The sequence below is a fragment of the Azolla caroliniana genome, unplaced genomic scaffold (assembly GCF_043228905.1).
Source record: "Azolla caroliniana isolate FFs.n. ecotype wild unplaced genomic scaffold, voAzoCaro1.0.p SCAF_8, whole genome shotgun sequence".
Classification (NCBI taxonomy): domain Eukaryota; kingdom Viridiplantae; phylum Streptophyta; class Polypodiopsida; order Salviniales; family Salviniaceae; genus Azolla; species Azolla caroliniana.
The window spans coordinates 5794181-5866269 of NW_028230443.1; the positions used below are offsets into that span (position 1 = coordinate 5794181).

At 42.8% G+C, this 72089-nt stretch overlaps 3 protein-coding genes across 6 annotated transcripts in view; 2 read left to right on the forward strand and 1 right to left on the reverse strand.

The window, feature by feature from the left end:
• Positions 1-355, forward strand: part of LOC147860898 (solute carrier family 40 member 3, chloroplastic-like) — a 7346-nt gene extending 6991 nt beyond the window's left edge. Inside the window, exon 13 of the mRNA XM_087323945.1 lies at positions 1-355. This exon is cut by the window's left edge and continues 127 nt beyond it. Within this exon, the coding sequence (XP_087180071.1) occupies positions 1-152 (152 nt within the window). The 3' untranslated portion in view covers positions 153-355.
• Positions 356-6240: 5885 nt separating this feature from the next.
• Positions 6241-9199, forward strand: LOC147860899 (uncharacterized). 2 transcript variants are annotated; one of them, XM_087323603.1, is made up of 4 exons: positions 6241-6634; positions 6710-7243; positions 7680-7759; positions 8393-9199. In XM_087323603.1, the coding sequence occupies exons 1-4, from the start codon at positions 6281-6283 to the stop codon at positions 8799-8801; spliced, it is 1377 nt and encodes a 458-aa protein (XP_087179729.1). In that variant the 5' UTR covers positions 6241-6280; the 3' UTR covers positions 8802-9199. The 2 variants fall into 2 exon arrangements, with proteins under 2 accessions (XP_087179729.1, XP_087179728.1); XM_087323602.1 differs by having other exon boundaries at positions 6241-7243.
• Positions 9200-17054: 7855 nt separating this feature from the next.
• ETFALPHA (electron transfer flavoprotein alpha) lies at positions 17055-22825 on the reverse strand. 3 transcript variants are annotated; one of them, XM_087323818.1, is made up of 10 exons: positions 22598-22821; positions 21841-21930; positions 20885-20949; positions 20590-20775; positions 19190-19401; positions 18852-19009; positions 18237-18398; positions 18084-18136; positions 17583-17723; positions 17055-17387 (listed from the first exon to the last, which is right to left on the reverse strand). In XM_087323818.1, the coding sequence occupies exons 3-10, from the start codon at positions 20939-20941 to the stop codon at positions 17304-17306; spliced, it is 1053 nt and encodes a 350-aa protein (XP_087179944.1). In that variant the 5' UTR covers positions 20942-20949; positions 21841-21930; positions 22598-22821; the 3' UTR covers positions 17055-17303. The 3 variants fall into 3 exon arrangements, with proteins under 3 accessions (XP_087179944.1, XP_087179945.1, XP_087179946.1); XM_087323819.1 differs by having other exon boundaries at positions 20885-20994; XM_087323820.1 differs by lacking the exons at positions 17055-17387; positions 17583-17723 and adding an exon at positions 17763-17877 and having other exon boundaries at positions 22598-22825.
• Between the last annotated feature and the right edge of the window lie 49264 nt (positions 22826-72089).

Sequence of the window (72089 nt, forward strand, 5' to 3'; positions counted from 1 at the left end):
TGATAATGCTCACAGTTGCAATCGTCGTCAATGACGTAGCACATTTTGGCAGCCTTTCTTTACTGTCCATGTCGGCTGTTGTTGGAGCTACTGTCTTGTATTGGAGTTGGGTATCGAAACCATCGACCAGAGCATACTTCAAAGAACAGTAGCCAAAATTTCTTGTTTCGAGAAACAAGTACTCTCTGGGCTCTATCCTGCGGCACAATTGGAGGTCTGGGATTGAGTTTTTTGAAAGTTGAATATAACATTTTGGTTCTCATTGGAATCAAATTTTGATAATGTATTATATAATGTAATGGCTTGGAACCTCAGATAGATATATAATAAATAATGAGGAAGAGCTATTTAGTAAGTCTATTGTTACAAGAGAAGTCTACTTTTAAAGTGGTGTCTTGAATCATTTCCATGAAATTTGGATCCATTTTAGAGATTACCTTCTCATGCAAACAGAGTTTGGGACATAGTCTTATGAGCCACTGGGGTGTCATCAAATCACACTTCACTTTTAAGGACCCTTTGCACTAAACCTGAAACCCTAAACTAAAAACAAACATGTTGCTTTCAAATAGCTACTGGCTAATATAGACCATTGCTCTCATTTCTCTACATCTTTTACTTTGGCAAATAATGATATCTCTTTACAGACAATCATTATTAGCTACCTACCAACAATTTACTCTTTTAAATGACTTAATCATTTTGTTTGTCGCAGTTTCTAGTGCGTGGTATTTCTTTACACTTAAAACTCTTGTTCTTGGGTGACCATGAAATCATCAGAATGGACAAACATTCTTGAACCTTATTTTGGGACATGCTATGATAGTGTTGCATTGTAGTTAGTACCATTTAGTATGGTGGTTCAACAACTTATGATCTAATTTATGCTCAATTCAGTTTTGTTCATCGCCTTGTATTGTTTGTATGCCTATTATTCACACATTTGCCAAACATAAGCAATCTTTTGCATTCAACCTTCCTAGATAATGCAATTTCCATAAATCCCTTAAAATCTCTTTGTTCATAATTTAACAATGTTGTCCGATATAAGAATCCTACACAACGTGGCACCCCTGTGAAGAAAGCTTGATGAAGCTCAAATTTGAGAAGTTTGTGCTTAGACACACACAAAAGTCAAGACTATTGTGTGCTAGGAGAAGAGTTCACAATCCCCCTTGATATATATAATATGGGTAGTTAAAAGTGAAATCACTCTAGCTTTTATAAGTAATGGACTCTTCCTAGGAAGACACAAAAGCTTATTTCCCTTTATTTTCATTGCATGCTCAATGAAGAAAAATGAAAAATGAAGTGAGTCAAACATATGTTTGTATGCATCTCCACATGCTTATCATGAACGCCAAGGTATATATATGTATATATAAACGTGGATTGAGGTGACTTCCATCTACAAGGTTGAGGATACAAAACTCTACCAAATTGTTGGGTGATCATTTTGTACCTTCATTTCCAAGTGAAATTTGAAATATAAGGACAGTCAAAAGAAAGTAAAACACAATCATTTATGAGATAATGAATGACCTTGTGATGCTTATAAGCTAATATGAAATTGCCTTATATTTGCATATTTATATCTAGCGCTTCCGTATGTTACAGTTTTGAAGGACAAATAAACCAAACAAATTCTTAAGTGAGCAAACACATCCAAAGTGATAGATGGATAGCCATTTCCTTGTTTCAACCCCACTCAATCATTCATCATTAATGAATCAATAGTTGCGTAATGATTCACCTTATTAAAATTTTCATGTGGTCTTTATCATCTACACATATCACAATTTAGAGTAATGGATATCAATGCACAAAGCATGTCTTATATGCCATTATGAATTCAAAGTAGTGTCGAATTCACATGTTTTGACCTAGTATTGTTCCGCACTAACCCTTCCTTCCAAAAATATCAAGTGTTGCATTTTATAGTTTAAGGTTTTCTCATGGTCTTGAAGTGGACCTATCTTTGGCTTGTGGACTCTTGAGATTATGTCTAATTTCACCAAAGACCCGTTATATTGAGAATTTGAAACAAACCTTTATTTTATCACAAATAGCCAATATCTACCTTGATATTTGCTTGTACACCACACAAATGCACCTACCCTTATGTCCTATTGATTCCTTGAGATAATAAAAATTTCCACATGCCCCTCATTATTCCTTCTACTCAGAAAAAATCACAGAGGTAATGATAACATCCTAGATAAAATATAAACAATATTTTATAATCACAAAATGAATTTTCAAATAGAAGCAATTTATTCACAACTTTAATATCCAAAACATATAAACAATTCAAGTTGAATACAAAACCTTATAGTCAAAGTGATATTGGATCATCAAAAGTTGGATCTTGCCTATCTCGTCAACCCATTACCATAAGTGGTTCAAACATCTCGATCTTTATGATTGTGACATTATATCTCCCTCTCTCTACTTGTGGTATTTAAAGAACAATGGAAAGTCAACGTTTTGTTGGGCAATGCATGCTTGAGACATGTTGATAGAACACAAGATGATGATTTAAGTGGACAAGACAAATATAAGACAATCCTTCCTTTTTGCAAACACTCGTGTCATCTTAAAGCATGTGAATACATGTTTGAACAGTGTTTCCATTTATATTACTTATAAGTTGTCATGTCTACCAATGCTTTTCCATTAGTAGATTTGGTATAGCTAAAGAAGTATAGTTCATCTGCAATAAAAACATGAACACATTAAATGAATGAATATCATTTAAGGACTGCCATACTCATTCATTGTTTGCAAACAACTTCCATAGGTTTCCAAAATGATGCAACGGAAAATGATGCAATTTCTAATGTAATTTGATTAATATAAAAGTTTCGTTTCTTAGCATCATATGATCACACACACAAACCCATGAACCAATATACTCGAAAGAATCCATCTAATTAGCAAGCATAGTTAGATCCGTGTATAAATAAGGCATGGTCTAGAAAAGAGATCTTTAGTTTAAATGGATCAAAAAAGCGTTGTGACATTTTGTCATTAGTAGAAACTGTCTAATTTCAATATTGCATATAAAAAACTCATGAATCTAAAAACATGTTGATCACTAACTAGCTTTGGAAATGTTATAACATTTTGTAAATGAACTTTGCAAATTTCAATTGTAAGACCAATGAACTTCTTTCGAGGGCCTTGTTTGCAAACCAAGTAAATGAAGTAGCATGCTTCCCGTTGTTTTTATATTCATTCATAAGACTCTCAAATGTCCTATTGCACTTACTAGATTGAGTTCCTTTTTTATTATAATCATCCTCTTTATTAAATCCTCGAAGCTCGTAAAAATGATATACAAAGAATTAATGCTAGAAACAATCGTAGTTGATAGATGGTGCTGCCACAATGTACGGCAATTTTTGAACAATTGAGACAATGACTATGACGTCCATTCAATGTTACTTTCATGACCTAGAGGCCAAAAAATCATGCAAACGCGTGAAGCTTTAGCGAATCATTGAAGAGATAGAAGTAGGACTTGTATGCTACCCATCAACTCTACACAAACTTCAAATAAGTGAGAATAACAACCCAAAGTAGTCCAAACACTATTTAAGCATATTGTAATTCTAGTAGATTTCTTTGCTTAAATTAACAAACATATTAAGATATGTAATGTTTGTTGTGATCCATCCTATAAGGACCATCCTGAGAGTCATGCTTGGACAACTTTTTATTTGATTTAAAGCATTGTTTGAGGTTCTTGAACAAACATTCAATGGAAGCAAGTCATTGATGAATGTTCTTGTGTTACATCATTAAAGCTAAAACTGGGATTGAGTAAAACATTGTAAGGCACAAAACTTATTTAGATAATATAAAACAATTATGCATTCTTAGGCTTGCCAACACATGTATGGAACCACCAAGTCTAAGTGGAGCTAATTTGCATGTTTTTTTGTGTATATAGGCTCTCATAAATTTAGGCAAAAATAAGGAATTGTACTCCATACTAGTGTGATGTAGTTTTGGAGTTATACATATATGATATATGTACGAAAGTTTACTCCATGGCCTCTTTATAATGAATGTCAGCATCCCAACGTACAACACATGCTTATCAATAACCACTTGAAGATATAGGGGCATCAATTCATGATACCTTAAGTTACACAAACTCAATGTGGCCGTATTCAATGGTCAATCTATTAGGTTTTCATCAAAACTCGAAAAAACATTGATGCTAAATATTACGAGATGTATTTACATTCTCATAGTCTACAACCATAAGATAAACATTTGTGTGATCCATCTATGGTTGAACCCTCGTCTCAAAAGAGTGATCAAACCGACCTGCGGACTATGTTACATGGTATTTTTTGTAGCCAAGCTCCAATAAAGAGCATTGTGTAGTCATAATATTATTGGAGCTTGGCTAAAAAATAGCTAACAACATTACTCAACATATGGTCATATAATGGTGTACCAATAAGACAATGATTGTCAATTGGTGGGGTTGAGGTGAATTGTAATATGCATGCACCTCACAACCCAACACATTACGAGGCGAGGATACTCCTTTGTTTGGGTCCCATTGGTCATGACTATAATACATCATTATCACACACTCTCTCTATCTAACGATCGTAAAATAGTGACACTACGAAAGTAATACATTGTTTGTTGCGTGCAAATCTAACCCCATGAGGGTAGGTGCAAGAAGACAAGAAAAGCAATTTGAATGAGCAAAAAGCAATTTTCTGGCTAGGCACGAGCATTGTGAAAACAAGAGGTGTGTTGTATATTTACCGACACAAAATGTGTTTTCATTTGAGAGTCAAATAATAGCCAAATGCACCTCATTGTTGGCATGGTGCGTTGCTCTTTCGGATACCCAGAGAAACGTCGGGTTTGGCCTGACACTCCTTTCGGTGTGGCATTCCATAAGTGTGCTCTTATTACAAGTATGGGGATTTGCGTACAGATCTTTTGTCCATGCTTACCCATAAAAAACTACAATTTCGGGATATCTACATGCATAGCACAGATTCACATTGAAAGGACCATTGGTGGGGATGACCCTGACACGGGCAGGTGCTTTGATGGGTGGAGCGGGAGGGAAGGCATGAGAAATGGTGGAGGCTACTCTCTCGTCCATTTCACATGCCAAGTCTCGGTGTGCATGTTTTTCTTTCATGTTGTCGACAAGGATCTCGACGAGTGGATGTGTTCTTTTTTTGACCGGTAAAAGAGAAGCCACAAGACATGAAAGAGAGAGAGAGAGAGAGAGAGAGAGAGAGAGAGAGAGAGAGAGAAAGAGAGAGCCTAGCTAGTTAGAACTTAGTACCCCCACCCACCCATCATCATCCCATGGGCCATGCCATGTCTCATGGGACCATGGAGCATCATCATCATCACCATACCACCACCATCATCATATCATTATCATCACCATCATCATCACATCATCATCATCATCATCATCATCATCATCATCATCATCATCATGTATGATTGGATTGTGGATGGATATGTAAAAGGAAGGAGAGGATGTCATACTCATCCTCATTATCTCAGTCTCCATCACCATGACTATCATCATCATGGTGTCACCATCACCATCACCATCACCATCACCATAGCCATAGCCATAGCCACCATAGCCATAGCCATCATCCATCCCCATGACTCATCATCCATGAACCATCCCCATGATTCATCATCCATCCCCATAGCCATCATCCATCCACATGACTCATCATCCATCCCCATAATTCATCATCCATGAATCACCATAGCCATATCATCCATCACCATGATTCATCATCATATGAGGTGGGTGAATGCATATATATATGTGTGTGGGATATGATGGGCACTCATGATGTTGAAGCATGATGGGCTCCACCATTTCTGCGCTACAATTCACGATGAACCATCCTTTTCTTCAATCATGGCAAGACAAAATCTCTGTTAGTATATATGCATACCTACATAGCTAAGCCTTTTATCAGACACACAGATATACATACATTATAATTTATACATACATACATATATATATGTATATATATATGTCTATGTCTGTGTTAGGGTTTTGTATGATCTGATTGGTTACCCCTGTTTCCTTCTGGTGGCCTCCTTCAGCCCTCACCATCATTCATTACAGGGTTTAGGGTGGATCCTCTGTTCTTTCCCTGATCTCTTCTTTTCTTTCTCTGATTTGTTAAATTAGGTCTTTCTGTAGCCAAGAAGAGATATACATAGCCGCTGCTTCAATCTGTGTGCAAGAATAATGCCCACTATCCATATTGTGCACCATGGCTCGGGCCAACAAAATTTTGTCAGAGGGATTGATATGAACCTCATGCCTTCAGCTTCTGAGAGTGAAGGAGGAGAAGAAGAAGAAGAAGAGCTCGAATTGGCAGGCAGAAACTTGCAGCTTTCGGCAATTTCAGAGCTTGATGTGCATAAGCCAAATCAAGAGCGAGAGCTACAACCAGAAGGGCGTCAAGATGGAAATCAGATGAAAAAACTATCTGAAAATCTGTCGAATCAAGATCGAGATTGGCTCGGGAAGGTATCAAATCAAGATCGAGCCTGGCTCAGAAACGTAGTATCGAATCGAGATCAAGACTGGGCCGGAAAGGTATCAAATCGAGATCGAGATCGAGACTGGCTCAGAACCATAATATCGAATCGAGATCAAAACTTGGCCAGAAAGGTATCAAATGAAGATCAAGACTGGCTTGGACATGTATCGTCTCGAGACGAAGTTCAGCCCACAGAGGTATTTGATCGGGATCGGCCTGAAATCATATCAGAAGTAATAATGGGAATTTACAATGAGAGGTTGAGAAATGGAGGTGAATATTCTAGAGGCAGAGGCAATGTTGATGAGGAAGAAGAGATTGAGTTTGAGGGTCAAAATGTATATGGAAAAATCCATCACAAAATGAAGGTACCTGACATCAATGAAAATCAAGGTCGAAATGGAGGTGGGAACTATCACCGATTGGTATCAGTGGTTGATCTCATTGAGAATCGAGATAAAGATCAGATTCCGAATGGAAATCATCACAAATTTGTACCAGAGAATGATCAGGATGTTGAAAGGATGGGAAGTGAAGGTAATGTTTCGAGAGGAAGTGATGAGGAATTAGATATGGGAGGCGGGATTCGGAAAAAACTGAGGCTTTCTAAAGAGCAATCAGCTCTTCTCGAGGAAAGCTTCAAAGAGCAGAGCACATTGAATCCGGTAAAGTTCCTAGTCGCTGATTGTGCGGGTAACTAAATTTCATGGGACTTATTGGTCATTGATTGATCAAGTGGCCAGAGTTTCATGTTTTGGATTTATGCGTTAATAATTTGGGTTTTTTCTTTTATGAATAAGGACTCTAGGGATTGATGGATTAGGGTTTCAGTCTTTCTGGTTGATGAATCAGGGGTTTGGAGTTTATGGTATATGCATTAGGGTTTAGGGATATGTCATTGTTTATGTACATGGATTTAGGGTATAAGCGTTTTGTGGTGTCATGAAGGCCATGTAGATTAGGGGTTATGCCTGTTGGAAATTAGGGTTTAGGCCTAATACATTAGAGATCAATCTCTTTGGAATAGCATATATGTATTTGGAATGATCTTTCTGTTTTCTGAATGTTTGTTCTTTCCCCCATTGTCTGTGTTATTACCAGAAGCAAAAGAATGCTCTTGCAAGACGCCTGAATCTGCGCGCACGGCAGGTCGAAGTATGGTTCCAGAACAGGAGAGCTAGGTATTATACATAGATCTATATATAATGCACATGCCCCCATCAAATTATGTTTATGAGTTTTGCCTTCATCATGAAGTATATGGTCTTTCTTTGTTACTGGCACAATATGGTATCAGAACTTCCTAACCTAACCATACATTCTGCGGGAAAATCTGTGTGAGTTTACCTAAACCTTGAGGATGAATTTGACTGTAGAATCTGCTTGATTAACCACATCAGTAATTGAGATGCTGAAGGGGCTGAATGTAATTTCCTAAGATAGGGTGCCTATAATTGTCATGCTTCAACCACATCCATCCTATCTTGGATCGCAGGAATGCGTATTAGGGTTTGGGGTTTAACCATTCGGATCCTTTCGTTCTATCCGCAGATTAGCTCCTGTGGTTATTTCTAGTTGTGAGCTTTTAGGGTTAGGGGTCAGGGGTTTAAACATGGCAATGCTTCCGTTGTGCGATCTCAACTATGCGCATACATATCAATGATTGTGGCGTGGCAATGAAAGCATTAGGGTTGAAATTGCTAACCCTAAACCCTATACACCTGGATATCGATACCGAAACTTGAAGGGCCTAGGTGTGCTATCTTTCATCATGTGGGTGATAAACTGTTTTCATGGCAATGGATTTGTGACAGGACCAAGCTGAAGAAAACGGAGGTAGATTGTGAGCTTCTCAAGCGATGTTGCGAGTCATTGACGGAGGAGAATAGGCGCCTGCAGAAGGAGGTTGCAGAATTGAGGGCTTTAAAGATGATGAGTGATAGCCCTACTACTAGTGCAGGAGCAGGAGGTGTAGCTCCTCACCATGATTTCTACAGAAAGCCATTGCCCGCCACAACCCTGCGTATATGCGCCTCCTGCGAGAAACCTAGCCCCCCGCATGCATCTCTGATGCCCCGGAAATCACCCTTCGCCATCACCATCAACAGCATGGACATGGACATGGACATGGACATGAACATGGCCTGCCCATCGTTGAAAACCACCCCGCATTTCAACCTCTCCATGTCCCCTAAACAACAATCGTCGGCTGCCATATGCTAGTGGAAACCCTAAAACACCTGGAAACCCTAAAACCCTTGGAAACCCCCTAAACCTAAAACCATTAATCCTTTATCCCCCCCACCCCCACCTCCCCTATAAGTAGCTCATATTATCCTTACCCCGCTATCAATCGAGTAAAGCCAGTAAGCCAAACCATTGGAAATCCTTAAATCTAAACCCTCTTCTGTAAAACCCTTGACCCTCAACTATATAAAACCCGCATCCGAAACCCCCATTCTGAAGACAAAAAACCCTAAATCCTAAGTGAACACATTGTCCGAAAAACCCCATTCTGAGGACAAAAACCCTAATCCTAAGTGAACACATTGTTGTACTGACAACAATGGCAAGAAGGATGTAAACAATTTGCCTGAAAATGTAATCAAATGTTGAAATTATGAGCTCTCTCCTAGACACATGTTTTGTAAGAGAACAAATCTGACTCTGGAAAGGAATGCTTTCAGTGGAGGGCGATCTTTTAGGCAAGTTAGGATTTATTTCTAAGAAGGTGATTATCAAAAAGATCAAGTTAGGATTTATATCTAAGAAGGTAATTAGCAATTGTCAGACAGACAAACTTATCCGGTGATTGCCCAACAGTGTGGTAAACCCTAGAATCCTTTGAAAATGGTCCTTCCAATCAACAGTGTTGTGAACCCTAGAATCCTTTGAAACTGGTCCTTCCAATCAACAGTGTTGTGAAACCCTAGAATCCTTGAAAATGGTCCTTCCAAATTCCAATCAACAGTGTAGTGAACCCTAGAATCCTTTGAAAATGGTCCTTCCAATCAATGGTGTTGTGAAACCCTAGAATCCTTGAGAATCGCCCGAAAGTAGGAGTAGAGATTGTTGTTGCATCCTAATCAAGCACTACATAGAATTAGGATTTAGGGTTTAGAAAACACGCGAGGGCATGCCAAAATAAATATGTAAATCTCGGTACCACTATGTATGACGATTATTTTTTGAAATTTTTACAATTTCAAGATGCTATATTATGATTTGTAAAATAATTGGCGATTTTTCTTTTTTTTGTCGGGTTTAAATGTAAAATTCGATTGCTCAAATGCCGCCCAACATAATCTTCTCTCAAAATTGTTTTGTATTGAGTTTCGGAAAGAACGCTTGAATCGTGAGCAATGGGGTTTGGAAAGCGTGGGTGGTGGATTATTCGATTAAACAAAACGAGGTGTGTTTTCTTTTGAAGGGCAATGGATATGGGATGTACATTATCGCCAAATATATGGAGATATAAGATTGTTGAACCCCATGCTCAAAAAAATCGCAACCAAATTCTTAAAGCCCATGTGTTATGAAAGGCTATAGGGCCAGAGAATCATAACTATTTGGTACAATCTTCTCTGTATGATTATCCAAGACATATATTGCAATATAGGAACAAAATTACTTTATGTTGCGAAGGAAAATCATTGAGAGTAAGGTTTCCTAGTACGCGTTTTGGATGACTTGAGACTTATCCTACGCAAAAGATCATTCCCTCGCGAAAGCTCTATTATTTTTGTTGTTTGTTTGTTGTTGTTGTTATGCCAAAGGAATAGTCCAGAAATATGGCCGTATCCTTGGATCATTAACTTTATTTGTGTGAGCTACATTATGAGATGGGGTTCTTTGACTCTTTGCTTGTTTGAATACAAGGCTATAAATCTTTCGTAATACCCAATGAATAATATTTTGTAATCCCCCGACAAATTGTTGATGAGTAAACTAACAAGATTTTCCCGTGGCCCACACCCCTATTGACAAGAAAATGCACAACTTATCTGTAGTTCAGCGATTGCAAAGTGTTTGTCTTTGTGGGACCTTGGTAACAACATACGCATGGCATACTAAGCTAGGAATATCGATGCCTAGCATCGATACCTTTTCGAATTCTTGAACATGCGCGTAATCAACACATAGTACACATTGTATTGTTGATAATGATGCATATCTATGATTGGAGCCACATATTCATGATAAGGATGCATATCTATGATTGTTGCAACTTGCCACATGCTCATGAAAGGATAATAATAAGTGCATAGAAGAACCTAGGACTTTTCTAAGCTTGATTAAAGCGAATGCCATAAACTCTTGGTTTGGTATGTGGACATACACAGAATAATGTATATCGGTTTATGGAGATATGTGCTCTGTAATGAGCATTCACAATGGTATGTTATGATTGTTGTAATGATTAGTGTCTACTTTGAACCTTCCTTGTTTTGTTAGAATGAAAAGACCAAGACCTAAAAGTGTTCCTCTTTATTACTCTCTAACCATAGTTGAGTGAATAACCTTTCAAAGGGGCTACAAATGACTAACTATATGCCTAGGCTAAAATGAATTATTCATGTTGGTGCTATGATTGGCAAAGCAATATACATACCTACATGTGCTTTAACCACGAACACATCATACTTTCTTAGTGATGTAGGACTTACTAACTAGGTGGGATCCCAATCCCCAATGAAGAAAAAAAGTTTATATTTTACTTCAAAATTGAACAACAGGTAATGTGTTGAAGAAGGCAGCGACATGTTCCACAACATCAAATCCCTCAAGACAAGTTTCCCCGATCTCTTTGCAGGTCCATGTTATCATTTTCTTCTCTTCGAGCAATGAGCTTTTTTTTTTCCATTTTCTTCTATTTTTCTTGTTGCAAGACTTGTTAGAACTACTTTACTTCTATCATGACTTGTACATGTAGCAAACATCCCAATCTATGTCTTAGATCTCATCGCCATACGTGGGAGATACTAAAAGGTGGCAAAAATAAGTTTCTTTATGGTGAAGATGACCGAGTCAAGTAACGGGTGCCACATGAGGTTGTAAAACAAAAGGAGGACTAAGTTACATTCCTCATACACATTATTGTTAAAAGCATGCTAGGCAATGACATACATTCGATATCAAGATCCATTCACCATTGGAACTCTTTAAAGTGTAACATCCAAAACCTTTACTAATACATTATTCAAACAAATCCAGAATTCTAATTTCTATGTGTTGTCAAGAATATCCAATCCGCCGATATCTACGACCAAGTTTCTTCAATATTTATATATTGTTCAATAAGAGAACATTCAACACAGAACAAACCCTTCACTTTCCGATGAGTCAGAGTTATTGGTTTGGTTATGTTTTTTTTTTATGATTGTGCTTAGGTCATAAGATATGCTTACATTGATTTTTACTTGCATGTGGCAACTATGCATTTTTAAATATGAGAATGAGATTGACCTTTTTTTGCAAGTCGCAGTGTATTGTAATAGGAAGACATGATAGTTCGCTTTGCACTTTTTTGCAACTTGGGATACTCTTGGCTCAAATACGAAGAAAAAACAGATGATTGATATAGCTCTCCTTATCTAGCTGTTTGGATCGAATATCATCTTTCAAACACACACACACAAGATGGTCAAAGATCATAAAAGTCCAATGTCAACTTAATAGTCTAAAAAAAAAGATCTTCAAATGGGAATAGATGTATTATCTCAATTGTAGAAAATTAGGAGGAATAATTATCTTTTTTATTAAGGTGTAGATAACTATTGGACGGATTGTTTTTTTTATGGCGCAAAATGCTTTATGAACTTCAAAGAGTTGTTGAGACAATTATTTTTGTAAGTTATAAGACAACGATTTTTCAGCCCCATTCTGGGATTCATCACATTAATGGCATTGTTGTGCAATTATGTCATACTCAATTAGGTTTCTTAGAGAAAATTGTAGGCAATGTTAGTTAATTTATAACAATTGACTGTTGATTTATTACAATTGACAAATGTTGAGAGCATCACATGTCGTTATGAGGCATAAATTATTGGATAATATGAATGGTCAAATTCTTGAAACAAATCGACATTCAAAGCGTAACAAAAAAAAAAGATTTGCCAAGCATTTCATAGTTCCTAATCTTTCATCGGTATCTCATGGGGCATGCGAATAATTAAAGAAACATTGAACTGTTGCCAAAGAAAGACAGAGTAATAAAAAATCTGTTGATTATGTCCAGAGAGGTTGTTATTTTTAGCTATGTCGGCAAGCTAAATGCCAAAGTTGTTGAATAAGACTTGCTATGTAAAATATTTACACCAAGAAAGAGCATAGATCCAAGACGTGGCTATGCAACAGAAAATATTATTTTTTGAAGCATTATGACAATGCGTAGTATTGATAAACATGGTGTAACAACTCTTTTTCTTCCAAGGATCAAGAATCATAAATTATGGCACAAAAACCAGAAGAATAAAATGGGATTTTAAGATTATAGGACAATTAGCGTGACATGTGACAAAACCATATTGCATCAAGCATTCAAAAAGTTAAAAAATGTACACCCATGTGCTCAAGAGAACATTGACCACGTACAAATTTGTATGTATGTGATAATAATGCAAAGAGATCGAGATGTTCTCATAGCTTAGGGTCTTTACAATATTCTAATTCAATGATTACATTTCTAGGATGGTCGAAGCTCACCTTTGCTCAAGATGGCGGGGTTTTTATCACATGAGCAAAGTTTATGTCTTCTCCTTAGCTATGCATGTGTCATCTTCGTTATCATGAGCTTGCTATTACATTCAAATTCAAGTTGGCTTTTTGGAAAAGGTACATCCATATTTACTGTTTACAAAAAAGGGGACAATAATCTTAGATAACGATATAGAAGGATCTAAATGCGCCAATGAATGTGCATGTTTCATGAACAAAGTGTTTTAGGTATCGATATAGAGGAGGCTCAGGCAACTCTCTCTCATCCACTCAAACCTCAGGAGATAAAGCATAATGCTAAAAACAACAATGAAAGTTTAGGGAAAATCTTGAAACAAAAAACGTTCAAAGTAATACCCTAGAATGAACTTTGCAACGATATATGTTTTTGGTTCACATATTGCGATCAAAATAATGGATGTCAACTTTAGGGGCAATTCTATTCAAGATACCCACATAGGTATTATAAGTACTGTCATTTGCATCCAACATCATACTCAATGTGGATTATAACCTACATCATATCCCAATGCACTTGTAACCTAGTTGAAATAAGTGATTCAACGGTTCAAAACTATATACGTGATAGTAGCTCTAACGCAATCAAACTAAGGAATATCTACACTCTTGTGTGCCAATTTTATTTGTATTAAACATGGTTGCATTTAGGAGAAAATATCACAAATATCCCATCCCCATCCCTTCTAAGGGTAATATCGAATTATATCCGTATATTTTTCGCAATGTTGAAAGTGCCCCTTTTCAAACTTATGAAAGACAAGACTCATAACTCTCTTAGATTTCACATTCCTTAATAAAACAAAAGAAGTGATGGTGAAGGACTATCTATTTTTTAGAGTAAAGTAACATATTTTTTAGAGTTAAGGCTACCTAATTAAAGCAATTTAAGTAACTATGTTGCAACCTATTTAGATAATCACATGACCTAAATAGATCTAACTAATATATACGATGCAATATATTAATCAACCATGTGTCTGAAAAGTATCCCTCCAAGTCTCTTTTATCTATCTCCCTCTGCCAAGGGTAGTTTTGATATTATGAAAAATACAAGGGGTACAATTTGATGTTACCACAAAGATAAAGACCATTTATGATATTCCCTGCAATGCATTAAGTTTTAAGCCTAGACACGAATGGCAAGAAAGTAGACACGTCATAAATTTCTATTTTATTTGATGTCAAGATCTCTAATGTCGGGGTTTAAAACTTTTGACATCTCGAAGGTTTGCATATAATATTGCAGTGTTGGGATTTTACATACTCATAAAATAGTATATCAAAAAGTTTGTGGAACCTATGCTTCATCATCTTGATGCATGCTTCTGAAATTAAGCAATGAAGAGAAGAATGTCAAGAGAAACCAATCATACATTGCCAACCTTGAGAGGACATAGTAGTGTTGGAATGGATTAATGTCACTTCGTATTTTAGTGAAATATATACAGTGAATGCAATCACTAAGAAGAAATTCATCCAAATCTACTTTTTTAACTCTTGTTTTTAACACTTTTGAATTGGAAAGGCTATGCAGCTTCAATTGCATGGAACATGTAGGCTTGTAGTTGTAGCTTTTAAGCTTGCCAATCCTACTTGATAGGCTAAATACCAAGTTACGTAAACATTGGCATGCATAACATTTTATTGACATTTCGAAGAACAATTGGTAAACATCTTCTTGCTATAAAACCTTGATGTTTGTCATTTTAGTTGATGAGAGCAATATGTCATAAAACAACAATATCCGACTTTTTGAGCCATTTAGAGATAGTGGGCCATACACAACAAAGTATTCATTGTTGAGCATCGGTACATATCCTCTTGATGTAATGAAGAGTCGTAATTCTAGCATTAATTGATTGTAATATGTACCTCTATGACAAAAAACATGCTTCAACAACTATATGATTGGTAGCTAGCAACCCCTTTAAAGAGTCCATGTGGGGGTAGGATGTTGTGTTAGGAATTTGATAAGACACTGAAAGTTAAGGTATTATAGCTACGAATGTATGTCAATGTTCATTATGATCTTGCAATTCCTAATAGAAAGTTATAGACCCATGGTAGAGTTTCAATACAAGTTGTTTGTTTGAAGTTCGATTCACAAGCCGTTATCCCTTAGTTTAAGGGAATATGCAAATAGATATTTCAGAGGAGAATTAATAATATTTTGCAATATATATCTCATTGTTGGAATCATCTTGGATTGCATAAACCATATTTTGCAAGAACCGACAATCATGTAAAGCTCAAACATATTTGTGCATGTAGGAAATTTTACTAGAAACAAAGCTTCAAAATGATACAACACTAGAGTGCAGAGTAGGAAGCTTTCAAGAAAGTTATTTGTTCATTAGCGAAGAAATGTTTTTTCACGAAGCCTTACAAAACCAATAATGAACATCATGAGTTGTTTGATGAGGAACCCCAAGAAACTTAAACATACTTAATTGGTTTAGACCTAGCCAAACATAAGATAGAAAACAATAGAATAGACGTTTTTTTGTCCATGAAGAGGCCAACTTTAGAAATAATGGAAATGCACACAAAAGGGGAATTTCTTTTGGCACACAAGTGGCATGCACGCTTTCTAGTTGGAGAGGTGAACGTTTTTCAATGAAAACCAGCTTTTCATCAAGATTATTGGCTTTTCAATGAGCTCAACATGCATTTGTGTACTCATATAGTTTGGCAACATGTCCACATGATGAGATGGAAAGATTCCATAGTCAATGTTCATGGTACTCCTAAGTGAGCAAACATGGTACAAATGTCTCTCCACAAACATCAACAGTGATCTCCACATTTCAAGCCCAATACTTATGCACATCCACTACGTACCAAAACATACTTATTGAATAGAGATTCTACTACATAGGTTTGAGGAGCAAAAGGAAGAGATTTGCCAAAGGGACCCATGTTTGATTAGCTAATTCAGGGAGCTAGTGGCTTCCCAAGCTGAAGATCAATAGCTGATTTGAGAGGATAAATAGCCATTTTAGAACTGAGACATGACCCAAACTCCTACATGAGGCAACAATGAGGAATCTCAAACGAGTATTGCAAACATCTTCAAGTGGTATCCATGTGTCATGCATGCCTACTACTTTGACATGCATACACATGTCACTCATTGTTACCAACAAATCGAAACTAGGAGATGTAAAGATTATGTGGTCAAAGTTCATGGTACTTCTATCAGGGTGAAAATGGTATGAATATCTTGGCACAAGCATCCTCTAGCACCTACCAACAGTTGATAGCATTTGAAGCCCAATTCTTTGTTGCTATTTGAATGTTAATATTACAAGCATTGCCACATGTCTCCAACATAGGCTTGCAACTTGATCGAGTTCCGAAACATAAATTCTGGAGTGATGTCACGAGACTTGGTATGTTGCGTAGTCTAAAGTTACATAATGATACGTCATTAATCACAACCATTTCTTCTTTACAAGAACACATATATAGTGTTTTGTATAGCAGCACAACCATGCATTTTCATGAAACTTCCTCGTAAGAATTTGCATGTCACAACCAAAGACAAACCTTCATAAGCCCTATAATAATAGCAGGTTTAAATGGCTGCTAGCCTACTATGTTCAACCCCTATATCTAGTATATTAGTGATCAGTGAGATTTGAACCCTAAATATATTGCTTATATCAAAATATAGATTACCACTATATAGACAATATGGAAAAGGAAGAAATAAAGGAACACACACAACTATGATGAATATACACTTTTGGGAATCATAGCATTCAACATATTCCCTTTATTGATTTAGCTTTTGGGCATATGACACATATTTGCCATGGAAATACATCAGGGTCTTGTGACCTTGTTCTTTAATGGATTGAATTTTAATATAATACCTATTGTGAAAAAGAAAATGATACAAACTACGTACAATTGCAAAAGTGAATCAATCACCATAAGCTTTACATAGGCCTTTATGTGTCCATGTTTGAAGAAGAAACTTTAGTGCACTTTCTTCTCAGGAAGCTTTACTAGCAATTCAGGAATGATATCAAATAGATCTCCAACTAATCCATAATCAGCAACCTGCATTGATTGTTTTTTTTCGTTATAAAGCCAAGTATTTAGTAGAACTTGGACGAAGCATATCAAATGACTTTTTTGGTTTTAAAATCAGTATAGTAGAGTTTGGAAGGAAGCATGTGAGTTGATTACTTTGTTTTAATGTGAGTATAGTAAAATTTGCAAGAAGCCCCGGAAAATTGAAGAAAAAAAAAAAACCTGAAAAATAGGAGCATCAGCATCTTTGTTGATAGCCACAATAACTTTGGAATCTTTCATTCCTGCAAGATGCTGAATTGCACCAGATACACCTATAGCTACATAGAGCTCTGGGGCAACAATCTTGCCTGTTTGCCCAACCTATTATCAGAGATAAACATAAATACAACTATAAATAGAAATAGATCTATTATTGATTACACTCGTTAATGGTGATTAGGTACTAAAGAAGGAAGATTCATGGAGCTGGTCCAAACACATAAGACTCATATTTTCAGAAGAATAAACACAAATCCTACATTTTCAAAAGAATAAAAAAATTCCCAATCTTTTTAATAGAACAATAAGTTGGTTCCCATATTTTCAAAATATAATAAAACTGATTTACCATACTTTCAAAGAATAAATGTTTTCATCCTTGCAAAAGAATGATACATTTATTTTTCAAAAGACCCACATTTTAAACAACAATTATTTTTCTTCTTATTTTAACAAACTTACTTGTAGCTCATTAGGAACATAGCCGGCATCTACAGCTGCTCTTGTGGCACCCACTGCAAATAAAAGTTCAGATCAACAACACAATCTAGAGTTCTTATTTTACAAGGACTCAAGCTACTGTTATAAAAAAATATCATAAATGTATATTCATACCTGCACCTCCTAATTTGTCAGCAAGCTTTTCAAGCAATTTAAAGTTCTCAGCACTTTTCAGCGCTCTTCCTCCAGATATTACAACTTTTGCACTGCCAAGACTTGGCCTCTCGCTTTCTTGAGAAACTTCCCCCAACCAAGTAGAGGTGTTAATAACCGACTCTGGTTTCACAAGAGATCAGTTATTCATTTAATACATTGCATTTACAAAAAATTCCAAGCTTTCTATAAGAGAGCCACATCCACTAAGCTTTAGGATCATAATGAAATTAAAATACTAAATGGTGTACCATAAAAATATGAGAAAAAGGAAAATTGGTTCTACAAGATTTTTTCATACAGTACACAAACATATGAGAGCTACGTTCTATTAAGCTTTAGAGATATTATGAAATTAAAAATATTAAACATTGTTAAAATCAAGTCATAGAAGAGTTCTGCTTCTCACCTACAAGAGAGAATTTTGATTGGTTAATCCCTTAAAATCCAGCACATTCATAAAAATGACATCTTTTAAAATTTTAGCAGGTTTAGAGAAAAGAAAGCAGCTTAAAAATGGACACACGAGACAATATTTTAAGAGATTTTAAAATTTGGACTATGAGAAGTTCTCACCTGAATCCAAACTACGAACATCTATTGATGAAATTGGAGCTGGCACTTTTGTGGGTTCCAGTCTATCTAGTGAGAAAGACGTTGGACGAATACTAAGCAAACATGGAGCATTTCCTTTATATCTTATAGTAGAAAGGGCATTTCCAGCATAGATGGGCCTGGATACCAAAACATGAAAACCTTATGGAAAAAGTGTGACATTCTAGATGATTCTTAAAATTCTAAAGACGACACTAAAGAAACAAAATAACAACCTAAATTATCCCTAAACCAAGTAACATTCTAAATTATCCCTAAACAGCATAAATAGCAACAGCAAAGAAAACAAGACTTTCTACCTTACATAGGTACGGTCGTCAATTATCCTTATGACATCGGTTATGGGAGATACATCCAACAACGCTGCTGCTCGAGGTAATACATTCTTCCCAAATGAGGTTGACGCTACCACTATATGAGAAAAGTTTCTCTCCCGATGTGCCAAGTGTATCAGCTCTGCCCAGGCTTCTGCCAATGGATGTTTTAGTTTCTCCGATTCTGCAACAAGTACCTGGTAATGTGATTGTTGATCTATTCATTTAATTTTCGCATTATAGCAGAGAAAAACAATGAAGCTATATCGATGTAGCATGGAGAAGAAGTTGAAGAAAGAGAGACATAGGAAAGGCGAACTATATTAATTCAAAACACAATGATGCCCTTATTTATTGACACCACTCATAATAAAATGATAAAATTTTGGCTAAAAACAGTTGTTAAATGCAATAGAAGTAAAAATACTTCAAGTATTCTACATATTTAATGTATTCTGTGAATATTCTACGTACATAAAATATTCCACATATTTTATCTTTAGAAAATGTACACTAAGTACTAAAAAAATTAGTAGAATACTTTTAAAATACTTATCGTACATATTCTACACATTGTCTGCTAAGTAAATTACAACTATGGTCCAGTCACAAGTGTTCAGACTCATACTTGCTGAGTGGCTAGAACAAATTTTTGCTCATCATGTAGAAGCTTATGATATGGAGCTACTAAGAGAACTATATTTTTCTTTCCAGCACATAGTGCATGCATTAACTACAAAAAATCTTGGTTTATATGTTTGCATATCCATACTGGTTTCATTGTTATCACCATCTAGCATCGGTTTAAGCCATATCTTAACCGTTTTCACTAATTGACCAGTGCACCAAATTAATTTACCCATTAGGCAACCTAAAAATATATATTAAATACTTCTACAGCACAGATGGAAAACTAGGATTGCCCTCTTTTGTTTATGGTAACCTAGATATTGTTGCATGTATTTGGTACATACCTGAATCATTTACAACAATTGACAGAGTGTTTAATTACTTCACTCTTATCTAATATGTTACCCAAAACATGTAGTTACCCATATACATTGGATTGACATGTTTGCACTATCAATTAAGCAAATATATATCTATTATCTTCAACACACTACGTTGCATCTGTTTGGTACATATCTCAATTCAACCATTTATACACATTGACAAAAGCACATAGCTAGTTTTGCCCTTTCGCGTTTTGACAAAAGCACATACCCTGCATACATAAATACTCACTTCTTTCTAAATCATGCCTATTCATATGTAAGAAGTAAGAAGTAAAATTACTCTTGTTCTTTTGTAATATTAAAAATACACAAATGGATTATCCTTGCATATCATAAAAAATCATAATAAGAATAAGAATAAGTTATTACCTGAGATATGGATGAGTGGATGGTGGAAGCTTGCTTAGCAACAGACTCAAGAGCTGAAGATTCTGATCCAGCCAAGAGGATGGAAATAGAATTTTTGTCTCCTAGGAAACTGGCTGCTGCCACTGCATTGAGAGAGCTCACATTCAAAGATAACCCCTCGTGCTCAGCAATAACAAGAGTGCTGGCCTGCAAAGATGGGCTTAAAATCTTTGCTGAAGCTTCAAAACGAAAAGAGAAGGGAAAAGGCATATATAAAAGATAACAAGAATCTGAGGATGATGCCATTAGGACTTGCCTGACGTCGAATAATGGAAGGGAAGGCTTTCCTCAGATGGGAGATCATCCTCGTCATTCTTCCTTCTGCAGAAAGATTCAAAGCACGTCCTTTTTCTCTTTTCTTTTTTTCTATTGTGGGTGGGGAAAGGGGAATCATATAATGAACTCATCCCATTCACACAAATAACTTATTCTTCCTTGATTACATGCATAATCTCAAAGACATCATTAATTTAATGATTAGAATATATAAGGCTGTTTTCATCCTCATCACTCTTTCTTCTACAGAAGGATTTGAATGATTCTCATTTTCAAAGGGGAGAGGTTTGCGCATGAACTCATGCAGTTCTCACACAGTAATTCATTAATAATTCTAAATTTGCCAAAAGTATCAGTAATTTAATATTTGGAAAGTAATAGATATATGAAGTTGCTTACACTTTCAGAAGGGTATCTGGAATAATCAAGGTTCTTGCAAAAAACCTTTGATGTATCAGCAGTAAATACGTTTTATAGTGTAAAAAGAGGGCTTTATAGTGTACTATCTTCCTACTAAGAGACTTTGTGGGGCTGATCCATGTTCTTTCATTATCCAATTTAATGATATCATTTCGTATCACTTTATTCTTTTCCACTTTGATCATGCTCAGATATGGATACAAACTTAAGATTAAATTACTAAAATTTAGGTATTGGTTCATATTTATCATCACATGGACTATATGAAAGGGATGCCAGAGGGGGTAAAAGGAGGAATCACCATCATCTGGGGGTATTCCCCGAGTACATATAATGGTATTGTCAGAGTTAATTAACCTGAAGAACAGTATCAAAAGACATGTGTGCAAATTTAACTCCTATCTTTTTAGCCATCTTTCTTTCTCTTGGATACTTGCTTCAGTTTTCCGTGACTGGGCTCGATTGTATTATGGATTCTAATTAGTGAAAGAAATGATAATAAAGGATGATATTTACCAGTGATCAAGAAGTTGATGAAGATAATCTTTGGCGTGTGAATTGTTGCGTCTTGTTGAGTAAAATTGTGTCAATATAGAATATGAACCCCTGGATTGAGATTATTATAGTTTCTAAATGAAAGAAGACATTCTTAAGAGACTATTTCGCAAATTCTAATTGCAAAGGCTTATGACATTACTTACAAAATTAATCTACATTACAGACAACACATTTTTTTTATTCTTGTAGGTTCTAAATGCGAAAGCACACTATTGAGAGACTAATATAAAAAATCAATCGACATTAATCTAATCCATGGATGCATAAGCTAATCTGTCGTAATGCTCAAATAATAGAGAAATCTTTCAACTGTAGTCCTTAGGTATCACATGAATAGTTCAAGAGTATGGCACAAATAATTCAACCATATTCTGCAAGTTATCCAACCATAGTGCACAAAACAGTCAAGCCTATCACACAGATTTACTGAGCCATAACCATACTTTACAAAATACTTCAACCATAATCCAGATAATTTGTTCATCCATATATTGCACAATAATTCAACCATTTTTACTCAAATGTTGCAGAATATTAAGCAAGAATATATTTTTCCTGGAAATAATCCCTTGATCACGCTGTCCAAATATTGCAGAAAACAATTACTTTTCATTTCGTACTTGTTTCTCTTTTTTACAGGATATTTATTTCAAGATCATCATGAAATTCTGAACACAGGAAAACAAGAAAACCCATCAGATATAAAGAATCTTACGTGGTGCTTTTACATCGAAGAGCACAGAAAGCGAAGATGAGGAAGAGGAAGAGGAAACAAAGGCGATCGAATCAGGAAACTAGAAATTAGGTAAGGATTAGGGTTAGGGCTAGGGCTATGCTATGGTTCTGGTTCGGGTTCGGGTTCGATTTCGAGTTAGGGTTAGGGTTAGGGTTAGAGCTTTTAATTGAGAGAGAAAACAGAGTAATGTTTTTATGAATAACTACCATATAAGTTTATTTTATTTGATGAGGATTAAAAGGTCATACATACATTACATACATACATACATACACACATACATACATACATATGGCATACATACATTATCAGCCTAAGTGGGCCTAGCCAACCAGATCGATTCCAGTCTGACCTACCGGCTTTTCCAGTTGGTCCGCCCCATGTTGAGCTTGCTCGCTCAACACTCCCCACTCCCCCTCAAGCTCAAGTTGAGGTCGGCTCCTTGTGTCAGCTTCAGTTAGTTCTTGCATCCGGCTCCTCCTGGCATCCTCACGCCTAGTTCGTGCTCCTCGTCCAATCCGGTCCCGCGTTCCACGACCCCTCTCATCCAACGCTCCTCGACCCCTCTGGTTCCACGCTCCTCAACAACTACCCTTCTCAGCTTCCTTGTTGTTGTGGCATTGGCGCCCCTTGCCCTGTCGACGCTTCTATATCGGCATCGCCTTCGACTGCCTCCTTGTCCATTGGCCTTCATACGATTTGGCTCGTCTGAATCATACCACTCGACTGAATCGGATGTCTCCAATTCATTTTCTACTTGTCTGAATCGGCAATCTCCGATTCACCTTCCTTTTGCCCTTTGACCACATCTGCCCATGTCCTGGTCTTGGCCTTCTTCTTCCGGGCGGCTCTGTCCTTCTTGACTCTGTCGCCTGCCTTGCCTTTCTTAGCTCGGTCTCCCCCTTGTTCGGTTGGCTCCGGCTCCAACTTGTTCCCTTCACCACTTCCCCTGCATTCATCCTCAGCTTCTTCAACCGTCCCGAAATGGAATTCTTCATCTGATTCGTTTTTTCGGACTTCATCTCTCTCCTCCCACTCGTTCTCGCTCCTACCCCTCAAGTTCGGCATTCGAGGTGTTGTATGCCATGCATGCCTGAGATTTGCCAGGCCGAGAGGTTTGGTGAAGATATCGGCAACCTGCAGATCGGTCAAAACATACACAAGTTCCAATTCACCAGAGAGGACTTGCTCACGGACAAAATGATAGTGCATGAAAAACAGGGTTCTTTGCTAGTTGGATATTGTTAAGGTTGTCGCAATATATCACTATTGGTTCGGACACCTCCGCATGTAAATCCTTCAAGAGCCTCACATGTCACAACAGACGCTCCTGTCACGATATGGCAAGACTCGAACCCATGACCTTATGTTACATGGGTCGAGCTTTTGATCATTAGACTATATGTTGTAATACGAAAGATATTATTTTCATTTAAGATTTACTATAGAAAATTGATGTATCTTCCAGATTTCTCTAGAACATTCTAGAAACTTCAGGAGTACTCCTGGGAACCCTTTCCCATGAAATTTGATGGAACGCGATCACAGTTTAGAGGATTCCTTAATTAGGTACGATTAGTCATTCAAATGCATCATTCCCGATATCCCACCGATGCATCACGAGTGGGTTTAGTAGGCACGTTGTTAAGTGGCTCAGCTTTGGCTTGGTTCGCTCCGTTGTTAATCTCCTTTACTAAACAATTTTGAAGAGTTTTTAAGTGAATTTAAAGCCTATTTGGAGATACTAACAACATAAGGACAACAATCAACAAAATCCGACAATTACGTCAAGGTGATCGTCCAGCCTCCACATACATTGCAGATTTCCACCTACTCGTCTCTAATATCCCCTGGGATGACCAAGCACTTATGGAGCAATTTCATTATGGTCTACGTAACGATGTCAAGGATTTACTCTTGACCTTCCCCAAAGAACCAAAGTCATTGACAGAAGCAATCAGTCGCGCAGGTGAAATGCGACAACCGTCTTTTCGAACGACGTTCGGAATGTCAGTTCCAGATGCCAATGGCAAGATCAGAGCCCACCTACGCCTGAGTGGCAACAAAACCTTTTCCAAGGGAGTCATGTAATGCATCTCCAGTGAATACTCCAACTCTGATGGAAATTGACATTACACATCGTCGCGGACCATTATCGGAAGAAGAAAAGCAACGACACCGAGCAAATCAACTATGTCCTTATTGCAGTGGACTAGGGCATATTGCAGTGAACTGTCCCCATAGGCCAAGAAGACAGGTGAACCAAATAGTTGCTAGTTCTAATTGTACTAAACCCAAGTCTATTTTAGTAGGAATATCTAATAGTCCTAATAGTACTAATAGCCCAAATCTATCGAACAAATTTGATGTCCTTAGTCAGTTAGAAGAAGAGTTAAATGATTAAGTTCGGCCAAAATAGGAGCCGTTTGGTTGGATAACCCTAGATCTGTGCAACCCATTAGTGGTTCCATTCCCTTTAAGCAAGTTAGCAATGTGTTCTTAGCCCAAGTAACCATTAGTACTAAAAGTACCTCTCCAGTACAATGTCTCAACACTCCTAGATTCCTGAGCTAATTCTTGCTTCATGGATAGGAATTTTGCCCAAGCTCATCAGATATCCCTAAGAAAACTCCCATGTCTAGCCTCTGTAGTAGTCATTGATGGTCGTCCCATTGCTTCCGGAAATATCATAGAAGAGTCAGAGCTCATTAATATTGTCCTAGATAATTTAGCGTGTGTAGTATCCTTTAATATAATTAGTATCCTAGAACATCCCATTGTTTTGGGATTACCATGGTTCGAATTACATAACCCAAATATAGATTGGAGAACAAGAGAAATCTGGTATCGACAAACCCGAGGATCTACTCATAAGATTGTAACCATTTTGTTACATCAGTTGCATGAGGAAGGACGCAAGGAAGAAATGCTTCTCTTCGCAGTATCAGTAAAACCCTCCAACACCATTAAAGAGGAGTCCACCGTTCAACTTCCAGAGAAGTATCGTCATTATGCCGATGTGTTCGATAAAGTACAATGCCAATACGCTTCCTCACCATTGACCGTATGATTGCCCCATCGATTTACAACCGGTAAAAGAGCCACCATGGGAACTGATTTACAAAGAACGTGGTGTCAGTTGGACAAATCGTCGACCAGGGGATGCAAGTGCGGTTTATGCACCTCGGTTGCTTCATCGACGAAGAAGGCCGAATAATCGCACAAGGGCACAAGGGAGGATGTTCATCCTCAACACAAATGACATTGGCACTGCCATGTTTGCCAAAGGACAGAAGATTGAATCAAACATTGATCTCTAGCATAAGCTGATTGACCATGTCAATTATTGGAGGCTTCAAGACCTGCAATCGAAACAAGTTGTTTTCGGTTTGCCGAAATTTAGCGGCAGAAAGGCAGAAATTTGTGAAGCCTGCCAACTCGTGAAGCAACGCCAGCTTCCATTCCCCACCGAATGAAACCGGAGCCATAACAAGCTCGATCTAATCCATTCGGATGTATGGGGACCGACACAAACGTTAGTCTTGGCAGGAGTCGATATTTCGTCTCCTTCATCGACGACTACAGCCGACACACATGGATCTACCTCATTGAGAGGAAGAGCCAAGTCTTTGAATGTTTCCGAAACCGTCAAAGCTTAGTTGAACAGGAAACGGAGAGGAAGGTCAAGTACTTGCGGTCAGATGGCGGAAAAGAATACTTTTCTGGCCAATTCAATAGTTATTTGCAACAGAACGGAATTCGGAGAGAAATTAGCTGCAGATACACACCTAAGCAAAATAGTGTGGCCGAAAGGAAGAATCGGTCGATTGTCAACGCAGCAAGGGCAATGCTAGAGGAGAAGTGCATGCCCCAATTCTACTGGGCTAAGGCAGTCTGGGCAGCCATCTACATCCAAAACCAGATCAGAGACAAGGTGTCAACACATGAGCTGTATTTCGGGCAGAAGCCGAATTTGAGACACCTTCGGATATTTGGTAGCATAGCATATGTGCATGTTCTGAATGAGAAGCAAAGGAAGCTAGATCGGAAGTCAGAGAAGTGCATCTTAGTCGGCTACTCACATGAGCAAAAGGGGTATAAGTGTTATAACCCCCAAACTAAGTAGGTTCGAGTAAGCCGAGATGTCGAGTTTGATGAGACAACATCATGGTACTCCCTACCGACTCCAACTCTTGAAGAAGACCCAATATCCGGAAGATGAGGCTAGTGAGCCCGAGGAGGTCCACGAAGTAGATGAAGAACTCGACACTCTATAAGAGAGTCCGATCTCATTCCGGCTAAGTGGATCGAATGAGCGGCTGAGTCGGGATGGCCAGTCGGATGAAGAACCGGCGAGTAGTGGAGACTCTGCCATGCTCTTCTCGTGCAAGGAACCAAGTAGATGGTTCACACGCAAAGAGAAAGTGAAGTAGAAAATGTCGGAATACGAAGCCAGCAACGTTGAGTCGGATTAGAGCAAATCCGACTCCGGAAAGGATGAAGGTGGATCTTCGGAAACGAAGTCTAAACCAGCCAAGAAGGGCCCCAAACCGGGTGATGACAAGTTACGCCAGTCTTCCCGCTAGAAGAACCACGTTACGTGGTACGGGTACAATGCGTACATGACCAAAGTGGCGGAAATGCGTGAGCCGGAGAGCTACGCAGAAGAGGCAAAGGACGCAAATTGGCATGCCGCTATGGAGGAAGAAAAGCGGGCACTCGATGCCAATGACACATGGGACCTCGTTGACCCTCCCCAACACTTTAAACCGATCAGTTGCAAATGGGTGTACAAGGTAAAGTGCAATGCCGACGGTTCAGTTAACCGGTACAAGGCTCGGTTAGTGGCGAAGGGATACGCACAGATCCACGGAATCGACTATGATGAGACCTTCGCTCTGGTAGCAAAGATGAAGATGGTTCGTGTGGTACTAATGGTTGCTATAGCAAGGGGGTGGCATCTTCACCAAATGGACATGAAGAATGCGTTTCTTCAAGGTGACCTTGAAGAACGGGTCTATATGATCCAACCTCCCGGTTTTGAGTAGGAGATGAACAAGTTGGTGGTGTGCTGGCTTAAGAAGTCGCTTTATGATATGAAACAAGCCCCCCGAGCTTGGAATGCGAAGATCATGGACCGGTTGCGTAAGATGGGGTTTGTGACCTCTAAATCCGACTCATCGTTGTTCATCGGGCAAGGTCCGGACGGTTTGGTTTGCATCTTACTTTATGTAGATGATTTAGTCATCACCGGACCTAGACTCAATGAAATCGGCCGTGTCAAGGCCCAACTGTCGGATGCATTTGAGATGAAGTATCTGGGGGGACCTTCATTATTTCCTTGGGATCGAGGTGATCTGAACCCCCGACGACATATTGCTCTCACAACGCCATTATGTGTTGAATATGCTGTACAAGTTCTGCATGCCGGAATGCCGACCGATCTCTACACCCCTGAACTGGAACCTGAAGTTATGTCCCAACACCGGACCGGCCTGCAATGAGAAACGGTTCCGACAAATACTCGGAAGCCTAATATACTTGAAAATCACTCGACCCGACATTAGTTATCCGGTCGGTGTGATCAACTAATTCATGCAGAAGCCAACCGTGGAGCACCTTCAGTGCACGCATCGAATATTGCGGTATGTGAGCAGCACGAAGGACCATAGATTGTTATACCGGAATGGTATAACGGAAGAGCTAGTCGGATACACATATGTCAACTGGGTTGGACATGCATTGAATCGCCGATCCACCTCAGGTTACATGTTTTCTCTAGGTAGCGCGATTGTTGTGTGGAGTAGCAAAAAGCAACCAATAGTGGTTCTATCGAGCATTGAGGCTGAGTACCGGGGCGCTATCAATGCCACTTGTGAAGCCATCTTGCTTCGACGACTTCTGCAAGATCTCCAAATTGAGGTGCCGACCCCGATCCTAATCTACTTGGACAACATAAGCAACATACAGCTCTCCAAGAATCCCGTATTCCATGCTCGAACAAAGCACATAGAAGTGCATTATCACTTCGTGTGTGAGCGGGTCCTGAGTGGTGAAGTGGAACTTCGGTATGTTCAGACGGATCGGTAGGTTGCCGACATCTTCACCAAACCGCTCGGATCGGACAAGTTGCAACACTTCACCGAAATGATTGGTGTTCAGCATCTCGACATGCCGCACTTGAGGGAGAACGGGCAAAGGCAAAGAAATCGGTTCCATAACGGGCAAAGGCAAAGAAACTGTTGATGGCACCGGACAAGGAATCAGAAAGGGAAGAACCAACAAAGGGGGAGACAAGAGGAAAAAGGAAGTCAAGTCGACGGAGGAAGTCGGCACATCTGAACAAGTCGGAACGAGCGGCAACGACAGTAGAGTCAAGAAGGACAAAGCCGACCAGAAGGAGAAGGCCAAGACCTGGACATGGTCTGAAGTGGTGAAGGGCATGAAACCGGAAGACGAGTTGGAGAACACCGACTCGGACAAGAGCGGGAATGAATTGGAGACAGCCGATTCGCTTCAACAATTGGATTTGGAGGAGCCGGATCAACTAAAGGCCAAGTGGACACGCACGCAACGGAAGTCGATGCCAACACGAAGGAACTGACGGGTCGACAAGCACCAGAGTCGCAACAATGAGGGAGCTGAAATGGGTGTGTTGAGAAGACAAGCCGACTGAGAAGGGTTCCTTTTTTAGCATTAGTGCCTTACGGCCAATAAGGAGTGCGGGTCAGTACACCGCTCGAATATGGAGCATGTCCACTCTCGATAGCAATGCCGCCCCTAGAAACCATTACTATCATGGATGTAACCAAGACTTCTTGGAGGTCACCCATCCCGGTACTGTTTTGGCTCAGGCACGCTTAACTAGCAATGCTTGAAGCATCCAAGCAATGCGCAGAACCAGAAGGGTCGCAGAAAATAGGACCGGACCGGACGAGGAGCGCGAGCAAGACAGAGTGATGCCAAAAGGAGCCGGGTAGAAGAACCACAATCCGACCTCAAGTTGAGCTTGAGGGGGAGTGCTCAGCAAGCAAGCTCAATTGGATCCGGATCGGCTGAATAAGCCAGAGCCGAATCAGAGAGCCAGATTCGAGTGCAAACCAGAAGCTTAGTAGTAGCCTAGATTACTAGGTAATCATTGTCTCGTAGTTAGTGTCAGTCGCTCGTATGAGCATTGAAGTACATAGTACTTTTGTTAGTCCTTTTTGGACTTGTATAAATAGTGTTGTTTAGCACGTTGTATGTATAGAGTTACATAGTGTTTTGATTTTTGAATCTACGTTTAGGTTCTGCTCTCTTTGTCTCTCCCGCATATACTCTCTGTGTATTAAGCTTCTCCATTAAACCTTCATCTTATTCTCTGTTGCTATCCGGCTGAGCCGGTTTTGTCTAACACTTCTGCACATTAACATTAACAAATGTCATCTTGAGTATTGGGGCGAAGATCTCATCGAAATCCACTCCTTTCTTCTATTGAAACCCCTTCACCACGATCTAGGCTTTGTATCTTGGTGGATTTCCGGTGCCTCCTGGTTTTAGCTTGTACACCCACTTGTTCCGGATCGCTCTCTTTCCCTGCAGGGAATCCATCTCATCCTGCATGGCACTTAACCACTTGCGGTTGTGGGTGTCTTTCTTTGCTTCTTCGAAGCTTTCCGGCTCCCCCTCGCCGGTCAGCAACAGATGCTCTACATCCGGAAATCTCCGGGGGGCTCTTCTCTCCTTGAGGGGATATCTTCTTCCTTGGTCTTCAGTCACCGGTTCCTCTGTTTGTTCTTCATCCGAATCCAATACGGGATATTGTCCAGTTCCGGTGTCCGATTCTTCTTTGGTCAGTTCGGCTCTTTGTTCGAATCCTGCTGGTTCATCATGGTCCTTGTCTGACATCCGGCTTCCGACCGGATGCATCCTAGCATCTTCCAAATGATCTCTGTCGGTCGACCTGGAGTGCACTATCTTCTTCTCCGACTCCTAGTCGGCAATGGTCTTGTCTTCCACGAAGACAATGTCTTGACTTTGGAACACCTTCTTGTCGACCAGGTCCCACACTCGGTACCCGAACTCATCATCGCCGTATCCAAGGAATATGCATGGTCGGGACTTCGGATCCAGTTTGTTCTCTTGTCCTTTGCAACATGCACGTAAGTGAGACAACCGAACACCTTTAGATTCTAGTAAGACACATCTTTACCGATCCATACTCTTTGTGGTGAGTCTCCGTCCAAGGGTGCTGAGGATGATTTGTTAATCACGTACGTCACCGTCATTAGTGCCTCAGCCCAAAACGTCTTGGAAAACTTAGCATGTGCCAACATGCTCCGGACTCTCTCCATCACAATCTGGTTCATCCGTTCGGCCAATCGGTTCAGCTCCGATGTCTTCGGCACGATGAATTCAAGCCGGATTCCCTTTGACCGACAATACTCCTTAAACTACCCCTGGTATTCTCCTCTGTTGTCTGCTCGAACTGCCTTCAACTTTCGGCTGGTTTCTCTATCCACTCTCGCGTGGAAGTCCTTGAAGACGGACAATACCTGATCCTTCATCTTTAGGGGTGAGACCCACAACTTCCGGGTGTGGTTGTATATGAATGTCACGAAGTACTGCGATCCGGCACGTGACTTCGTGTCCACTTGCCATACATCGGTATGCACAAGTTCCAATGGTGCATTCTGTCTCGACGATGGTCTCGACTGGAAAGAGGTTCGGTTCTACTTGCCGGCCAAGCAGTCAGTGCACTTCTCAGCTGCATGTCTTTCACCTCCAGAATGAGGTTAACATTGGCAAGTCTTCTCATCCCTTTCCATCTCATGTGACACAACCTCTTGTGCCACGGCTCACCCGCATTTTCGGATGCCATGTTCACTTCCTCCTAGTAGATCTGGGCATGCATCAGGTACCGTGTGTTGATCTTCCGGGCTTGGACCACGATCAGGCTTCCTTTGCAAAACTTCATGACTCCATTCCGGATGCTACCAATGTAGCCTTCATCATCTAGCCGACCGGCTGATATCAGGTTCAACCGAACCTCCGGAACGTGTCAGACATCTTTCAACAATAGCTTGCACCTAGCTGACGTCGTCAACCACACGTCTCCTATGCCGACGATTCGGCATGCATCTTCATTTCCCATCCGGACAGAACCGTGATCTCCGGTTCTGTACGATGCGAAGCACTTCCGGTCGGGGGTCAAATGGAATGACACGTTGGAGTCAACCACCCATGTCGTTTTGTCGCTGACAAGATGCAGCTCACTCTCCTCAATGATTAGCAACAGTTCTTCCTCGCTTGTCACGATTACTGATGTTGCTCTTCTTTTTGAAATCTTCTTCGGTTCTGGAATGTCGGCTCCCCCTTTGGTTTTCCAGAAGTGTCGGCAATTCTTCTGGAAGTGCCCCGACTTTCCGCAATAAAAGCAAGTGGGCCTTCCCCTTGACTTCGACCTCGTCCTCGATTTGTCCTGGTTTTGGGGACTCCGGTTCTAGCCTCTTCCCCGGTTATGGTCATCTTCCATGGCCAAGGCCTTTGGATCGATTCCGGACTCCTAGTCCTTCCGACAAGCCTCTTCATCCAGCAAGCTAGATTTTACCCTTGCTAAGGTTAGGTGTTTTCCTTCCGGAACTGAGCAGGAGAAACTCAAGTACCTCATCGGCTAGAGGTACTTCCAGTGAGGTTGTTTGATTTATGAGCCCCTGGAAAGCATTCATGTGCTCTACCATGCTGGATCCGTCCTAGTACCAGAGTCTCACTAATGCCGGGCCGGAAGGTAAACACTTGTCCCTAGCAAGGTTAAAATTAAGCTTGTTGGACGAAGAAGCTCGCCACGAAACTGGATATACAATGGTTTTACTCTCCAACATGCGTTTTTACAAAGCACATGAGCCTTACTTTCTTCATTAAAGTTGTTGTACAGGCTCATGTCGATGAAGCATCTAATGTATGTTGTTGTCTTCATATGCATTACCTTCCATGTCATGGCATCTATATTGTCCAGTTTCTTGTCCCTGAATTGTACCATCAACTAGAGATCTTTGACCACGAGCATGTCTCTCATCTTCGACTTCCACATTGGGTAGTTGGAGCCTGTGAGCTTGAGCATGCTTCTGAAGGAATCTTCCATTTTCTTCCAAGTGTTGGCCGACAAGACCAAAGGGCTGGTTAGAGTCTAGAATGTGAAAGGGGTATTTAATTAAGGATAGGGAGTTGTTATTAATAAATATTATGTTATTTTGAGAAGATAAATATTATGTTACTTTGAGAAGCAGGCGGATGGACTAGAATCGGTATGCTGATTCGGATCCGGACCGGATCGTTGCCGGTTGCCGGTTGGCACCGGTTTGTAACTCACCTAGAGACCTATAAAAGGACTCGGCAAGAATGTAATCAAGGACGGATAATTAATAGTAGCGTTGTTGTTTTAAATATTGTTTAGTGTCTATTTGGTTACCGTCCTGTGCTTAATATCATTCATCTTACGCGTGTGTCACGATCATTAACAGTGCTGATTAGTAACCGATTAAGACCCATTTGATACCACGGTCCATCCATATCTCACCATACCACCCTTTGGTGAAGTGTTCCATAGGGACACCTTGTGTTAGGGCTTCTCCAGCCTAAAGGATAACACAGTTTTTGGCGACCACGATTCATGCAGTGAACAGAGAACACCCGGGGATGTATGTCTCGACCGACTAACGACCAAGTCACCGAACGAGGAAGAAGACTAGCCAAAAGACAACAAAGGCAGGAAGCCTTCCAGCAAGCGGCCGAGGAGATCCAACAGGATCGGTCTTTTCCCAGAGTGCTATGGAGGGTCGCGAAAGAAGCACTTTGGTTCCAAAAACAACAACTTTCTGATGAGGGCAGTAGTTTGACGAGCATGCAAGAGGTAGAATCGCGACTGCGGACGCTTGCCGAAGGCAACAGAGACTCAGAGGCATTCTCTGCCTTAGACTCGGAATTGGATAGTGAACAGAGCGTTTAGTCGAATTACAAAAGTAGCCACGATACTTCGAACGATCCGGAGGAGAACGAATCGGATAGCTCATCAACACCAACAATGGAGAAAGCGGAAAACCGTGCATCGACACCACCCACGGAGAAAGCGGAAAACCGCGCACCAACACCACCCGCGGAGAAAACGGAAAACCACGCACCAACACCACCCGCGGAGAAAACGGAAAACCGTGCACCAACACCACCCGCGGAGGAAGTGGAAAACCGCGCACCAACACCACCCGCAGCGCAAGAACTAGACCACACATCTCCAGTACAACCTCCCGAAGTATCGCGATGACCCTGACGCCGAGGTGCATGTCTATGCATTCCTACAAACATGGGAAGCAAATCATGTGTCCCAAAGGTTGACCGAACCGGAAGCTGAACGGTCAAAAATTTCCGAATTCAGCATGACATTAGAGGGACCGACGGCACAATGGATCAAGTCATCGATCGGGTGCTGGAAATGGATAAACATAGCTCCCTCATGATGATGGGAGCCCTGTAGAGGGCCCTTCCAAATAAGGAGGATCTCAGGTTTCGCCAAGTGTTGCAATGCACAACATGTCTAAACCCGGGCCATTTGATGGTAGAATGCACAATGAGGACGTAGTGTATGATCTGCCACTCACCGGCACACACAACGGACCGATGCAAGCACAACTTGCTCAACCGACAAGTGGCACCGGTGCGGATCATTGAACCATGAAGCAATCACGAACCGGACGACGAATGATTCCGGAGGGAGGACCGATACCGACCAGAATGTGGGGATCGGTACAATGATAGAAGATGCGACTGTCGAGAATATGCAAAATAATCTTCGGCCACAACCGAAGTTTAGATCACTTAATGATAATCAAACACAGAAGAAATGGGAAATACCACGGGAGCCCACGGACTCCAAACTATCACTGTGTCAAAGAATACAACAAAGGGCACAGAGGCAATGACCTCGTGCTCACAATCTTCACCTGGTGGCGGTTAGAACAGAGAATCGCTCTGTATCTCTCTCTCTCTCTCTCTCTGCTACGCTCTGTACAATAGTTATACCAATATGACAACACTATGATATATACACTCTGTTTGTCCTAGGTCATATTTATACTAATATGACATTAGGACTATTTACAGATATAGCCCCAATGGGCTCTCAAAAACATACTTCCATATATGTCCCTTCATCCGGTGAGAGGTTCTCACCGGGCTTGTGTCATCTGGTTCTCATCGGGTCTTCTGTTGCCGGGTACTCATCATCCGGTTCTCATCGGGTCTTCCGAAGCCGGGTACTCATATCCCATCCGGAGGGACCGAGATCCTAACAAACTCCCCCTTCACTCCGGCATGGGATGCCTTGTCAGTCTGATCCGCTTTCGGCATCCTGGAATGATACGCCGCATTCTTCGCAAGGTGGATGGCACTTTGACTGTCGCAATAAAGCCGGTATTCCTCTTGCCAGATCCCTAGCTCTTCGATGAAGTCCTTCATCCATAGTATTTCCTTGCCGGCTTCCACAGCCGCCATGTACTCCGCTTCCGTGGTTGACAATGCAACCGTCTTCTATAGCCTCGACTGCCACGAAACAGCTCCCCCTACATATGTCATGACATATCCAGATGTTGACTGGCTGGTATCCGCATCAACCGACATATTCGAATTGGTGAAACCATGAAGTTGGGGTTTACTGGAGCCGAATCGGAGACACATACTTGAGGTGCCTTTCAAGTACTAGAGTATCCATTTTACCGCATTCCAATGCTCCTTGCCGGGATTGCTCATAAACCGGCTCACCACTCCAACTGCGTATCCAATATCTAGTTGGGTACACACCATTGCGTACATTAAGCTCCCGACGGTAGATGCATATGGTATCTTCATCATATCTGCCTTCGTCTTCGGGCTTTGCTTACCGGATAACCTGCAGTTTGCCGGGAGTGTCAATCCGACCGGTTTAGCATTTGACATGTTGAACCACTGAAGCACCTTTGTGACGTACTTCTCCTATGACAGCCACAATTGCTTCTTTGACCGGTCCCGGATGATATGCATCCCCAGTATCTGTCTTGCCGGATCCAACTCTTTCATTGAGAAGGTCCGGTTTAGAGCCTTCTTCAGCATCCATATCTGGACTTGGTCTCATTCGACGATCAACATGTCGTCCACGTACAGGAGGAGTATGAGGAAGTCTCCTCCTTCAAACTTCTTCACAAACACGCAGTGGTCGGCCTACGTCTTGTGGTATCCTTGATTCGTCATGAAGGAGTCGAACTTTTGGTACCATTGCTAGGGAGCTTGCTTCAAACCGTAGAGGCTCTTCTTCAACCGGCAAACCAGGTGCTCCTTCCCTTTCTTCACGAATCCCTCCGGTTGCTGCATGTAGATCTCCTCTTCGAAGTCGCCGTAGAGGAACGCCGCCTTCATGTCTAACTGCTCTACCTCGAGGTACATGCTTGTCGCTATGCTCAACACCGTCCAGATGGAAGTCATCTTTACTACCGGGGCAAATATCTCGTCGAAGTCCACACCCTTCTTTTGTTGGAACCCCTTCACCACGATCCTAGCTTTGTACCTTGGGGGGTTGCCGGCATATCCCAGTTTCAACTTGTACACCCACTTATTCAGGAGTGTCCGCTTTCCTTTCGGCAACTCCACCAATTCATATGTGTTGTTCTCATGTAGGGAATCCATCTTGTCCTTCATGGCACCCAACCACTTGCGGTTGTGGGTGTCCTCCTTTGCTTCTTCGAAGCTTTTTGGCTCCCCCTCATCGGTCAACAACATGCGCTCTGCATCCGGATATCTCTGGGGGGCTCTTCTCTCTCTGAGAGGGTATTTGTGTCTTCGGTTTTCGGCAATCGGCTCCGGTGTTAGTTTTTCATCCGAATCCAATTCGGGGTCTTGTCCGGTTCCGGTTTCAGCTTCCTTTCCTTCTTCAGCCGGTTCGGTCTCCTCATCGTGACCGACCGGTTCATTGAGTGTTAAACGGCTCCTTGCCGGTTGGGTCTTCATCTCATCTCATGGATCTTTGCCAGTCGACTCGGAGTTCATTATCTTCTTCTTCGACTCCCAGTCGGCAAGGGTCTTGTCCTCCATGTAGATAATATCTCGACTCCGGAATACTTTCTTGTCGACCAGGTCCCACACTCGGTAGCCGAACTCATCATCGCCGTATCTAGGAATATGCATGGCTGGGTCTTTAGCAACATGCACGTATGCGAGACAACCGAACACCTTTAGATGCCGGTAGGACACTTCCTTACCGGCCCACACTCTCTGCGGCGTGTCTCCATCCAAGGGTACTGAGGGTGACCTGTTTATCACATATGTCGATGTCGACAGCGCCTCAGCCTAGAACGTCTTGGGTAACTTAGCATGTGCTAGCATACTCATGACCCTCTCCATTATGGTCCGGTTCATCCTCTCGGCCATCCCGTTTAGTTTCGGCGTCTTCGGCATGGTAAATTCGAGCCAAATTCCCTTCGAGCGGTAGTACTCCTCGAACTGCCCCCGGTATTCTCCTCCGTTATCTGCTCGAACCGCCTTCAGCTTCCAACCGGTTTCTCTTTCCACTCTTGTGTGGAGCTCCTTGAAGACGGATAACACTTGATCCTTCGTCTTCAACGGTGTGGCCCACAACTTCCGGCTGTGGTCATCTATGAACATCACGAAGTACTGCATGTGACTTCATGTCCACTTGACACACATTGGTATGCACCAACTCCAGTGGTGCATTCCGTCTCATCGGTGGCCTTAAGCGGAAGGAGGTCCGGTTTTGTTTACTGGCCAGGCAGTCGGTGCACTTCTCAAGATGCACATCTTTCACCGGAATGAGGTTGTCATCAGCAAGCCTCTTCATCCCCTTCTCGCTCATGTGACACAATCTCTTGTGCCACAGCTCACCGGCACTGTTGCATGCCACGTTCACTTCTTCCAGGCATAACCGGGCATTCATCAGGTACAACGTGTTGACTTTCCGGGCCTGAGCCATTATCAGGCTCCCTTTGCAGAACTTCATGACACCATTCCGAATGCTACTCGTGTAGCCTTCATCATCTAGCCGACTGGCTGATATCAGGTTCAGTTGAACCTCTTGAACGTGTTGGACATCCTTCAACAGCAACTTGCATCCGGTTGGTGTTGTCAGCCACACGTCTCCTATGCCGACAATTCGGCATGTACCTTCATTCCCCATCCAGACACAATTGTGCTCACCAGCAGAGTAGGATGAGAAGCGTTTCCGGTCCGGGGTAAGGTGGAACGATGCTCCGGAATCGACAACCCACGTTGCCTTGTCGCCGGCAAGGTTCAACTCACTCTCCTTAGTGATGAGCATCAACTCCTCTTCACTTACCGCGATTGCCATCGTTCCCTTCCGGTCCGGTCCCCTCCGGTCCCCTCTGGTCCCCTCCGGTCTTTACCGTTCTGGTCCGGTGACCGCTTCAAATCGGTACTATCAGTTTCCTTGTCTTTCCGGAAATGCCGACAGTTCTTTTGGAAGTGTCTCGGTTTGCCGCAATAGAAGCAAGTGGGTCTCCCCCTTGACTTTGACCGTGTCCCCGACTTTTCTCGGTTCTGGGGACTCCGGTTCCTTTGTCTTCTGCATTCCGATTCGGTAAGGAGCGCTTTGGAGTCGGAGCTCATATGCTTGTCTTTCTGACGCGCCTCCTCATCTAGCAAGCTCGACTTGACTCTTGCTAGGGACAACTGCTTCGCTTCTGGCCCGGCGTTGCCCAAAGTGACAACCAACGTCTCCCAACTATCTGGGAGGGAACCGAGCAGGAGTAATGCTAGTACTTCATCGGCAAGAGGTACTTCCAATGATGTTGTCTGGTGAATCTGCCCTTGGAAGGCATTCGTGTGCTCCGCCATACTGGAGCCATCTTGGTACCGGAGCCTCACTAGCTTCTAGAATACCGAAACCCAATTAACAACATTTTTGTTCTGAAATATAATGTCGATCTTCTCCCAGAGCTCATGAGCCTTGGTCTCTTCATGGAAGTTGTTGTACAGGCTCATGTTGATGAAGCACCGTATGTACGCCGTTGTCTTCATGTGCATCACCTCCCATATCGTGGCATGGATCTTGTCCTGTCTCTTGTCCCCGAACTGAACCGACAACCAAAGATCTTTAACCACAAGCATGTCCCTCATCTTCGACTTCCACACTGAGTAGTTGGAGTCGGTGAGCTTGAACATGCTGCCAAATGAATCTTCCATCTTCTGTGTCGTTTCGCTCTGATACCAGATTGTCGAGAATATGCGGAATAATCTTCAGCCACAACCGAAGTTTAGATCACTTAATGATAATCAAACACAGAAGAAATGGGAAATACCACGGGAGCCCATGGAATCCAAACTATCACTATGTCAAAGAATACAACAAAGGGCACAGAGGCAACGACCTCGTGCTCACACTCTTCACCTGGTGGCGGTTACAACAGAGAATCGCTCTGTATCTCTCTCTCTTTCTTTGCTACGCTCTGTACAACAATTACACCAATATGATAGCACTATGATATATACACTCTGTTTGCCCTAGGTCATATTTATACTAATATGACATTAGGACTATTTATAGATATAGCCCCAATGGGCTCTCAGAAACATACTTCCATATATGTCCCTTCATTCAGTGAGAGGTTCTCATTGGGCCCGCATCATCTGGTTCTCACCGGGTCTTCTGTTGCCAAGTACTCATCATCCGGTTCTCATCGGGTCTTTTGAAGCCGGGTATTCATATCCCATCCGGAAGGACCGAGATCCTAACAACGACAACTCTGGGCACGATCGCGACGACCGACGCAGGGAAGGCTACAACCGAGATCGGTATGAACGGGACTACTCCCCAGATTACGACCGGAGAAGGGATGCTTATGGCCAGGATCGGTATGATAGGAACCAAGATTATAATGGTGACCAGTATGGTCGCGATTACTCTCCAAGCTACAACCAGAGGAGGGAGGACCAACGAGGAAACTACAAAGACCGGCATCGGCAAGGTTACAAGAACAATAGATGCTTTATTAAGAAACAGAGCTTTCAGAAAGAGGATCGTCAGGAGCCAACAAAGGAGTACCAACGAGAGCCGGATAGAGGCATAAGTAGTGCCCAACCAGAACAAAGAAGAACAGAAGAACCTAACCGAGCGGTAACCGGATTTCAACCGGGTACCGGGCCGAAAGCAGAATCTAGCAATACCCAGAAGGCGTATTGTTACTATTGCCACCAGGAAGGCCATTACAACAACCAATGTCCGGTTAAAAGTAACGAAAAATGATCGACAGTCAATATGGTGATATTAGAAGTAGCGGATATACAACAAGTCACCACTAGATCAAAAGGAAAGACGACAGAGTGGGAAGCACAAGAGGCCATACGAAAACAAACCACCAAATAGATTGAAAAGGCCAACGAACGCAATGTCACTGAAATGAAAGAGCACACGAATACAGTGTAGGAACTCACTGTAAAGGCACAGCTAGAGAGCCCCATGTGGCAAGCACTTAAGGAATGCCAAATCACTTTACCATTGGGCCGGTTACTGCAACTAGTGCCCCGGTTCACTGATGGGTTGAAATCGGCGATGGCTCTATTAAGTCTAGCACTAGCTCCGACATTCTTTTCAAATCCGGAGGAAGGACCGGTAGTGGTGGACACCAACAGTCCTGCAATCACTGCGATTATTAAAGGACAGGAGCTACTGGATACGATAGTCGATGGCGGATCAGGAGTAAACGTGATAAGCCTCCGGACATGCGACACTTTGGGAATTCAGGAATGAGAACCATGCCCATTCTGGCTCTGGATGGCGGACACCAGCTTAGTCCGACCTGCCAGCTTGATTCGGAACTTGGAGGTGATCATAGGAGGCCATGCTTTCCGAATTTCTGCGGTAGTGCTCCAGCTGAATGCTCAAGGGGCATACCCACTACTGCTAGGACGACCATGGCTGAGGATTGCTTGTATCAAACAAAACTGGTAGAAGAACAATATTACGTTCCGAAGAGGGAAAACGAAAGTAAGAGTACCCACGCAACCGCAAGCAGGCCTCGGCAAAGACCTAACCCCACTATATGCCGAAAGCATGAACATGCTGGCAGGACTGGCCGACGAGGAGGTGGACCGCTACCTTGAAAAAACCCAAGGATAGTCCCTCTTTTCGAAGTGGACGTGGCAAAAGCAGTATCTCCATACATTGTGCAAACGGAAGAGGCCGGTGAGTGTCTGGCCGGACTAGCCTCAACACAGGTGTCTATCGGACACTTCTCCAAAGGGGTGGTAAGGGTTGGATGCTAGGTTACACGTGTAAGATGATTACAATTAAGCACAGACGGTAAACAATACGAGATACAGATAAACACGCAATAATTACTATTGTATTACTTCCGTCAAAACCCTTTACAAATCATCGGATCCTTTTATAGGCATCCGGCAAGGTTACAATCGGTGCGCTTAGGCAACCGGCATCCGAATCGGTCCGGATCCGGATCGGTACAACTGTACCGAATCCGTCCCTCCGAATAATAATTCTACTATTATTTACTTCCTATTATCCGATCCGATTCCGCCTTCCCACTTGTCCTTGCTCTTCTGACCTCCGAACGAATCCGGCTGGCGACGTTGTTGGACTTAGAAGAAAACCGAATAGCCAGCTTACTACAACTCGAATTGGAGCAAAGGAGGAGAAAAGCTTTCGTGGATCGACACCGGCGTGGCAATGAAAAGGAGTTCGAAGTTGGGAAACCGGTGCTACTATTCCAGACACGGATGGGGAACATGCCGGGAAAGTTGCGGTTTCGATGGACCGGACCGTTCTGGATCACCAAGGAGTACAATGGGTCGTATCAGCTCGGCACGTTGTCGGGAGATGTCATCGGCAAGTGGGCAAATGGATTTCGGCTAAAGCCGTATAAGGGAAATATGCCAGCCAACCCGTTCAAGCAAAACCCGGAAATCCGGCAAGATGAGGAACCGACACCGACAGACGCTGCTGAAGATATTCGGACCGAGGAAGAACCGACACCGATACTGACAAAGACTATCCCGGAAAACCGACAGAAGGACCCGAACAAATCGGGGGGGACCAGCAAATGACGTGGTCCAAACAAAGAAAAAAAAAAAGAAAAAAGAAAAAAAAAAGAAGACGTGGGCTAAATCGACGCGAATCATAGTAATGATGGGGAGATCACAAGAGGTGGGCGCGCCACCATGCAACGAAGAGGCGCCATGCATTAAAGAAGGACGTGCGCGTATTTGCTATTTAAAGCATGGAACGTGGGCACTCACACGCGGCAAACAAGAAAGGACATACTAATTATGGCGGGAGAGGAACATGCGCGGGAAACGAAAAAGGGCGGCTCGAGGCACAACCCACTATATAAGACACAGGCCTGCGAAGGGCTCACTTTTTACGAATTTTCCTACATACAGGCGCAGAAGCACAGAAGAGCGACCCGACGCACAGAGCACACACAGCGCGATCCCAAACAACAGGCGGTAGAAGAAGAATTTGAAACAATGGTACTGTCGGAAGAGGCACGCCAATGGATGAGGGAGAACGGGTTAAAAGGATTGCTGCAGATCGCCGACGCTCCACCACAGCAGAACCAGAGCAGGCGGCAGCATCGATCGATATATCAGAAGTCACGGAAGGAGCGGTGCAGGCGCTCACGGGGATAAAAGCAGGAGGACTTCAAACAATCGAAAACCCTTCCAGTGAAATCCTGTTCGAATATTTCGGGGAGTACTCTATCAGCAGCAAGGCGTACCGAACGCAGGGCGGAGAGAACCTGCTGTTCGGAGAAGTGGCCCGCGCTATGATGGAATACGGATTCGTGAATCCCCGTCCCCCAGCCATAGCCAAGTACCGGGCAACATTCTTAATAGCAGCGTACGAAGGCTTACAAATAGACTGTCTCCATTTCATAACCGAAGGATTGAAGGAGGCCATCAAAAATCTTGTGGAAGGAAAAAAGCCATGGGCCGGGATAACACAATGGCTAACGGTGTTAGTCCCACCGGTGCTCTCCATCACACAAAAGAAAAGAGGTCGGCAGGAGACGACGCCGAAAAAGGTCACAAAGCGCCGACAGATCTTGGAGAAACACACCCCCGGATGGACCCAGCAAGAAGCAGAACAGCAGGGGGAAGGATCATCCCGACAGCAACAGGAACCGGCAACAAAGGCAAAACCGGCAGGTAAAGGCAAAGTGAAATCGGCCGAGGAGGAACCGGTAGCGCGCAAACCAATCCATATAACGCTGCGACGGCCGGAACCGGAACCAGAGGTCTTTATACAAAAGGTCCGTCTGGTAACCGCACCGGAGGAGGAAGCTGAAACAGAAGACTCATCCGAACCACTGGTAAGACTCCCAGCAAGACAAGGTCGGGAGAAACGGGCGAAAGGACCGGCTCCACCAGTGGACAGAACTCAGCAGAGGGCGCAAGGACCATCTCCAGTAGCCGAGGCGGAAACAACACCGGAACCCGTACCCAAGGAAGCAGCACCGACACCGGTTGGGCCGGACTTCAGAAAACCGGTCATCCCAGAGAAGAAGAAGGAACAAGCGCCGGAGCCAGAGCCAGAGAAGAGGCCGGAAAATCAGCCTGAGTTAAGTGAGCAAGGCCACCCCGACACCGGAAGAACAAAGCCACAATGGTTGAGATGGCTTTCGGAGCAGTTATCGGGAGTAGCGGACCAGTTAGAAAAAGAAGAAACGTGTAGGCAACAGCTGACGCATACAACAACTCAGGAGTTGGTCGCACTCCGAACACAGATCGAGGAAATGCAAGGGGAGCTGTTGCAGGCAAGGGAAGGAATTTAACAAGCACAAGTTGTCACCGAGCCGGTCGGGACAACAAGGAAGCAACCAGAACCGGAACCGGAACCGGTAGCCTTGCAAACCGGCCCTGAGACCGAAAAAATAATAGAAACCTTACGAGAGGAGTTAAAAGCTCAGGAGACATTAAGGGAAAGAGAAAGGGAGCAGCGGAAAGCGGTGGAGGACGACAGACGAAAAATGGAAGAAGGCCTCCGGAAAGGTCGAGCCGCTTATGACCGACTGCAAGAAGAAAAAGAGAAGCTGCAAAAGGAGAAGGACCGACTACGTCGACATGCCGAGCAAGAGATAGAACGACTGCAGGAAGAACTCCGACAACAGAAGGACCGGGACGATCGGTTAAGAGCTCAGGCAAACCGACGCCTGAAGCAGAAGACGGAGGACTTCGACCGTCTCTACCGAGATCACAAGCAGGCCGAGTCGGACAACAAAAAACGGGTAGCAGACTACGACCGGCAAATAGAGAAGCTGAAAGAACAACTCAAAGAGACCCGATTAGACCTGGCTAAGGCGATGGATGAGGTCAGTGCCAACAAAGAAGCATTGTCGGCGGAAATAGCCCAAGCAACGGAGAGAAGGAAGGAATTAGAGGCGCTAAGGCGGGAAAAGCTGGACCTGACCAAGATCAGGAATGAAGAAAAGGAAAAATCGACCTTCACGATCAACAAACTGCAGAGTACCTATGAAAAGCAGAAAGCGGATTACGAGGCCCAGGCTCAGATAATGGCCGACATTATAAAACGGGCAAGGAAGGAAAAACAGGAAGCTTATGCGCATGCTAAGGCGGGGGTTGACCGGATCAAGCTCATCATGTCAGGATGGAGTACCCGAGCTCAGGCAAGCATCAACGAAAGTACGGAAAAGCTATGGAAGGAGTGGTCACAACAGGCAACCGAGCTGCAGACACTCCGAGCGGATGCCGAGAATCGGAGGAAGACCGGTGACAAGTTCTACAAGATGGATGAAGAAAGTATCGTCGCCATTCGGGAAGAATTGTCGGAGGATTTCTACACTTTAGTAGAAGAACACCTCAAAGAAATCCGAGGGTTAGTAGAAAGGTTGGATGACGGGCAGCTTGCAACTCAGTTGGAGTTGGAGAGATACGAGCAGGACCGGTTACAACAGGAAGCTAAGGGAAGAACGACGCCAACCACTATTGGTGAGGGAACGCGACCGGCTGAAGATGAACCAACCGACACCAAACAACCCCGACGAGGAATACCCGAAGACGAACTTGAAGAAGAGCAGGAGCAGACCGATGCCGGAGAAGAAGAAGAGCTGAGACCGGAAGACACCATAGCAGAGGAAGGAGGCATATCGAGTCGACCAGTCGAGACCGGAGAAAGCGACACTGGTAACAGAACAGAGCCAGGAACGGAGGGAGAACAGGAAGAACCCGGACGAAGCGGTGAGGAAGCACTGGCACCACAGAATCAAGCAAAGCCGGAGCAGCAAATTTTTACGGAACAGCCCACCCAACCGGAGGTCGGAGACCAGGCAGGCAAGGAACAGGAACAGGAGGAAGAAGCACCACTTGACACCATCGAGCAGAGTGTGCTCGATATTTTGGAGGAAGACTGAGGCCGGGAGTGGATTCGAAGTGTAAGGCACTTTCCCACGGGCGTGCCATGTGTTGGCCGGTCAGAAGAGCAAGGACAAGTGGGAAGGCGGAATCGGATCGGATAATAGGAAGTAAATAATAGTAGAATTATTATTCGGAGGGATGGATTCGGTACAGTTGTACCGATCCGGATCCGGACCGATTCGGATGCCGGTTGCCTAAGCGCACCGATTGTAACCTTGCCGGATGCCTATAAAAGGATCCGATGATTTGTAAAGGGTTTTGACGGAGGTAATACAATAGTAATTATTGCGTGTTTATCTGTATCTCGTATTGTTTACCGTCTGTGCTTAATTGTAATCATCTTACGCGTGTAACCTAGCATCCAACCCTTACCACCCCTTTGGAGAAGTGTTGGATAGACACCTGTGTTGAGGCTAGTCCGGCCAGACAGACAACAGTGAGGAACTAGATAAGGATGCAATCTGGGAATTGTGGCAAGCACAGGAGGCCTTGGAATGGGAAATGGTGGTATCTCAATGAGTAAAGGCATCCCAACTAGAAGAAGTAAATTTGGGCACTGGAGAGGCAGCGCGTCTGGTACACGTGGCCAAGGAGATACCACCGGAAGACAAATCAACAATGATAACATTATTAAAAGAATTCTGGGACGTATTTGCCTGGTCCTACGAAGATATGCGAGGACTTGAACCCCAACTCTATCAACACCAGATTCACCTCAACAAGGAAGCTAAGCCGGTGGCACAACGATGCTATCAGATGAAGCCAAACTACACGGCAAGAGTAAAAGAGGAAATTGACAAGCTACTTCAAGTTGGCTTTATCCGGCCGGTGAAGAAAGCCACTTGGCTAAGTCCAATTGTCGTAGTGCCGAAGGAGAACGACAAGATCCGTGTTTGCATGGATTACCGGAAATTGAACACGGCAACCGTCACTGACGCATTTCCACTTCCGTTTACGGATGGGGTTTTAGATGCGGTAGTTGGGCACGAGGTTTATAGCTTCCTTGATGGTTTCAACGGATATAACCAAATAAGGATGCACCCGGACGATCAAGAAAAGACGGCGTTTGTGATAGAATGGGGAGTCGTTGTAGCAGTTGTAATGATGTTCGGACTCAAGACGGCGCCGACAACCTTTCAGAGGATTATTATGGAAGTATTTGGAGAATTCATACCGGCATTTATGCAGGTATTCTTGGATGACTTTGCGGTATATAGCTGGAAAGGGGAACATCTCGACCATCTCAGGTTATGCTTGGAAAAGTGCAGAGGATACTAGTTAAGTTTAAATCCGGAAAAATGCCTCTTCGGTGTGAGCAGCGGCACATTGCTGGGTCATATTGTTAGCAAGGAAGGGATTGTCGTGGACTCGGATAAGGTCAAGGCTATTTTGCAGGCACCGACACCGACGACTACCGAGGCGTTAAGTTGGTTCTTAGGACAGATCCGGTGGCATAGCTGGATGCTCTGTTACTTGGCAGACCTCACCACCCCACTACACGTAGCTGTACACCGGACACTGTTTAAATGGACGAATGAAGAGGACAAGGCTTACCGCACACTCAAGGTAATGCTATCACAAGCACCAGTGGTACAACCCCCGGACTGGTCAAAAGAGTTCCATGTCTTCGTGGACGTGTCAGATATCGCAATCGGCAGCGTACTCATGCAACTTACCAAACCTAATTGGTATCGGCCGGTGTATTACGCTAGCCGGAAGTTGTCAAAGGCAGAGCGAAATTATTCCACTACGGAAAGAGAAGCCTTAGGGATGTTATACAGTGTCACCAAATACCGTCATTATTTGTTGGGCCGCAAGTTTTCATTCCATGTGGACCATTCAATGCTTTTATTGTTGGTCTCAAAGGCATCACTCAAAGGCAAGCTAGCCTGGTGGACATTATTATTACAAGAATTTGAATTTGAGATCTATCACTGACCGGGTATACAACATGCGGTTGCCGATTACTTGAGCCGGTTAGAATCTGGAGAGACCGGTGACGGTGTTCAAGATGACTTTCCAGATGCCGAATTGTTTAAAATTATAGCGGAAACCACGGTAGAGGGGACGGTCGTAGATGAGCACAAATGGCTAATGAACATGCACCAGTTCTTAAGCACAGGACTACCCCCAGAAGAGATGAACCGGGATGAACGTAAACGGTTGGCGGTGCAAAGCGGACACTTTTGTCTAGTGCAGGATACACTATATCATAAAGGAGCGGATGGCATATGACGGCGAGCGTTCTGGAGTGATGAAAAAGACACCATTTTACGGGAAGCGCATTGTGGGGTCGCCGGAGGACATTATGCCGGAGAAGCTACGGTAAGGAAAATATGGCACAACAGATTATGGTAGCCAACGACACTAAAGGACTCGGTCCGATATATGAAGGAATGTGATCTGTGTCAAAGAATGGGCCAACCAACAGAACAAGTGTGCATGCCACACCAGCCGGTACTACCTCTAGAGCCATTCCAAAAATGGGGGCTGGACTTCGTTGGACCATTCAAGCCATCGGCAATGCGAACCGACAACAAGTACATAATTGTCACCACAGATTACTGTACAAAATGGGTGGAAGTGAAGGCACTACGTGACAATACTGTGGCGTGTTACCCGTAAGAATATACGGGGAGGCATAAGCCTATGTGTAATGATGTGGTTGATGTGTATGTGTAAAGTAAATGAGTCTGTGAGGATGAGTATGTGTGAGCACATGCACAATTATGTGCATGTGACAAGAATATAACGGTCTTCTTTTTGTAACGGTCATATTATTAACCGTTACACTATGTACTATATAAACCCCTAATGGGGCATGTAATGAGATATACATTTTCCCCCTCTCATTTTGTGTCATTTTCAATTTGTCTTTCTCTCTAGCTCTCTCACTATTGTAACCCCCTTGGGAGGGGGGTGAAGCCATTCTAAGCTTCACCCCCCACCCCGACAACACTTTTGGCACGACAAAGTTCCTATACGAGTACATCTAGTGCCGGTATGGATGTCCAATCGAATTAATCAGCGACCAAGGTGGACACTTCCTCAGCTAAGTGGTGGAAAGCCTAACAACATTTTATGCGGTTGTACACAAGCGAAGCACCCCTTATTATCCGCAGGCCAATGGATTGGCCAAATCCACCAATAAAACTCTGCAAAACATTCTCTGAAAGATTGTGAATGAGAACCAAACCGATTGGGATACAAAGCTGCACAACGCGTTATGGGCTTACCAAATGGCATAAAAAACAAGTATCCGGACAACACCATTGCGGTTAGTGTTTGGTCTCGAAGCGGTGATGCCAATAGAATTCAAGATTCCAAGCTTACAGATACAGGTCCGGGAGTGGTTGAGCAAGAAGGAGTCAGAAAAAATCCGGTTAGCAGCACTATGCGAGCTGGAGGAGCACCGAATAGCGAGCCTAATGCAGATGGAACTCAAGCAACGATGAAGGAAAGAATTCGTCGACCGCTACTGGAAACGTAATGAGAAGATGTTTGGAATTGGCAAGCTGGTACTAGTGTTCCAGACTCGGATGGGCAAGATGCCGGGGAAGCTACGGTTCCGGTGGACCAGACCATATTGGATAACACGAGAGTTCAACGGCTCATATTAGCTGGGAACGCTAGCCGGCAAGGTGTTGGACAAGTGGATAAATGGGTTCCGACTTAAACCATATTATGGACCCATGCCACAGAACCCGGTTCATCAACCGAAGAACAATGCGGAAATAGGCAGCGGCAAGCAGTTGGTCGGCAACCATGAAGAAAAACAGACAAGGGAGTCGGGGTTACCCGGTAACCGGAACTACAAAATATATATCATGCAGAGGCGAGGAGTGAACGAACACCACGAAAAGGTGTGCAGTGGCTATTTAAAGCCTAGTTAAAGCGCACCATGTGTCACACAGTTGCTATTATAGTACACGATGTGCATGTGCGAGAATCAAGAAAGGCGCCAAGCATGGGAACATGAAACTTCCGGCTCCCAGAGTCTCTCTCATTTCGCGAACACAGAGCACTAAGCGCACAAAGGACAATACAAGTAAGCAGACGGACACAAGAAGCACATACAAGCACAATGACCTTACCCATCCCCGCAGAACCAGACGATGAGATGAAACCTATGGCATTTTCCGAAACAGCCAAGAAGTGGTTCAACCAACATGGGTTGGGAGACTTCCTAAGGATGGCAAAGGCACTGCCGCACGACGAGCAGAAGAAGTCGTGCATAAAATCGACACAGAAGTCATAACGAAGGAAGCCATTCACACTCTAAGCGGATTGCCAAAACGGGGCATCTACTCCATCGAGAACCCTTCTCCTAAAATGCTAACCAAGTTTTTTGGTTAGTATTCCCCTGCCAACAAGGCTCATCGGACACAAGGCGGTGAGGACCCCTTGTTCAGAGAAGTAGCTCGCGTCCTCCACGAGTATGGGTTCATGTACCCTCGACCCCCGGCAATGCCAAAGAACAAAGCCGGTTTCATCATTGGTACATACACAAGGGTGCAAGTGGATTGGTCGGTAATCATCGTAGATTGCTTGCGGACGGCGATAGAATCAATGCAGAACGGCAAGAAATTATGGACGACAGTGGCTCAATGACTGAATCTCTTGGCGCCCCCAGTGGAGCCGATAAAGACGAAAAAGCGGGTTCGAGTAACGGAGACCAAGCCCAACAAACCTTCAAAATGACAACAACTCCTGGCCAAGCACACAGCTGAATGGAAAGAGCGCAGTACCTCACAGCAAGGGAAAGAACCACCTAGCCGGAAGAGGCAAGCAGAGACAGAGACACCGGTGGAGCCACCAATAAGGCCCCTTAAAATGAAGTTGCACCAACAGGAACAAGAGCCGGACCCCTTGGCAACGAAGATCAATAACAGAACCCAAGAGGAGGAGGCGGAGGAAGACCCTGCCGATAACCTCCTACGTCGCCAAAAGCGTAACGACGCGGAGTAGAAAGCGGACGAATTGGGTCCGGTGAAGGATAGCGCACTAACACCCCGTTCTGAGAGACCAGAGCCAAGGAAGGAGGCAGAACCGGTTCAACCATAAACGATGAAAGAGTTACCTGTGCGGCAAGAAGCAACAGTGTTGGTGGTCCAAGAACCGATAATCGAATTGCCTACCTCACCAGGGTAGCAGGCACAGCAATAGCAGCAATTGTCGTTGCAGTCAACTATCGAAAAAGGGCTTCCGGCGAGAACAGAGGCCACGCCACAACCGAACCCGGCACGACAACAAGGCACCAACAGTCAATGGCTACGGTGGATTAGCGAACAGGTGGCCGGGGTCATGTGCCAAATAGAAATTGAGGACAGAGCACATGGGGACTGGTTGTTCACCACAACCGAAAAACTTGAGAAAGCCTGGTCGAGGATCCGGAGCATGGAAGAAGAAATTGCGTAGGCCAATGCAGAGGTGGCTAAGCAGGTCATAGATGGATTGAAAATGAATAGTGTACGGAAGCAATAGGAAACCGAACACAGAAAATACGCAGGTTTAATGGAGAGCTTGTATATGCACAGTACACGGGAGAGACAAGGAGAGAGAGAACACACAGAAACTCGATTCAAAATAATACTCAATCTGTACATACACTGTGCTCAGTGAGCACCTTTTATACAAGCCCTGACAATAGGGACGACACAAGTACTGATAGTACTTGACCGCTCATAAATGAGCCTACTATGCTAACTCCCAAAATTATTCCTTACGAGGAATATCTTCCTAACGGCCTTCTGGTTTACGCACCGATATGACCATGTTATGCGTACTGATTTACACATCGGTCCGGCCTAACTGATCGGTCCCAACCGATCTGGTTCTTGGCTTGCACAACCGATCCGGCCATGTTGTGTGTACCGATTTACGCACCCCGTCTACACACTGGGTTACACATCGTATTATGCACGAATGTTGAGCTTGTCTCTCAACACTCCCCCTCAAGTTCAACTTGAGGTTCCACTCACTCCGCCGGATCTACGCTTCGGTTCCTTTTGGCTTCACGCCTCACTCGCGCTCCTCGACTCGTTCGATTCCGCTCACCTCAACCCTTTCGATTGGCTTCTCTGCTTACACGGCCCTTCTTAGCTTCCTTGTTGTTGTGGTGTTGGCGTCTCTTCTGCTGCCTTCTCTTCCACTTGGCCCTTGGTTGATTCAGCGTATCTAAATCTAACATCCGAACCGACTCGGCTTCCTCCGATCGGTTTTCGCTCTCGTCCGAGTTGGCTGTCTCCAACTCATCTCCGGTCTTCTCGCCCTTGATGGCTTCATCTCCCCCATGCTTGGCTGGCTTTGGCTCTTTCTTCCGGCTACTCCCCTTATGTCCACTTTCGGACTCTTCCGCGGATCCGCCCTCGGCTTCTTCAGCCGATCCAAAATCGAATTCGTCATCCGACTCGGTGTCACGGTCTTTTCCGCTCCTTCCCTGCTCCCTTCTGTGGTCATCCGGGATGTCTCTCCCCCTCAAGTTCGGCATGTCGAGGTGATGCAACCCAAGCGCACCGAATTGCCGCAACTTGTCCAAACCAAGGGGCTTGGTGAAGATGTCGGGGTTTTGCCGATCTGTCGGAACATACTGAAGTTCGACTTCACTGGAGAGGACACACTCACGGACGAAATGGTAGTGCACCTCAATGTGCTTAGTCCGAGCATAGAAGATGAGGTTCTTGGCTAGCTGGATGTTGCTGAGGTTGTCGCAGTAGATTTTCGTTGGATCAGATACCTCCACATGCAGATCCTTAAGTAGCCGCTTCAACCATATGGCTTTGCATGTCGCGACAACCACTCCTCTATACTCAGCTTCGGTGCTTGACAGCGCAACTGTCGGCTGCTTCTTGCTACTCCATGCGATCGCGACACTCCCAAGAGAGAACGCGAAACCGGACGTGGCTCAGTGATCGTCGGTGTTTCCGGCCCAATCAACATCGGTGTAACCGACCAACTGCACGGCAATATCGGTTCGATATAGTAGCCCCCGGTCCTTAGTGCCACTGACATACCGGAGTACGCGTTGTGCGCATTGAAGGTGCTCCTCGGTCGGTCGCACCATGAACTGATTGATCACCCTGACCGGGTAGCTAAGATCTGGTCGGGTGATGGTCAAGTATATAAGGCTTCCGACTATCTGTCAGAACCTCGTCGGGTCACATACCTTTCTAGAATTAGGGCGAAGCTTGACTGTTCTATCCAGAGGAGTCGAGACGGACTTACAGTCAGCCATCCCGAACTTGAAGAGCATATTCAACGCGTAATGATGTTGGCTGATCAATATGCCTTCGGGGGTATGGATCGCTTCGATCCCGAGGAAGTAATGAAGGTCCCCCAGATCCTTCATGTCGAATGATGCCGCAAGCTGGAGCTTCACGCGGTCTATCTCACCTAGGTCAACGTCGGTGATGACCAAGTCATCAACATAAAGTAAAATGCTAACCGGCCTAAGTTGACCTTTCCGGATGTATAGTGAGTCCAATTTTGACGTCACAAAGCCCATCTGACGCAATCGTTGCGTGATGTACGCGTTCCAGGAACACGGGGCTTGCTTTAGTCCGTAAAGGGACTTCTTCAATCGGCACACTACCGAGGTGTTCGTTCCGAAGTGAAATCTAGGGGGTTGTACCATGTACACCTCAAGCTCACCTTGCAGGAACGCATTCTTTACATCCATCTGATGTAAGTGCCATCCCTTTGCCACAACTACCGCGAGCAAAACACAGACGGTTGTCATCTTCGCGACTGGCACAAACGTCTCATCGTAGTCGATGCCGTGTTTCTGCACGTAGCCTTTCGCTACTAACCGGGCCTTGTATCGGTTGACCGAGCCATCAGTGTTGTACTCAACCTTGTACACCCACCTACATCCGATCGGTTTCACACCTTTCGATGCGTCAACCGGGTCCCAGGTCTCATTCTTCGCTAATGTGCGCATCTCTTCCTCCATTGCGGCACGTCAATTCGTGTGCTTTGCCGCTTCTGTGTAGCTCTCTGGCTCACGCACTTCTACTACACGCGTCATGTACACATAATGATGCACCATGTACTCGCTATAACCGAACCGCACAACAGGGTTCTTCTGGCGGGTTGATTGGCATAATTGCTCATTAGCCAAAGTTGAGGCTTTCTTGGCCGACGCGGAGTTCGGTCTCGAAGACCCGTCGTCACTTCCCTCGGAGTTGAACTCGCGTCGATCCGACTCATTCCTATCCGTGCCGTAATCAGACACCTTCTTCTTCCCTTTTTCTCTGCATGTAAGCCGTCTCCTCGGCTTCCTGCACGAGGAATGCACGACCGAGTCTCCACTACTCACCGGCTCTTCATCGAACTAGTCGAACCGACTCAATCGTCCATTCGGTCCACTTAACCGAAACGAAATCGGACTCTCTTCGCGGGTCCCGATTTCATGCTCATCCGAGGCATCTCGGCCTCGCTGACCTCATCGTCAGAACTCGGATTGGAGGTGAGATCCGGAGTTGGAGGCAAGTACCAGGACGCGGACTCGTCAAACACAACGTCGCGGCTCACGCGCGCTTGTTTGGTGCGAGGGTTATAGGGTAAAAGCATGCGAGTGGAAACACTATTATAGCTAATTAGCTACTAAAATGGCCATAGCTAATTAGCTATTTGTTTAGCTAGTCTTTTTTGTGGGAAAATCAAATATTTGAAAAACTAATTTATGAAAAAACTCAAATATTTGAACTTCTGTTTCAGACGTAGTGGAACTTGGGGAATATCACCATCATCTAAGGTCGACTTCAATGTCATCAATTTCCTGTTTAGCCTAAGTCTGATTTTGAACGCAGATGGAGTACTCAAAGCACGAACGCAGACGTAGCTCCCGCAACAGCAAAAAATCGACATTGCAGATTGAGAGCTACAACACAGAACCCGCTCGATCATCGTCCAGGTATGTTTCAGTTACAGAAACCCCAAACATTTGTTTTTTCTTTTTGACTACTGTCTGAACTTTGGTGCCGATTCATATTTCCCCAAAATCGAATAGGGCGAAGTCCTTGGAGTCCCATACAAGGATGTCTCGCAAATCGGGGAGTAGCAACAGGTGTGTTTATATTACTTTTTTTGTGTTTAATCCTGTCTTTAGTGATTAGGGTTTGTGATTGAAATTTCTGATTAGGGTTTGTGATTGAAATTTCTGATTAGGGTTTTTGATTATAAATTTCTGATTAGAATTTCTGAATAGGGTTTCTGGTTACAAATTTTGATTACAAATTAGAATTTCTGAATAGGGTTTTTGTTTATAAATTTCTGCTTAGGATTTCTGATTAGGGTTTGTGATTGAAATTTTTTATTAGGGTTTCTGATTGAAATTTCTGATTAGGGTTTTTGATTATAAATTTCTGATTAGAATTTCTGAATAAGGTTTCTGGTTACAAACTTCTGATTACAGATTTTGATTAGGGTTTCTGATTTCAAACTTCTGATTACAGATTTTGATTAGGGTTTCTGATTTCAAATTTCTGAATACAAATTATGATTAGGGTTTCTGATTTGCTAAGTTAAAGATTTTGCACCATTTTTGTTGTTGTTGATTGGGGTTTTTGATTCTCACATATTCTGATTTTGCACTATTTCTGATTTCTGAAATGATATTTCAGATGGCTCGTTCCTCCGTATACGAGAGTGCTAAACTTCGCAAAATTTTGCAAGACAAAGGAGGACTTCCACAACACCTATGGTCTGTCACTCGAGGGTGTTGACCCTGCTGTCCTAAGTGATAAATTGATCAGTGATATAGACTGGATGACAGTATATACAGTGCCTAGAGTCAAAGGCAAGGTCAAGCTGAAGCATGTACGAGCCGACTTGTACGATGACTGCATGAGACTGCACCAAAAAGTTCATCAGGAGATCCCAGTCAACAATGAGTTGTCAGTTTCATTTGCTAGAGCATTTGCATATGAGTACTGCAAAACAGCGAAGGAATCTAGAGACCCTGAAATGTATAGGGTAGCTTGGGCAGTCTATGGTGAGGCATCGGTAAAAAGATGCTGAAAGATGGGGACCTTGGCACAAAAAATAGACAGATTTTGGAGCATGGCAGCTGTTGATGCAACTGCCGACTCCCAGCAAGACCGGGGGCATACACCACACCGACACCCAAGGAAAGCCAATGTCGATGATACAGGTGAGACATTGGTTAGCTATATGCTAAAAAATGTCCATGAAGCCTGTGAGACATTGGCATTTTTTAAGACTGATTTAGAGAAAGCCACAATGGCTTCTGCAATGGAGAGCAAAGTTACTTCTGCTGTTACAACAATTAGAAATAAGATTCAGGTAACTATTGTTTTGCTGGTATGTGATTGTGTTATAAATAACGGGTAAAATGTGCTAATCAAGCATTATCTGGAATAGGTTGCGCAACAGGAGCTTGAATTAGAGGGGCCACTGGATCCCCAGCGTAAAATAGAACTGCAAATAGAGATCCAGGTTCTTTCAATGAACCTGGACCTTCTAGGTGTAAATACTGTTGCAGATTACAATTTGGATAAGCTTCAAGTAAGTTAACGATTCCTGAGCAAAGTTGGTGTATCTTTCAATAACAAGAATAATTAATCGGTAAATTTCTCTGTTGCGTTGAAGGAACAATACATTCATCAAGAACAGGTAGTTAGCTGCCTTAAGAAGAAGCTACATTTTGTGGAGGGAATGGTAAGGACCAGACAAGATTTGGACCTGAACATTCTTGCTCCCTTACCAAATGAAGTAGAACCAGAAAATGATTTATTGACAGTTCAAGCACGTTGCATCGCTTGCGGGTTAGGTGTGGAGGACAAAACTGCGTCTTTGTTGGTTCACCTACAACCATGCAACCACACATACCATCTGCTTTGTTTTCAACATGCCTGTCGAATTGCTGCATTCTGTTTGGGAGATTGCAGTACAACTCTACCAAATGAGTGGAGAAAACAAACAGGTATACCATACTGTAGCTAATAAGTTTAGTCTTTTCTAATTAGCTATCCTACTAGCTAATTAGCTACTGGCAGCTAATGAGCTACTAGCTAATTAGCTACTGGCAGCTAATGAGCTACTAGCTAATTAGCTATCCTAGTAGCTAATTAGCTATGGTACTAGCTAATTAGCTAGTACCATAGTTGTGTAAAAAAGCTAAATAGCTATCCTACTAGCTAATTAGCCACTGGCAACTAATTAGCTATCCTAGTAACTAATTAGCTACTGCCATAGTTGTGTAAAGTAGCTAATAAGCTATCCTAGTAGCTAGTTAGCTATGGTACTAGCTAATTAGCTAGTACCATAGTTGTGTAAAAAAGCTAATTAGCTATCCTACTAGCTAATTAGCTACTGGCAACTAATTAGCTATCCTACTAGCTAATTAGCTATCATAGTAGCTAATTAGCTACTGACATAGTTGTGTAAAGTAGCTAATAAGCTATCCTAGTAGCTAGTTAGCTATGGTACTAGCTAATTAGCTAGTACCATAGTTGTGTAAAAAAGCTAATTAGCTATCCTACTAGCTAATTAGCTACTGGCAACTAATTAGCTATCCTACTAGCTAATTAGCTATCATAGTAGCTAATTAGCTACTGACATAGTTGTGTAAAGTAGCTAATAAGCTATCCTAGTAGCTAATTAGCTACTGGCAGCTAATTAGCTATCCTAGTAGCTAATTAGCTACTGGCAGCTAATTAGCTGTCCTAGTAGCTAATAAGCTATCCTAGCTACTACATAGTTGAGAAAGTAGCTAATTAGCTTTCATTGTAGCCAATTAGCTATCCTAGCTACCACCATAGTTAGTAAAGTAGCTAATTAGCTATCCTAGCTACTACCATAGTTAGTAAAGTAGCTAATTAGCTATCCTAGCTACTACCATAGTTGAGTAAAGTAGCTAATTAGCTACCATAGTAGCTAATTAGCTATCCTAGCTACTACTATAGTTGTGTAAAGTAGCTAATAAGCTATCCTACTAGCTAATTAGCTATCCTAGTAGGTAATTAGCTATGGTACTAGCTAATTAGCTAGTACTATAGTTGTGTAAAAAAGCTAATTAGGTATCCTACTAGCTAATTAGCCACTGGCAACTAATTAGCTATCCTAGTAACTAATTAGCTACTACCATAGTTGTGTAAAGTAGCTAATAAGCTATCCTAGTAGCTAATTAGCTACTAGCAGCTAATTAGCTATCCTAGTAGCTAATTAGCTATCCTACTAGCTATTAGCTACTACCATAGTTGAGTAAAGTACCTAATTAGCTATCCTACTAGCCTAATTAGCTACTACCATAGTTGAGTAAAGTACCTAATTAGCTATCCTACTAGCTAATTAGCTACTGGCAACTAATTAGCTATCCTAGTAGCTAATTAGCTATCCTACTAGCTAATTAGCTGCTGGCAACTAATTAGCTATCCTAACTACTACCATAGTTGAGTAAAGTACCTAATTAGCTATCATACTAGCTAATTAGCTATCGTACTAGCTAATTAGCTATCCTAGCTTCTACCATAGTTTAGTAAAGTAGCTAATTAGCTATCCTAAATAACTGTCATGTTATTGTAGAATCTTGTGGATTAAGGACGGCACATGATGTGTCTGGTGCTGATGATGCTGCAACAGATGAGGATACTACTGCCAATGTGGCTGAAAGTAAGAGTCCTGCTATCACATCTCCTTCAGATCAGCTGCACCCTATTCTTTTGGAACAGTGTACTGAATTAGGCAACGATGTGAAATGCCATGAAATAGTGGAAACAACATGTAAAACTGAGGTTCACAACAACAGTGTTTATGAACACTTGATGCAACATTTCTTCGAGTCTCAAGACCTTGATTCCACCCCACCGAGCCCAACTACTGAAAATGTCCAAACAGATCCCTCTGTACTTGAAAAGCTAGTTCAAGAAACGGTTGATGTGCAATTAGCTGCTGAGGCGATGGGAAGGTTGTCGGAGGAGGACACACTTGCGCATTGGGTCCTAGAAGCAAGGCTAAATGGGGAACCAACCAGAAAAAGGCTGAAGAAGGGGCCACGATCGGGAACAAGACCAGTTACTCGGTCAAGGGGCCCAGACGTAGTGGAGCGAAATACTGTTTAGTTGGATATGATTGTTAGCTTAGGGATTTTGCTAGGGTTTTATGAAGTTTTACTATCCTGTTGGACAAGTAAAACCTCAGATTGGTTGTTGCTTGATCCACATTATGTAATGGAACTCTATGATGTTTTTCCAAGATAATTTGAAGAGTGTTGTTCTATGACTGAAACTCTTTGATGTTCAGGATATTGTTTTGTGAGACTATTAGTTACTTTGTGAGTGTGAATATGTTGGTGTTTTCTGATGTTGCAGAGTCTAAAGGGTTTGATTCTATTGCTCGTAAGGCCAATGGCAATGTGGATACTGTTGATGTTGCGGCATGTTTAAAGGGCCCCATCTTGAAAGTAGATGTAGCAACTGACACAAGTGATCTGGTCACACAAGTTGATCAAGCATGTAGCACGGATGACTTGGTGTTGCAGGTAGATGCAGCATGTAGCACGGATGACTTGGTGTTGCAGGTAGATGCAGCATGTGATACCAGTGGACTGATATCGAGCAGAACAGTAGCTACATGCACTGAGGTAATCCAAGGATTGATAACTAAGTCGACAAAACAAGAGCACCAGAATGTGAAGCTAGGCCCAACACAGTTGACTAGGGGTTTAAAGAGGAAAAGGACACCAGTTGTGTCAGCCGAACCTGAGCTGATTGAGATTGATCGTATCCTACCAGAAAATGGTGTAACAGCGGCTCAGTTTCAGGAATGGAAACCTAAACCACTAGAAGTCGAAAGAAGAGCCTTGATCTTGGAGCTTGATAAAGTCTTGATGAGTGTGAGATATATGCAGCCAAGGAGGGACGCAAATCAGTTTCTAGAGTGGGCTGTGGAATACTTTGATTTGTTTATTTGGAGTGAAAAACCAAAATCAGATGTGTGGAAGTGTTTGGCAAGATTCTTCCCAAAATGGCGAAGTCGTTTTAAAGGTCAATGGGCACGAGAAAATTGTGAGCAACTGGAAGCTGCAAGATTCAAGAGACTTTCTGATTTTTGGGCTACTTGGCCTGAATATAATGCCGACAATACATTGATTTTGGATACAGAACATTTCCGACACTACTTCAATATTCGGAGATGCTGTCTCATTCTACCCGAGGAAATGCCTGAACAGTACCTGGTGCAAACAGTGAGCTGCCAACTAGGTGCATGGTTGTGGACTCCATACCGAGCTCAATATGCGGATAATATATGTAGACTCGTTCCACTGACTAGCAAGAGCTTAGCTGTTTATAGGAGATTTGTAGACATTTCCAATGGTAATTTATAAATATGTAAAGAGATGACATTATTCAATGAAGAATTTAATTACTTGTTCCCACTGTACTTATCTACTGTTTAATTTGAGGAATATGTTGCAGATTGTTGATTTCATTCTATTGATGACTATTTAGCTATTGACAGCTAATTAGCTGCATTTGTACAGCTAATTAGCTACTGATGACTATTTCGCTATAACTTATAACTTAAAACTTAACAAAAAAGACATGATTTTATTGAGAAAGAAGCACAGAAAGCAGACTGTATACAAGAAATTGATTCCAAACAAATTTATTGATCTGTTTTCGCGAAATACATGTTTGTTTTACAAGAGAACATGGTAAGTGCTACTTGTAGCTACAAATTCCATGGCATACTATTGTAAATACATTTGTACAGCTAATTAGCTGCATTTGTACAGCTAATTAGCTACTGATGACTATTTCGCTATAACTTATAACTTAAAACTTAACAAAAAAGACATGATTTTATTGAGAAAGAAGCACAGAAAGCAGACTGTATACAAGAAATTGATTCCAAACGAATTTATTGATCTGTTTTCACGAAATACATGTTTGTTTTACAAGAGAACATGGTAAGTGCTACTTGTAGCTACAAATTCCATGGCATACTATTGTAAATACATTCATACACATTAGCACCAACAGTGTATAAACCGGAGCAGCTATTGTATTCTGACATTGGGACGTTGATGCATCTGACCAAATGAGAGTACATATACGCCGCTGGTTTGTCTTCTAACAGCCTGTACACATATTCGTAGTCATCTAGTTTTGCATAAAAAATGCCTTCGATGTAGAATGTCCCGGCAGATACAAAATTTCCCCATGCATCTACAATATTCTGCCTTGCACACTGTTTACTAACCGTGCACTTTAATATATAGAAATCAGCACCCTCTGAATTGCCTTCTTCAGCATTTACAGCGAAGTTATCCCCAACGTTCAGGACATCACTCAAAGTATCTCCAAGTCCCTCATATGTGAAGTCAGCATTCTGCCCTGTTTCTCCATCAACTGCTTCCTTATCATTCAGAGTGTGATACTCCCAATTCTGAATGTATGCTTTGTTTAGACAATATCTCCAATTTCCCTGCACACAATGGAAGCAAAAACAAGTCAATTCTCTAACCGCAATACAATGACCATCCAACCTGGAATAACCGCGAACAGCATGCAGAGATCGCAATTCGGGAATTCCTTGGCACTCCCAGGTCTTCTCCCTATTTACTTCATCTATCTTCACTTCCCAAAATTCACGTTTGATATCTCGAACTTGCGAGGAATAAACACCTGTGGCACTCGTCGACATATTTGTTCTTAAAAATTCAACTACATGTGATGCACAATTCATGTGCACACCATCTGTCTTTAGTTGTTCATGGGTAAGTGCCCGCTTTATAACAGCCCCTGCACCATCATGTTCACCTTTACCATGGCCAGACCCAAAAAAATTCCATCTCATCTCCAAACCTGTTATAGCAGGATACCTCCCCACAAAATAAAATGGACGTCGAGCCTTGAATTGTGACGCACATGTGCAAACTGTATTAGTTAGGGATGCGCTATGGTGACGTAGTAGATTAACAGAGTCCTTCAGAAAACCCATCTGTACATGGTAAATGCAACAACATGTGTATCGATCCTTTAAGCGTCTCACAAAGTGTGGCTTAAGAGACTCGAATGTTCGTAGTTGAACTTTGATAGTTGGATGCATTCGTTTGAACCTAATAAATAAATCGACCTGCGTAATAAAGGGGAATTAGTTATTCTCGTAACTAGCTAACTATCCTAGTAGCTAATTAGCTATTCTAGTAGCTAGTTAGCTATTCTAGTAGCTAATTAGCTATTCTAGTAGCTAGTTAGCTATTCTAGTAGCTAATTAGCTATCATGGTAGCTAATTAGCTGTCCTAGTAGCTAATTAGTTGTCCTAGTAGCTAATTAGCTATCATGGTAGTTAATTAGCTGTCGTAGTAGCTAATTAGCTATCATGGTAGCTAATTAGCTATTCTAGTAGCTAATTAGCTATTCTAGTAGCTAATTAGCTATCATGGTAGCTAATTAGCTGTCGTAGTAGCTAATTAGCTATCATGGTAGCTAATTAGCTGTCCTAGTAGCTAATTGGTTGTCCTAGTAGCTAATTAGCTATCATGGTAGCTAATTAGCTGTCGTAGTAGCTAATTAGCTATCATGGTAGCTAATTAGCTATTCTAGTAGCTAATTAGCTATTCTAGTAGCTAATTAGCTATCATGGTAGCTAATTAGCTGTCGTAGTAGCTAATTAGCTATCATGGTAGCTAATTAGTTGTCCTAGTAGCTAATTAGTTGTCCTAGTAGCTAATTAGCTATCATGGTAGCTAATTAGCTGCTCTAGTAGCTAATTAGCTATCATGGTGGCTAATTAGCTTTCCTAGTAACTAATTAGCTATCATGGTAGCTAATTAGCTGGTCTAGTAGCTAATTAGCTATCATGGTGGCTAATTAGCTTTCCTAGTAACTAATTAGCTATCATGGTAGCTAATTAGCTGGTCTAGTAGCTAATTAGCTATCATGGTAGCTAATTAGTTGGTCTAGTAGCTAATTAGCTATAATGGTGGCTGATTAGCTTTCCTAGTAACTAATTAGCTATCATGGTAGCTAATTAGCTGGTCTAGTAGCTAATTAGCTATCATGGTAGCTAATTAGCTATCTCGGTGGCTAATTAGCTGTCCTAGTAACTAATTAGCTATCATGGTAGCTAATTAGTTGGTCTAGTAGCTAATTAACTATAATGGTGGCTAATTAGCTATCCTAACTAATTAGCTATCATGGTAGTAGCTATTGAGAGTAGCCAGTTACCTATGTAGTAGCTATCATAGTAGCTAATTAGCTATCATGGTAGCTAATTAGCTTTCCTAGTAGCTAATTAGCTGGTAATAACGAAATAGCTAACTAGCTACCATGATAGCTAACTAGCTAGCAGTACAGCTAATTATCTGGCAGTACCTAAATTAGCTATTGAGAATAGCTAATTAGCTATCATGGTAGTAACTATTGAGAGTAGCTAGTTACCTATGTAGTAGCGATCCTAGTAGCTAACTGAGGTAAATGTAACTGATAAGCTAATTAGCTTTTCTGCTAACTGAGCTAATTAACTTTCCGAGTAGAGTCAAAACAAATGTTGAGATAAATGTAAATACCTGAGGTACATCAAGAAGATGAATGGGATGCTCCTCGTATTGATTTCTTCCAACACGTTTCCTGCATAAATCCTTTTTATTGGGTGAAACCCTACTCTCATTAGTCCAAAACATTGTGATTACATCCTTGATTTCAAATGTTATGGGTGTCATTGGCTTACATCTTGTAGTTAGCTTTAGTAGACTAGTTCCTTCACCCGAGGAAATTATACGGTTCATTGTATTGTACACTGTTTTTCTACTAACACCAATTACCTTAGATAGCTCACTGATGTTTATATCGTCAACATCACTATTAAGTAACATCATTAGACTAGACCTTTTTAAGACAAGATCATCTTCTGACTTGCTCATGGATACGAAACTATTACGAAGATTATTTACTAAAATAGATGATATGTTTGCATTAAGACCATCACAATCAACTAAGTTCTTTATCGATGGATCATTACATATTCCATAAAGTACTACCTTCTTTTCTTCATTGCTGATGTGCTTGGTTTGAACATTGAAATAGTCTACAACCTTTCTCTCTATGATGGTAGTCGCATTACTTACATTCTCAGCTAAACTATCCTTACCTTTACTGAGTGTGGCTTTCGTATCCTTCAACAATTGACGATGTTTCCTTTTTTTTTCTGCCCAATAGTTTCGTATGGCTTGTTGTGTCCTGATAACATCATCCCTATCCTTATGATCATTGAGGGGTAATTCTAAACACCCTTCTTCCCCTTCCATTTGGCTAGACATGTTAAAACCCTAAATTTCCAGAAAAAAAAACAAGTATTAAAGATAGCTATGGGCAACAACAATACACAAAAATATTCCACACAATACACAAGATTAGACACAACAATACACAAGATAATCAATAGACAGAAAAGTTATTGCAATCCAAGACCGAACAGTAGAGGATTTCACTCTGTTGGATCCAACAGTTGAGGAGGCGATCCAAGACCGACCAATGGCAACAACTGAGTGTAGAATGTTGCCGTTGGATGAGTGAACTCCGTCAAATCGAAATGTGGAAGCAATCCAGGACTGGACAGTAGTGGCAACTGAGTATAGAATGATGGCAATGGAGGAGAGAACCCCGTCAGATTGAACAGTTACCGATGATGCTTGAAACGCACATAGAAGGCACTTGAGAATAGAGTGGCATAGAGAAGAGAACCCCGTCAGATTGAACAGTTACCAATGATGCTTGAAACGCACAGTAGCGGCCCCTGAGTGAGAGTGGAAAAGAGAAGAGAACCCCGTCAGATTGAACAGTTACCAATGATGCTTGAAACGCACAGTAGCGGCCCCTGAGTGAGAGTGGAAAAGAGAAGAGAACCCCGTCAGATTGAATAGCTCTTTGATTATGCTTGGAACGCACAGTAGCAACCCCTGAGTGTAGAGTGGCAAAGAGAAGAGAACCCCGTCAGATTGAACAGCTCTTTGATGATGCTTGGAACGCACAGCAGCGGCCCCTGAGTGTAGAGTGGCACAGAGAAGAGAACCCCCTCAGATTGAACAGCTCTTTGATGATGCTTGGAACGCACAGTAATGGCCTCTGAGTGTAGAGTGGCACAGAGAAAAGAACCCCCTCAGATTGAACAGCTCTTTGATGATGCTTGGAACGCACAGTAATGGCCCCTGAGTGTAGAGTGGCACAGAGAAGAGAACCCCGTCAGATTGAATAACTCTTTGATGATGCTTGGAATGCATAGTAGTGGCCCCTGAGTGTAGAGTGTCACAGAGAAGAGAACCCCGTCAGATTGAGCAGCTCTTTGATGATGCTTGGAACGCACAGTAGCGGCCCCTCAGTGTAGAGTGGCGGCAGGTGGACTCGATAGGGTTTAGCAACAGTGGTAGCAACTAACCCACAGTACTCAACTAGAGATGGCCTACGTGATGTGGCAAAGGATCATGCATAATGGACCTAGGAATTCGATATATAATTTATGGTACACATTTATGGTGCACACATCAATTTATGTTGCACATTTATGGCACTCATTTACATATGTAATTAAGACACTCTAGTATTTTCAATGGTAGTTTTTTGCATACTTAATTTATTAATGATGGCTTTTTACTAAAATGACTATTTATCAATGGTAGCTTTTTGCATAGCTAATTAGCTATGTCAAGGACATAGCTAATTGTTTCCACTCGCATGCTTTCACCCTATAACACTTATAACCCTACTGCTCGTCCGAGTAGCCGACCAAGATACACTTCTCGGCTTTCGCGTCCAACTTCCTCCATTTCTCCTTCGGCATATGCACTCTGAAAATTCTCAAGTGTCGTAGATTCGGCTTCCTTCCGAAATACTACTCATGCGCCGACACTTTGTCTCCGATTCGATTTTGGATGTATACCACGGTTCGTACCGCCTCGGCCCAATAGAACTTGGGCAAGCTCTTTTCCTCCAACATTGCTCATGTCGGTTCTACAACTGACTGATTCTTCCTCTTGGCCACACCGTTTTGCTCTGGCGTGTATCTACAACTGAATTCGCATCGAATTCCCATATGTTGCAGATAGTTATTGAATTGACAGGAAAAGTACTCTTTTCTGCCATCTGACCGCAAGCACTTGATCTTCCGTCCTGTTTTCATTTCCACGAACCCTTTGAGGTCCCGAAAACAGTCGAAGACTTCACTCTTCTTCTTGATGAGATAGATCCACGTGTGCCGCGTATGGTCGTCGATGAAGGAGACAAAATATCGACTCCCGCCAAGACTAACGTTCTATGCCGGCCCCCATACATCGGAATGTATCAAGTCGAGCTTGTTCCAACTCCGGTTACGCTCGTTAGGGAAAGGAAGCCGGTGCTGCTTCCCGAATTGGCAGGCTTCACAAATTCGTGCCTTCCGGCCACTAAATTTGGGCAATCCGAACACCACCTGCTTCGATTGCAAGTCCTGAAGCCGTTGATAGTTGATGTGGCCTATCCGCTTGTGCCATAAGTCGATATCCGACTCGACTTTTTGTCCTTTTGCGAACATTGCGGTGCCACCGTCACTAGGGTCGAGGATAAACATCCTCCCGTCTCTGCGCCCTTGCGCAATAACTCAGCCTTCTTCTTCGATGAAGCACCCAAGATGCGTGAACCTGACTTGCATCCCCTGGTCGACGATCTGCCCGACCAACACCAGATTCTTCGTGATTGTGGGGACGTGTAACACGTTCATGAGTTTCCCTTTCTGCCTAACATGGCTCAGGGGAACTTCACCGACATTCGCGATCAGATGCAGAGTGTCGTCTCCGGTTGCGAGTACTCCCGGTTGCATCGGTTTCTCAAGTTATGAGAACCATTCCTCGTGGCACGTCATGTGATTTGACGCACCGGAGTCGACATACCACACCTCGTCCGATTTCGGGGTGGACATCTTCATCGAGTTCGCTTTGTGTCTCATCACGAAGGCTGACACTTTTCCGGCTTTTCCGGACCCTGTGGCGTAGTGTGATCGTTGCCGATTTCCTTTGTCGGTTTGTCCGGAACTTGATCCGGATCCGGTTCTCTCTGAATTGGTGCGCTTTTTCCAGCACTCGCTCTCCTTGTGACCTTTTTTGCCACAATACCAACATTCTGCAACGGATTTCCCTTGCCGGTTCTCGTCGCCTCGACTCCCCCTATTTCCGGAGGGTCTGGAATTGCTATCGGCATCACTTCGGTGCCTTCTTCCTTGATCCTGTCGGCCACCTCCATTGCGCACCGACTCGCCTCATCCGCCACGACCACTAGGCCTATCTCTCTCCATGTACAGCATCTTGTTGTCGGAATGCGTGCTTGTCGACGCACCCGTGTGGTTGTCCTCTATAAGGAGCATCAACTGCAGGTCGAAAAACGACAGCGTATTCTCCCGTGTACACATAACAGTTCGGAATGCTCCGAACTTCTACGCCAGTCCCCCAAGACAGATCTGCACCATCTTGCCTTCCTCGATGTTCACATCGATAGAGGCTAAGAAGTCACATATCTCTTTGATCTTCGAGGTGTAATCAGCCACCGATGGAGGCTAGAGAGTCGCAAATGTCCTTGATTTTGGAGGTGTAGTCTGCCACCGACAAGTCGTGTTGTCGTAGGTTGCTCAACTCTTGTTGGAGTTGAAACTTCCTGGCTGTAGTGCTTGCGGCGAAAATCTTCTTCAGATTTCCCCAAGCATCTTTTGGCGTTTTTGCATCCTGAATGTAGCTTAGGAGTTGTTCGCCCACACAAGACACGAAGCAATACAATACTCTGCTCGCCGACTGTTCCCACACCGGGAAATCTTTGTGTGTCGATTCAGGTGCTGTATCATTTGCTCTGTCAACATAGCTCCAGTAACCATGCCTGAGCAGGTACTGATGCATCTTGTAGGACCAAGACGCGTAGTTGTTTCTGTCGAGCTTCTCTGTCGGAAGCGAGCTAGCCATGCCTCTATCCATTGGTTTTACCTGTTCTTCTTGGTTGGTTTTCCCTTCAAGCTATGTCAGTTGTAGAGGTTCTCAACCCTTGCGCTCTGATACCAGAAAAAAGAATAGCGTGCAGAAGCAATAGGAAACCGAACACAGAAAATACGCAGGTTTAATGGAGAGCTTGTATATGCACAGTACACAGGAGAGACAAGGAGAGAGAGAACACACAGAAACTCGATTCAAAATAATATTCAATCTGTACATACACCGTGGTTAGTGAGCACCTTTTATACAAGCCCTGACAATAGGGCTGACACAAGTACTGACAGTACTTAACTGCTCATAAATGAGCCTACTACGCTAACTCCCAAAATTATTCCTTACGAGGAATATCTTCCTAACGGCCTTCCGGTTTACGCACCGATACAGCCATGTTATGCGTACTGATTTATGCATCAGTCCGGCCTAACCGATCGGTCCCAACCGATCCGGTTCTCGGCTTGTACAGCCGATCCGGACATGTTGTGCGTACCGATTTACGCACCCCGTCTACGCACTGGGTTACGCATCGTATTACGCACGAATGTTGAGCTTGTCTCTCAACAAGGACCAATACTACCAGAACCAGTGGCTCCAGTGAATAAATAGACCAATAAGATGCCGGTAACTGAAATAGCACCGGATGCAAATAAGGCACAAGAACAAGAACTCGCCACTCTCAGAGAGGAATTAGCAGCCCAAGAGGCCTTAAGAGCTAGAGAATGAGACTTGAAGAAGGCGGCGGAGGAGGAACAACGAAAAATGGTAGAGAACCTCTGAAGAGCTGAGGACAATCTACGGAAGGGTAATCAAGCATATGACCGATTGAAGGAAGAAAAAGAAAAGTTGTTGCAAGAAAAGGACAAACTCCGGCGATTGGCGGAAGTCGAGATCAAGTGGCTCCAAGAAGAACTCCCGCAACAGAAGGACCATGAGCCAGGCCCGACGCCAAGTCAATCAGAGGCTGAAATAGAAAACAGAGGATTTTGACAGGTTGCACCGGGATCACAAGCAAGAGGCGGAACACAAGAAATTGATGGCAGAAGGTGACCGGAAGCAAGAGAAGATGTGGGAACTCCGGGATGAGGTCAACAGGACATCAATGTCATCGCCCGAAGAAAGGACCAAGGGAGTCGAAACGGCAAAGATGCTAGCAGAAGCAACGAAGGACAGCATGGAGCTTACCCGACAACATCATGAGGAGATGGAACGAGCAAAGATGGCTCTGAACAGCGTTCAGACGACTTATCAGACGCAATTGATGCGGTATCAGGGACAAGTTGAGGCAACCGCGATCCTCATAAAGCAATTAAAGGATGAAAAGCAGGCCACGAAGGAGAAGTCAAAGATGGGACCTAGCCGTATTCGAGACATTGTACTGACATGGAGGGACCGGACGAAGAGGTTAATTGAAGAAAGTTCAATACAGTGGTGGTCCAAATGGGCAAAGCAGGCAACCGAGTTGCAGGTCCTGTGAGCGGATGTGGAGAACCGGCAAAAGGACGGCGATAACTTCTACAAACTGGATGCGGAAAGCGTTGTGACCATACGAGAGGAGTTATCGGATAACTTCCTGTCCTTGGCCGGAGAGCAACTGGTGGTGGTGGGCCAGCTAGTGGAACAACTGGATACCCAACTTCAGTTCGAGCGATACGAACAGGAGCGGAGACAACAAATGGTGACTAGAAGCACGATGACAATTAACATTAGTGACGAAGAGCAATCTCTGGAACATACGCCGAATGCAGCCGAAACCGGAGGAAGCCACCAACTGTAACTCAAGTGGAGCAGCCGAACCCGCAAGAGCCAGTGCAAGCCGGAAGTCGGGAGCAGGAGGAACCCAGAACTGATGAGCCGGAGATGGAAGGCCGGAAGGGACTGAAGCCGGAAAGGAAGAGCAGGCCGAAGAGCAACAGCAACAACAGTCACCACAACAAACGGAGCAACTACCCGAAGAACCTCTAGAACCCTTGGACCAAAGCATTCTAGACATTTTGATGGACGATTGAAAAGGGTTAACCATGGGTTCGACGTACAATGTATTGTCCCATGGGCGTGCCATCTGTTGGCCGGCAAGACCAAAGGGCCAGTTAGAGTCCAAAATGTGAAAGGGGTATTTAATTAAGGATAGGGAGTTGTTATTAATAAATATTATGTTATTTTGAGAAGATAAATATTATGTTATTTTGAGAAGCAGGCGAACGGACCAAAATCGGTATGCCGATGGTAGAAAAAAGGAAAAGGTCGGATGATGAGATTGGCTCAACCAAAAAGCATGAAACAAGAGAAAGCAAAAGAAAGAGATGGACGCAAAAGTTGAAAAAGGTAAATCTGGTCCTTCATTCAAATTAATATTTGATATTGAAAAGGATATAGATTTAAAGAAAATTTTAGAAACAAGAATACTAGATAGTCGAGTAGAATTTACACTAAGAGAAGTGTTAGGTATTGCAAAAAAGGGATTTCATGATGAAATAATTGATATTGTGCGAAGAAAGAAGCAAGTAAATGAGCAAGTTAAAGAGACAAATCCGAAGGTGGCATATGAAGTGGTAAGCAACGAGTCGAACAATATCATTGTTGACTCTCAACATGCATCAAACTCAATGATAAGTTCAACAGAGACAAGAAGCCACTACTCTTGCAAATGTTGGGCAAGAGCCACTGCTGAGCATCATGTGAAGATTGGAAATGTTCCAGACTCGGTGATGGCACTTATTGATCATGGTTCTGAAATAAATATAATGAGTGTTGATTTTTACAGGAAAGGTAGATGGCCAATTGATACTCAACATGGTTGGCAACTAAAAGCGGCCACATCAATCACCGAAGATTTATTTGGTGCATGCCCAAATGTAAGGGTTACCATTGGCGATATAGAGGTAGATCAACATTTCTTTGTGCGGGAAGGATCTACCTATCCAATAATCTTGGGGCAACCATATATCACAATAGTACGGATGGAGACCAAAGTCCTTGACAATGGTTCTGCCTATGCAAAAATTCGTAGCCAAGATGGACGATGAATTGTACAGTTTATGACAGGTCGTCCAAATCATGAGAGGAACAAGCAAGAGTTTCGTGATCATTCAATACCAAAAGATTGTGATGATTTTGATAATCAGGTTTTTTACTAGGACTGTTGGAGTGAGGGTTGCAATAGTCCCATTATTAAAAGACCCTCATATAGGGCATTACAACATATGAATAAGTCATTTCATGTTTCTGAAAGTGGTGCTATATGTGTGACTAGGATGTATGAATGCAAGAGGAACTTGAAAAAGAATGCTAATCTGTTTCAGTAGGCATTGAAGGATAATGGAGTACTTGAAATGGAAGAGCAAATTGACAGTGTTATGGAAGAAATTTCTTTTGCAAATACTTTAGAAGAGTTAGAAATGTATTTGAAAGATGATGAGAATGTTAGAAAGATACATGTAAACTCAGTTGATATGTATTATGAAATTGATAAGTATAATTGTAAATATGAAGAAGTAGAAGGTTTATGTAACCCAAAATATAAAACAATAGATAAAAAGATTAAACTTGTTGCAGTACCATTACCTATTGGTAGCGAAGAGAAGATGAGGCAACATCAACTGAGCCTATGCTTCCACCAATAGAGAAGATTGGACATCACTTCACTTCGGATACAATAAATAACTTAAGAATTGGAGGGGGTGAATTTCTTCTACAATCAGAGATCGTGACTTTCAAAGACATGATCTTTAGGCATGGGAAAGCGTTCACATTCAAAGCCGAGGAGATTGGTTGTGTAGATCCAAAGGTGGTAACGCCAATGGTAATATTTACTATCCCTCATATTCCTTGGAATTTTAAACGTATTGCAGTACCGAGAGCTTGATTACCTCAATTGTTGGAGCTACTGAAGGATAAAGTCAAGATGAAGATTTTAGAAATGCACCATACTCTAACCGATGGTTCACCGTTCCAAAGAAAGATGGCTCTCTAAGATTCATTCAAGATCTACAACCAATCAACAAAGTCACAATCCGAAATGCAGGAATCGGGTCGATCGTTGATGAATTTGCAGAAGCTTTTGCTGGGAGAGCAATTTACTTTGTGGGAGACCTATATTCAGGATATGACCAATTTCAACTAGCAATTGATAGTCACAATATCACAACAATGAAAACACCAATTGGGTTGGTCTGAATGTGCAATACCTCAAGGTGCAACAAATTCAGTTGCTCATATGATGAATGCAATGAACAAGGTTCTACATGAGTACACCCCAAAGGTAACTATGCCATTTTTAGATGATATTCCTATCAAAGGATGTTTAGAAAGAGAGAAAGATGAGACTATGGTTGGAAATGGTTGCAGAAAGTTTGGTATGGATCACATTAATGATTGTGAAAGTATTTTAAATAAGCTTGAGCAGGTACATTTGACACTATCAGGAACAAAGTCAAACTTTGGGTAGAATGAAGTTCTCATAGTTGGTCATATGTGTGGGTCGTATGGGAGGAAGCCTTCACCAATCAAAATTAACGCAATACAAAACATGAAGGAAGTTTGCGGATTAGTAACAGAGGTGAGAAGATTTTTAGGTGCATGTGTATTTTATCATATTTGGTTACCACACTTTGCACATGTCTCAGATCCTCTCTATCAACTTTTAAGAAAAGGGAAGAAGTTTATATGGATTGATGAACATACACAAGTTGTTCAACAATTGAAAGAAGCATTATTGAAAGCTCCAGTTCTTCGTCAACTAGAGTACAAAGGTGAAAGATCAATTATAGTGACAGTTGATACTAGCCCAATCGGGATTGGTTGGGTTATCAACCAAGAAGATGAAGAGCAACATCGATATGCTATCAGGTTTGGAGCAAAGATATTAAATGATAGGCAAAGAAATTATGCGCAAGTTAAACGAGAATTGTGGGGTTTGCTTACTGCACTAAAATTAGATAGAGATTACTTGATTGGAGCAGATGTAGTGGTTGAAACAAATTGTTTGCCACTCATCGGAATGATAGCAAGTTGCACGACACCAGATATTGCAATGCTTCGGTGGATTGCATACATCAGAACCATGAACCTAGAATTGTGGCATA

Excerpts from the sequence above, each read along its gene's own strand:
- LOC147860899 (XM_087323602.1), top strand. The coding sequence starts at position 6,281 with ATGCCCACTATCCATATTGTGCACCATGGCTCGGGCCAACAAAATTTT. Across the intron at positions 7,244-7,679 it reads AGCAGAGCACATTGAATCCG|AAGCAAAAGAATGCTCTTGC; the intron begins GTAAAGTTCCTA and ends TGTTATTACCAG. Across the intron at positions 7,760-8,392 it reads TTCCAGAACAGGAGAGCTAG|GACCAAGCTGAAGAAAACGG; the intron begins GTATTATACATA and ends GATTTGTGACAG.
- ETFALPHA (XM_087323818.1), bottom strand. The coding sequence starts at position 20,941 with ATGACGAGGATGATCTCCCATCTGAGGAAAGCCTTCCCTTCCATTATT. Across the intron at positions 20,776-20,884 it reads CTTCCATTATTCGACGTCAG|GCCAGCACTCTTGTTATTGC; the intron begins GCAAGTCCTAAT and ends CCATCTTTGCAG. Across the intron at positions 17,388-17,582 it reads CTGATGCTCCTATTTTTCAG|GTTGCTGATTATGGATTAGT; the intron begins GTTTTTTTTTTT and ends CAATCAATGCAG.